General features: G+C 40.0%; 2 protein-coding genes across 2 annotated transcripts; one reads left to right on the top strand and one right to left on the bottom strand.

The window, feature by feature from the left end:
* The first annotated feature begins 29,814 nt into the window (after positions 1 to 29,814).
* cckb (cholecystokinin b) lies at positions 29,815 to 33,128 on the top strand. Its single transcript, XM_053334399.1, has 3 exons — positions 29,815 to 29,935; positions 30,052 to 30,207; positions 32,725 to 33,128. Exons 1-3 carry the CDS (start codon positions 29,815 to 29,817, stop codon positions 32,859 to 32,861), a joined length of 414 nt encoding a protein of 137 aa, XP_053190374.1. The 3' UTR covers positions 32,862 to 33,128.
* A 6,889-nt stretch (positions 33,129 to 40,017) lies between these two features.
* LOC128374026 (trafficking kinesin-binding protein 1-like) lies at positions 40,018 to 47,984 on the bottom strand. Its single transcript, XM_053334249.1, has 16 exons — positions 47,919 to 47,984; positions 47,437 to 47,553; positions 47,129 to 47,229; positions 46,805 to 46,910; positions 46,638 to 46,716; positions 46,420 to 46,550; positions 46,256 to 46,330; positions 46,009 to 46,146; positions 45,850 to 45,926; positions 45,131 to 45,379; positions 44,755 to 45,035; positions 42,814 to 42,932; positions 42,043 to 42,250; positions 41,788 to 41,893; positions 40,919 to 41,044; positions 40,018 to 40,612 (listed from the first exon to the last, which is right to left on the bottom strand). The coding sequence occupies exons 1-16, from the start codon at positions 47,967 to 47,969 to the stop codon at positions 40,018 to 40,020; spliced, it is 2,559 nt and encodes an 852-aa protein (XP_053190224.1). The 5' UTR covers positions 47,970 to 47,984.
* Between the last annotated feature and the right edge of the window lie 7,156 nt (positions 47,985 to 55,140).

Raw genomic sequence — 55,140 nt, 5'->3', positions numbered from 1 at the left:
AATAATTTAAGTAGAAATTTAAAGATGCACTTATAAATATTGTTATGCTAACAATAGTTTAAATGACTGTGTGTAATATGAAAGTGAATTATCACTAACTCTACACATCCCCCGAGCTCCAAAGAACATTTTATCCTTTTTCCTTTTATAACTCATTGTAACTCATTGCCTGCAACTTTACTGCTCTGGTTTTGTTCTCATTGGTAAGCAGCTCTTCTCAGTGGGAAAAAAAAACCTTAAAAACTTACTGTACACTTCCTGCTCAGCACCAAACAGTCGACAGACAAGGTTAGTGACAACCTGGTTGACATAGAGGAGCCAGATATATCCCTCAGGACTTGGCAGAGACAAAAAAAAACAGTTTAAAAGAGAGTCAATATTGGACTTACATCTGTCAGCTGGACACAAACATGACTTCAAATGAATGATAATGCTCTCTGTCTGCTCTCTGTGTAAATAAAGACAATGTTTGCCTCATCAACTTTATAAGGTGATGATATGTCAACATCATGTTTCCAGCTTGATCTGTTGCCCTTTAGGTGGCTAACCAATCACTCTGTTAGAAAATTAGCATGGCACGACAAGAAAACTGAAACCTAAAAAAACTGACAACAACAAAAAAATGAAAAGTCCTCAACCCTTCAGGAAGAAACAAGACCTTGAAGTGTGAGACATACACTTTAAAACTCTGAGATTTTCCCCCACACTTGTAAAGCCCACATCTGTCAACTGACACCACAATATCTATGAAGCCTCTCAGCCCATCAAATATTGAAGCGATGCACATTAAAAATGCACGAGGTTAACAATGCTGTGTTGTTTCTCTGATCCTTCTTCTACTGATCATCTTTAAAGGGCCAAGACAAGAAGCTGCACATGGAACTAGACAGACATCCATCAACAACCAAATGGTTTCTAGTACAGTTTTACTGATGCTATTACATTAGATGTCTCCACGAAAATGTGAGAGTTTAAGACCATTTTTATTATGGAGGAGACAATATTGGAAGCACATTTCTACACTTAGTCATGTGTTTGAAACTTCGTTCTCTTTTTCCTCTACATCTGTGAAACATTTGACACTATGGCCATCTCTCTGTGATTATCAGCTCGAGCCTCAGCTTTAATTATACACTGCTGCTTTTATGCTTATTTAGACATCACACTTCATTACTTCTACCTATGGAATGCTGCAGTATTCTGTTCTAATTGTGCCTCCAGTTTAAACACGATCAGTTCTACCTTTGCCACCCCTTTTTTCTGTCTTTACTCTCAAACTGTATTTCATGGTTGAGGAGAATGCCAGAAGTGTATTTGAAATGCAAATCTACTTTAATTTCTAATGTCTCTCTCTCTACTTAACCATCTTCACGTCCCCACCTCTGTCTTTTTCTCTCGAGTCCATTTCCTTATTTCCTTATTCCCTTTTCTCTTCCTCGCCCTTCATAACGAAAGTTGTGAATAAAATCTCTAATGAAGACCAGAGAGACTTCATAATCGTACTTCGTCATAAAAGTCTGCAGGCATACATGAAGATAGAGTGACGTGGAAGGACTTTCAGCTAAGAATAAACTTCATTATAATGATGATTTTTTTTACTCAAGACACCTTTTCTGAGCAGGAGATTCTTTTGATGTTGGAAAGTAACATTTCAGCTGAATGTAACTATGGCAGAGTGATACCTTCTACTGTTCATGGACCCCTCTATCCAAGAAGCACTCTCCCATATGCTCTTGTGATTTGTCTCAAGGCTGCAGTATTTTGACATGTGATGATGGCGTGATGTGTCCGTCAAGCTGAACACGACAGGGATGGAGAGATTAGAGGCTTTGCTGCAGTCCTGGATGTCAGCGATGACGACAAGACAAGTAATGTAGTACATTTTTAAAGAATCTGATATGGATGGGGGTGTGTTATTTACATACACGAACACACACGCTTTTACTTCCTGTAGCTCTCTCTCCAAGCAGGCTCTCTTCAGCAGCAAAAACGATAACATCAATTCTTAGGTTGTTTCGCCAGCTCCATCCCTTGATATTTTTAGCTTAGATTTTAGCACAGGCAGCTGATAGCCTAGTGTACACCATCTCAAGGGCCTACAAGCAGTCTTCATTTGAGTTGGCATTGGCCTCCATATTTGGGATTTGTTCACCAAAATCAGTCACTATGTTCTGCACTGCATCAAGTTTGGATTCAAGCGAAGCAGATGCCGATTTGAGGTTGGAGGTGAGGGCAGAAGAGATGGACTTCAACTAGCTCTAACAAGCTAGTCAGAGCAGGCATGCTAATCTGTGTGGCTTTGGTGGGCTCGTCTTTTTGGCTGGTGGGTTCGTCTTTTTGACCGGCTGCCTCTTTCTTCATTTGTCTAAAGCTGTATGACATGCAGAAATTGAGTTAAATTTTGAGGTTGTCATGGCAGTGTGCGATGCGTGCGTCTACTTCATTCCCCTCATCACCAGAAGTCCAAAAAACGATAACATCATCAGCATAAAAACACACTCAAATGTCCAAAATTAATTGGGCTGAAAGCTAAAGCATTTGTTTGTTAAGTGAAGTACCTCTGACTCATAGTGTCTTTGTTACGGATCACATTAACTTTGGCTCACTATAGAAGCATGCAAGCATGATATATTGTCACTAAAAATAGAGTTATTATAGCTTTAACTACAAAAAACAAAAATATATAAAAATTATGGTTATATCTCTCTCTGTCTAACAAAATGTCTGAGTCTAACCCTCAGACTTTTACTTGTAGGACTGGACTGTGTGGGAGAAGCTGGTTGGACTTTTTTGGAAAATCTGAACTGTTACTTTGGTTTTTGTTGGTTAATCTGTTCTCTGTCTTCCTGCTGTTTTTTTCTCTGCCCGTCAGTCTGTCTGTGTGTGTGATGTGGGTGTGTCTGCCTATATTCTGCTTTTCCCTCCACATTTTGCCTTCACACCTGCCCTGAATCTCCTCGTTAGCACTTCCCTGCTCCCAGTGTCTTTCCCAATCTGCACTTGTGTCTAGTCACCTGCTCCACATTCCCTCATTAGTTCGGTCACTATTTAAGTCTGGGTTTTCTGTTCAGTATGTGTTGGATCCTTCGCCAAGTTTTTTGAAGTTTGTTCAGGTCTGTGCTTTCTCCCAGGAATAAAGACTTTTTCTGCAGCCCTAATTTCAGTCTTTTGCATTTTGGTCCCTTTGCTCTGCTCTTCCATGAGGTAGTTTAAACAACCCTACACTTTTATTGGAAAGGACATTGTAGAGAAGGGGCGAAAAAGTTTGACTAAAAAGTTCCTTAGAAAATCTCGTTTGTTTTGTGAAATGCTCCACCATGTTCAGCAGCTAGTCACTAACTTTGTCTGTCTGCCATTTAGTGCTGGGCAGGTGGTGTACAGTGGGATTATCACAGCTACTGAGCTGAAAACAGCCGCCCGCTGTGGCATGAAACAAGGATGATGAGAGTGATGATGGTGAATCTTTAAAGGTGCGGACTGTAAAACTGCTGATAGACAATTCTGATAGACAATAAAATGCACTTAAGAGCAGAGGGGAACTGCAGAGATAAGTGATAATTCTTTGAAGGTTCATAACACCGTCGTTTTTTCAGTTTTATGACAACAGGTTGAACAATTGGTACCAGACACTTGCCGATGGGATACTTTGTTAAATCTCCTGTCATATGGTCACAAATTGGGCAAAACAGTTTGAGGATCTGTGTGCTGTAGTGTCTCTTTTCTCTGATGAATAGTACAGAAGAGGAAAAGAACGAAAAAACAAGCCAGGATTAAGTGATGGACGCTGTGCCAGACAGAGAGATGTTATCATCCCCTCTTTCTAATTAACACCCCTTCAGACAGACATCGCTGCAGATTGAGTTTGGTCTTAAGTGCTCTTGTGTCAATTTGCACCACCTTGTCCTACATGGACTGATAATCAGCAGTGCAGAACGTCACACTACCAGATGTCAACTCAAATGTGAAGTAATCTGTCAAGAGAGGCATTTCTCCCCAAATAACACAAAACATTTGAGAGACTTTCTTATTATTAGTATTTCAGAATTCTCCCAAAGGTGATGCATGGATGAACTGAGTTCATTACAATATTGTGAGGAAGTCTGGTTTATACTGACATCTGAAGGGTTTTCACTGACACAGCTTTAGATAAAATAGGTGTCAATCAGTGTTAACTTTGTTATGAATTTAAGAGATTTACCAGCTCTCCTCTATGAATTCAGCAATTGATGTTCATAAGTGGGGAGTTAGCATCAATGTTTTGTGTTTAGTGTGTTTTAAATATCTCAATAATAATTACTCGTTCCCAAGCTATAACGGCACATCTGGGGGAAATGTACTGGTTTTTATTTTTACAATTTCAGCAGAAAAAACCTTGATGACTAAAACATCCAGCTGTTCACAAAACCCATTTGGATCTGGACAAAATGAATTTCATAAAATATTTAGGACAAAATTATATCTAATAACTATGTAGTTGAGTGTGTGGTTCAACCCGCCGTCTCTGGCAGTCATTTCACCCATGCTGTTTTCTGGACCATTACTGAAATTTGAGTCAGCTGAATGGGTCAAAGTAGAGAGCATGCTGTGAAAAGTGTTGTTTGGGATTTTGCTACTCTGAGATGCAACACGTGGAGGAACTCTGTGACCTTCATCATTAGCAAAGCCTTTAACATTGAATACTTTAAGCTGAACCAATAATATCATGTCATTTTAATGAAAGTAAGTAGGATAATACCAAGTTATTTATTTATATAAAATGGTTGAGGACAAACTGTGTCAATATCAGATGATTATTTTTCATATAAGTTACGAAACACTAGTGTTTCAACAAATGATGTTCATTATTTTTAGCCATGCTGGGGATGACAGTGTTGGTCTGTTGGTCCACCACTCTGATCCAAAATTAAATATTCCAGCACTGAATGGATAGCTATGAATTTGGTTCATAGATACATTCATGGTCCACAGAGGATGTATCGTATAGCTCACTGACTTTGGTGAACGCCTTTCCCTTAAGCGACACCAAGTAAAAATTATATTTCTCCAAAATGCCCACATTAAGCTGGCTCAAGTCTAATACTTAATTTTAATGGACCATTCTCCTCCTACTGACCATGTACAGAGAATGGATGAGCAAGTCAGCCACAGAAAACCATGGAAGAAAATAACTGTGTGCTCTTTGCATGTTTGGCGTTTTCTGACATTTTGTTTATTGCAAGCAGATTAAAACTATTTGGGCAAGATAAACTATTGTAAGGCGGGTAGAGATAAAACAAGTAGACAATCAAGAGAACAAAACATGAAGCCATTCTCCAATGTTGCGCCACTCACACCATCTGTTTATCGACCGATATGACAGCATTTCTACACAGCTTTGTTTGTCCATACACATGAGTTGGTGATTTCACATCTTACACACTCTGGAGGCCATTTTGGAAAACCATGTCTTTAAGGGGAGAAGAATGCTGGTTTTAGTTTGGACAGACAGCCAAACAAGAGAGAAAAAGATCTATCTATCTATCTATCTATCTATCTATCTATCTATCTATCTATCTATCTATCTGAGCTGGAATCATTTAAAAATCATAAAAAGGGAGGTCAAAAACAATGATAAATCATCATATAAAAGTAAAGCGATATAGTCTGGACATAATAAAACAGGATTTAACTGTCTAACACTCTTCCACACAGGTTTTCTTGCAGCGACAGAAGCTTCATTAGTTCTTGAAGGAATTTGAAGCGTACATCCTCCAAACTGCTTGTAGATGGAGCCATCTGGGAGATGGGCGGCTTGGCTCCTCTGAAATCATCTGTCCACCTTTTGCGCAGCCTCTTGCATTTGGCTTCATATCTGTGGGATACTTTGTAGATTCAGGTTGCTTTTTTCTTGTTTTTCACCCACTTTGGAATTCTGTGGACGCCATAGCTGTTTGGATGCCAGTGGAAAAGATAACAGTGACTCTGCACAAGAATTTATCTCCATTAACAGTCTTCACTATGCATAAGAAGACAAATGGAGGTTTTACAATGACTTTCTTGTGTTTAACTTTGTAAAGTAGTTTTGCTATAATGACGAGGGAGATGGTGGGTAGGCAGTCTCAGTAGACACTTGATTTTGCAGAATTTATGTGTAACTAAAAAAACCCACAAGGAAAATAAATTCATAATAAACCAAGAAAAAAGAGCCAAACCCTCAACTAATTATAAGGGTTTTCAGTTCACACTTAGATTGCAAAAATAAGCCCCCCCTCCTTATTTGTAACCCTTATACAAGGAAAACAAATAATTTGCTTGGACTCATTTACAAGTTCATTTACATTACTGAATGGCTCTATAAATGTTGTTATCCTAATACATTACTAAAGAATGCATCAAACAGACAAGAATAATCTATTATAATACAATATATACGAAGGTGAATAAGAGCCCTGTTAGTAGTAGTAGTAGTAGCTATGTCATTATATTGAGGGTCAAACAACAATAACATTTAGATAGCACTCCCTGAGGCATAAAAACATTTAAGACAATAAAAACAATGTAATACACAAATTAAACATTAGTAATCTATGAGGGCAATAAAGTGCAATATGCAATATGAATAGGTGCAAACACAGCAAACAGCAGCAATGCTTGTTGTAACAGTAGGCTAGGAAATGGGTTATATTATTACACAAAAAGAGTTTTGATTTGTAGTCCTCCAGTAAGTATTGAGCTTATTTTTCTAATGCTTAGTCACTTTTTTGGCTAGGCCTGAGTGTAATAATGCCTTAAACATGGCTTAAAAGAACACTATATTTCATAATGTCAGTCGCTAAAAATGACATACTTATGTTTCAGTGACAGATGCCATCTTAGTGGCCATGGTAATTATGACCTGAAGAAGTGGTATAGTTCAAATTACAATTATAACAAGAAACATATTTGGAGATGGAAGGTTGGGTGGTTGGTTAGACTCTTTGTGCCTTAACCTAACCAAACCTTAACCACAGCAATGTCAAATCATAAAACATCATTATGTTTCACAGTGTGATATTTACCGGTTTTTAATAGCACAGACAAATGATGTTGTCCTGCCAATTACTACATGGTACATAGAGGTGGCGTATTAGAAAACGCTCCTCTGGGTCATTTGGAATGCATGGTGAAACAACCTATTTGCTCATTTAATTTGGAGGACTTGTTGTTTAAAGTTTATATTTATAGGACAGATCTCATTTGAGACTGACAAATAAAATCTGGTGGATATTGGGAAGCAATTGCGCAGCCGATCTCATGTTGTCAAACCAAACTAATCAGATTTCTCCTGGAAAGTGAGTATATACCAGGGCTTTAGACGGAAACTGATACAGAGAAAGAGAGCTATATCGAGAGACACAAAGACAGAAAAGCGAGAGAGGGACCAGACATTCTTAAAAGCTAATATGTAAACTGGGTCCAGGTGCACAGGAGACAGGCAGGAGAGGTACCATCTGCTTATCCAGACAAGGCATGCCAAATATGAAATATTCATTATGATTCATAGAAGCACACAAGCATACCATGCATACTGTATTTCAGCAGGGCTTGAGGCTGTGTGCATCCATATGCAATAAGCTGGATGTACCTACGTGTGTGGTGTGTGCATGTGTGAGACTGGTAGCACGTTTGCCCACATAAATGACCGCCTGGATTTCAGTCTAGCTGTTGTCATGGATGTGTGACTAATTCCTTCATGTCAGCTCTGATTATGATTGTTTAGTGTCATTGCCAAACATGTAGTATCTGAACAGTATGATTAGGTTGAAGGAGAAATGTAGCTGAACTTAAGGTCACCCTCATCTGATTTTATATCATGGATCGGATGGTTACATGGTAACCTATGTTCTCTGAGTGAAGAGACTATCTCTCCACCCTACATATTCATATGTACGGGGACTGACCCCACAGGGGCAGCTGTTGTGGATTACTAATCTAAAGAACTGAGCAATAAAGTCACAACAACCTTGTGCCAATTTACGAGGTCCAACACGGGCTGCCTTTATGGCTGCCACCATCCCCCTCAACGTTGAGGGAGACTTGCCAGCTCCTGAAGGAACTGAAGGATATCATATCAGGGGCCAGACAGGAGAGGGGATCCACCTGTCATGAGGTACACCATGATTGAAACATCCCCCAATGATAGGAATAAGCAGCCCTGGTTGAAGGAGCTCGGGCACCCTGCAACATGCCTACCACAGACTGGGGTAATCCCATGGCTAGAAATTCGGCCCTCTCAGGGGCCAGGCCCAAAGCCTGAGGCCCTGGGGAAAAGGGTGAAAAAGAGTTCCCTTGGCCTGGGACAGGAGGTCCCGGCGAATGGGAAGCTCCCACGGTTGGCCCTGAAGAAGGGGTGGAATCTCCGCAAACCAAATCATCTGGGGCCAATTCGGAGCCACCAGGATGATGCTCACCTCCTCTACCTGGACTCACTGTAGCAGTTGGTGCAGGAGGATGAAGGGAGGGAAGGCATACAGGAGGCCCAGTGGCCACTGATGTGCCATCGCATCCATCCCTAAGGGAGGATCATCCCTCCCCATGGAGAAAAAGAAGGGACAATGAGTGTTCTCCCTCTATGCAAAAAGATCTGCCATGGCTGTGCCCATATTCCGAGCCGATCTGCAGCAAGGTTCTCCCGACCCGGCACGTATGTGGCCCTCAGGGACTTGAACTGGGGATGAGCCCACTCCTATATATACAGTATATACCTCTCATAGGTAAAACAATAGGTACATTTCCACTTAATCTATTCTAATTCATTGGTAGCATAACATGGAGAGTATTTGGTCACTGTTGAGCTGGTCAGCTGATCATGAAGAAATGCGAACAATTTATATATATGTAGAATAACGTTTTAAAATTGAATGAATATATACTTACTATACTTGGCTCAAAACAACTTTTTCAAGCATTGGCATGATGTATCTACAGTTAGTACCAATTTAAACCATACTCACCAGGAAACCCTCCCAGAGGTAATTATGTGGAAATGTGGAAAAAAATTACTGACCTGTAAAAAAAGCAGTTCCCTTCACTGCACTCAGCTCATGATGCTCTTGCCGAGTGGTGCTGGGGGAGAAAAACTTATTAAGGGACATTTTGCACGTGGCTAATTTTATGCTCATTATGATAGGTCGGCAGATATGAGGAAGAAAGAATGTTCCTTTTCAAGATTTCGTCAATGGGACAAAGCCTTTAAAAACAGCAACAAGCAGATGGAAGCAGAACAGAATAACATTTGGTCAATGAGAAACACAGATCTATGTGATCTGAGGGGACCATCATTAATTAAAACAGGGAAATTCAAGAAGATACAAATCTGGACAAATGGATATTCATTAAACATTCAACACTTAAAACCCTTTCTTTGGTCCGACCTTTGTTTCTGCATCTGTCAGACAGTGCTGAGCAGTATTGGATCATTTTTTGTGTTTTCAAAGTTTCTCTGGGTTGAGCTCTTATTTTACTTATTCCAATCAAAGTAGATAGAAAAACAGAATTCTTCTCAGAAACACCTAGAGGCAGGAAACAGCAAGTATGAATATGAATCTAAAGTTTTTGTCAATCCAGGTTGGCTCACTATTATATATATATATTATAGCCTATTAGTACCTATTATTCATTGATGAGAAAATGTCAGGGATTGATAGCCTGAAATGTTACAGCTGTACTGTGGCACTGACAGCAGGTATGTTCATTTAAAGGGCACTACACAGATTTTACACAAAGGTCACTTTATTAGTGATGGAGCTTTACTCAGGAGCCAACATGGATGAGAAAATGGATTAATACCTTTTCCATAAAAAACTGGGGTACTCTATGTGCAGAGGATGATCATGTGACACGATCGAAAGGTCCAGAAAAGCTACCAAGTTGTTATCCAGGTAATCTTGGTTTGGGATGGATTTGCAGATTTTTTTTCAGAAAACGTGATTTACTGGAACATGGAGTATTAAAGATATGGGCCTTTATCAAGCACCAAACATCTATCAAGAATGTTATTGGAAATGCATTGTAGGAAATGAAGGCTCAAGCATATCTGGAGTTCAAGTAAATGTCAGTATGTCTCGGTCACTGCTGCTTTTTTCCTTGTAATTATCTCTTGCACAACTATTTGCTTAGTAAAGATATCATAATGCTGTCCTGAGCAGAGAATGAAGTCACACTCCTGCTGTGTGTGTTGTAATCTGAGCTTCTCTGTTCTTTGTTTCAGAAGCTGGTCTGGCCACTTTATTTCCCACATCCATCGTCAACATGGCAGCCAAATCACAAAATTTCTCATATTACAGCTGCACTGCTACAGTACACTAACATATATTTCTGAAAACATTTGAGGCGATAAACAGGCAACGCAGTAACAGAATCTTGATCCATATTTGATCAGCGCTGCCTAATTTGACAGTTTGATCCGAGTTTCGTGAGCTGTATATTTAGATGCTGCTTTCTTTTTTTCAACTTTATTGAGTAAACAACATGCACGTTTATTTATTTTTATTTATTTATGAGATTCTGTTGCTCTCATACAGTATCTGGCAGGGCTGAATGTCATATAGCACCTTTAAAATGAAACACCTTTACATACACAGTTTGACATTATACAAGCCTAGATGTGAACCATACATCTCTGCATCCTCTTTATTAATTGCTTCACATCACATATTTTTTCTACAAAGGCAGCAAGATGCTGAAGTTGCTACAAACATCCTCATTCAGTGCAGGACTGAATATCTACAAGCTTCTGGTGTCATGCTGTGAAACTTGCCCTGAGGCAGGAGACATTCCCTGGAGGGGGTCATAAAAGTATCACATATTCAAAAGTAAACACATTTAGTTTCCTTTCCTCCAACAGAGCCACAGTAACATTATACATAATCTCTGACTCTGAATGTCATCTAGGATCAAAAAGTGTTTATTCCTTCTACCACCCAGCAAATCTTTCGGATGTGATAGTTGAATTGATGTTAGTTAGATATGCTAATAGTTCCCATCACTCTGAGTTCCTCTGCAGCAGTCAAGAGTATCACTGACACCAGTAATCTACCTCATCCCCAAACACCAACACTCTCTCAGTCTCACCCTTGGAGTCTGCTTGGACACGTTTTCCTCTAGTAATTGCCAAATTCGTGTCACATTACAGCTCTCAACTCTCACGGAGCCAATGGTTGCCAAACTCCACTAACGCCTAATGAATTATACATCCTGTGGGAGGGAGAGAGGGAGACAGTGATAGAGGAGAGGATTGTGAGACTGTGTGTGTGTGTATGTGTTTTCAAAAATCATTAAATCCCCTGCTGTCTTCAGCATTCAACAAGTGTCTAGAAAATGGATGACAAGCCAAGAGAGCAATATAATAGATAAGGAGAGAGAAAAGTAATAGTGTATGAGAAGTGTAGAGATACAAGAGAGAAGAGCGCAGACAAGAGAGACTAATACACAGATGACTGACACTAATTTCTACAATAATGTGGGTGTGAGACACGCAAAAGACAACAGATCAGGATCTTTCACCCATTGACTGTCTGCCGCTCATTCAAATTCATTAAAGCTGGCAGGAAAGCACGGTGATAGAAGCCAACACTGACATAACAGAGCAGTCACAGGCTAGGATCTGCTGCAATAACACCTTCACTTTGTTTTCTTTGGTCCAAACCTGAGACAGAGTTTAGACTCCCTTTGTTCTTTTTTATGTCCATTCAAATTTTAGAACAAAAAGGACAGAATGGTAACCTATTGCTGTGCTAAGCTGGATCTTGGCCACACCAGTTACAATAACACTATAATCACGAAAGTAACTGCTGGGATCTGGCAACATTGCAGACAGGGACATCATTAAGACCCCAAGACAGGGAAATAAAATGATATAAAAATGACATAGACAATATGTAAACACATAACCTCTCAGGAGCAATCAGCATTTACATCAAGAGCTTTGTCAATCATGACCTCACTTTTTAAAGCTGACATATAGTGCACATTTCTAGATGTATATCTTTAATGTGGGCTCCAGTGAAATGTCTTTGCATGATATACAGTTCAGAAAACTCCTTATTTAACTCATAACACAGCCCCTGAGTTCAGCCTCTGTTCGAAACAGACAGTTTTAGCTCCCATCTCTTCAAATCTCCTCTGCCCTCCCAGCAAAGCTCCTCAGGCTATGAAGGCTACGTTAACAAACCACTATAGTAGTAGGATTTTACCACTCTTTCCTCATTCTTTATTTGAAATGTCCACTTCTTAAATACATCTGTACATGTTCATGTCCAACCAACACTATGGAACAGAGGGCTGTTTATGATTATGTGTGACACCTCCTGACGTAAAAAAAAAAAAAAGAAAAGAAAAGAAAACATCCCAAATGAAGCAGTCAGGGTAGATTGAAGCCCTTGCTTTTGACTTTAAGAGAACAAGTCAAGTTTTGTAACTTTGACCATGTTTAGCATAGATATCTGACATCATAACAATATATAAATCAATGAAAATCATAAAAATGTGCTCTTTAATGTGTATGTCAAGATCACACTGATGTTTTTTGGGGGAAGTTTGCCGTTGTTGGTTTGGATTTCATTTTGAGGCATCCTGATGCTATTACTGGGTACCACCTGAGTTTGAATAATGTTGCTATCACCTGGACAAGCAAACCACAGTAAACACTCCAGTTTCAATGAAGGGCTCCAAACACATATGGTGTGAACATGCTGTGATACATAACAATGAGACAAAGTACATCACCTCTCCAGAAAAACTCTCTGTATTATGCATTTCCTTCATGAAAAACAAAATACCATGTAACTTGCACTGAATTAAATTATCACATATCCCAAGGTGGTCAATATTTAGTTATTTTGTTAAGACCGTTCAATATTTACGGCTGCAGAGATCAATAGAGAGTCTGTGAGGCAGTGTTATATCTGGATAATGGTTTCCCATAATGAAAGATAATGATAGTTTATCTGCTTTTATTGGCCACTTCCCTCCTGTATCACAGACGTGCATGTACATACAGCACACAAACATCTTCTGTGCGTGCACCGTCACACACACCTATACACTATGTCTTCATCAATCCGAATGACGATTATGGCTTGTGTTTAATATTTAATGATGTGTTTTGTCTAATGGATTTGCACTTAACTGTCATGACGTGAGTTATGGAGTTACATTAACGTGCTAATCTCTTCTCAGAGGATCAGAGGAATGTCACAAAGTGGAAAAACATGAAAAAGCATCAAGCAACTGAAAATAGGGTGAATTACATAACAAACTAAACTGTTCAGAGTCAGAACTACATATACATTACATGCAGGTATATAGTGGTGAATGAAGATGGGTGAGCCCTTCAACATATGGCAAAATATCACTGTTATACAAAACTTTTATAACTAAGTTATAAAAAACATTTAAAGTGTGTAAATTAGAAATGTTCAGAATATGTACAACAGAAACATAAAGTCATGTGATAAGTCTGTAATAACTAACAAAACTTACAATATGTAGTGCTTGTATCTAGTTTCTTTGTATTGAACTGAATGTGACAGCCTGGACTAGTAACAGACTGACCTGAAGATGTACTACTGAACTGAAGACAGTCAGAATTAGTGCTGTATGTTGGGCCATATGAACACCAATGAACACGCCCGGGGAAAATGTGAATTGTGATTTCTACCTCTTGTGTGTATGGGCTGTCGGAGAGATACTCTGGATAAATCTGGATGATCAAGTTCATTTGATTAGTTAAAAATGCTGTTTTTGCATAATGTATAAAATATCTAAATGTGACAATGTAGAAAAAAAAGTACCAAAGATCCTAGCTGCCAATTTTTGAGTCGCATCAGTCCAATAAACCTTAATCTGGCTATTTACATTATGTGTTCACCTGCTGCGGTTTATGAGCCTGTTGTGACTCCAGGCTGCTAGCTGTCTCTGTCTATCTCGCAGTCAATTTAATCATCACATGTAAGTATAAAAGAGAAAATGACAACATGCTGGTCTGCACTCTCAGTTTGTGTTTGTTGACTGAGTATCATCTCTGGTCACGAGAGTTTAAGTACTGGGAGCTGACTGAACAGCACTCTGCAGATATCAGGCTGATGTCTTGAAACACAAACAGCAGCAGATCAATTAATGAGTGGATCTTTCTGCTCTATCTGTGCCGACACTAGAGATAATCTTAGCTATAGTTCAGGAGCAGGACTACACCTCAAACACTCCTTTTCCTATCATATGTCTATAAAGGCTTCCCTGCCCAGCACACCTGTTTGTTCTCAGTTTCTGTATCCCACCCTCCCTTCTCTTCTGGCTGCTTTTCTCTCCTAGTCTACAGGGGGTCCACAGAGCCTGGGAGCCGCATTGCAGCCATTCTTTCAGTTTTATCATTCTCATTCACCAATCACCATCACCAAGTTCATAATCATTAAAGGATCATTTGCATTATTAAGTCAATGAATTATTAAAGTTGATGTACATGCTCTGTGTAGTTGAAACTGGTACTTACAGTCAATAGCTGTATGGAATAACCTGTCTTTAATACAGTGATGACAGTCTTGCAGGTGGTGCAGGTACTATTCTTGCACAATTGTCTAAAAATCAATTAAAATAGTGAATCAACCCAAAGCTTGAAATGTTTTTTTGTCAATGTTATCCAGCTTTAGTTTAGAGGGTTGTGTTTTTTCTTTCCATATTTTCCAAAAACAAAAGCAAAATTCTAAGAAATGGATGAAGCAGGTGCTTATCTGCTGTAATGTAAGCTGTAATTGTTAAAGTAAAAACGCCTGCTTCACTACTAGCACCCACTGAGTAGTACTTCTTCATTGTGTAAAAGCCAGTTCAGAAGTTTTGGGTAATATCAGCAGCTCCATTCTGCTCTTCATTGATTTGGGGGAGGTAGCCACTAATCAATATTGCCTGAGAAAGCATTACATTCGGCCAGTCATTCAGTTCTCGTCCTAAAAACCATGTCCATTCAGTGGAATGACCTACCTGATGACATGAGGAGCCACAATTCCAAATGAATAAATCTGCTAAAAGCTTCTCAGCTCTGTAACCAGTGACTTTACATTGTATGTAATGTGCTATTATGTGTAGCATTGTATTTTCTATGTGTCTATCTATTTGTGTGTGTGTGTGTGTGTGTGTGTGTGTGTGTGTGTGTGTGTGTGTGTGTGTGTGTGTGTGTGTGTGTGTGTGTGTGTTTGTAGATTGTTATTGTGCTATTCTCTGTTTTAACCTACTGAAGGGGCTATATTGAATTGAAAATTAGCTATAAGCTAACTCTGCTACAGTGCATCAAAAGGTAACTTTTACATTAACACTGTACATCGTCCCAGTAAACTAATTACTACTAACTCATAGAGGTAACATTAGCTTAATTACTTAGCTAGCAACTTAGCTAGTTATTAAGCTACAGTTGATAAAATTTGCTAGCCAGTGTCATTTCAGATATCAAAACATTATTGATTTTGGCCAGAAATGAGAAGCTTTTTGTCTCCATGTGTCTGAAGTCAGGGACTTGCTGTTTCAGTGTTAAAACTGGCACTATTAAAAACTGCATATGTGCCTTGCAGGAACAGGAAGCTTGACAGGCGTTTAGGGGTGTGGAACAAGATGTAACAGAACAAGATGTAATCCTCATTCTGCACATAATAAGCTACGGTTGCCTACATGATTTCAGTGAACTGTGGGCATTCTCGCTGTATTCATATTTGTTATTCTTGACAACGAAATAAAAGACAAAAACTGTTTCTTCTTGGTGAGCAAAAAACCCAAACAAGAGTCTCTCCATCTTTATCACAGCAGGTTATTCATCTTGACGCGAGGACATGGCCCTCAGCACACAGCCTAGCCTCCAGTTTGCCACCTGGCAGATGCCACCTGCAAATTATGCAACATTTTTGTGTCCTGTGATGTAAAACAAACAACATATAGCCATGGTGTCTGAGTGTGTATCTGTTGTGAGCAGCCACTGGATATGGAAAATAAAGACACTCTGTTATATGGACTAAAACATTTAAAATTTTCCAACAAAAAAAACCTTTTGAGTAATTTAAGCTATGAAGCGACTCCATTGCCTCTTCTCCACTCTTCTAATATTCTTTTACTGTGATCCGATTACAGCTGAAGGGATTCAGAATGGCGTTTGAAGAGGAGAATCATCTGTTTATGTCTTTGTTGAATAAAAAGGAAAATACTGTTTCACAGCTCTTGCAATAGAGCTGGTTTCTAAGTAAAAGTGAGGCTATAAAGTAGTCACGAATAGCTTTTCCCTGTGTGATGCCTGTGTTTGCTCAGTGGGAGTAACCTATATCCACTTTCCTCTGTCGGCAGTGACACACCATAGGATCATTTATAATTCAGCACAGAGACCAAGAAGAGCCAGAGGAGGCACACAGATGGCTTTCCTACAGACAGCACCGGAGTGGAGCAACAATTAACAGCCTCTTAAACCTTTCTCCACCCATGTATGCCTGTGCATAGACATGTGGGCACACGTACAGGTGATATTTCCCAGCTTTTATATCAGAGCCAATGCGCAAGGTGAGAAGGTTAATATCAGTGGACCTTTCTGTCTCTCAGCCACTGACTACTGTGTGACGCAAACACATCAACACACACATTGTTGTTACATGTTGGAAATATTTTGCTCACATTTGCAGAAGGCTGTGGCTCTTCACTGATAAGAAGATTAACCTTCTTGAATGATAAACCTGAGACTTTTTTTCTTCTCCTTCTTCTACAAGCCTTTCACATCTTTGTGTCTAATGCTGCCCCTCCATCAAAAGCTTTTTAATTGCACCGAGTTTAGAAATGTGCCAGGATTTAATGAAGCTTCATCAAGCTAATTGGATGCAAAATATTCACACACCTTTGATATAGCTGCTGACTGCAGAAAAGTGCACACACGTACACACAGATACACAAGCATACAACATATACCAGGCAAATACAACTGGCACGTAAACATACTTCCACAATGAATCTGTCTTTCCCAGAGGGGCTAAGGAGATCATTTATTATAGTGACACTGTGGTTGTGGAGGGAATAACGTCCTGATAGAAGTCGCTACTCTCTCTGAGTCCATAATTGGGGGAAAATATGTGTTTGAAACAGCAGCCGTAACTTCAGCTCTCCTTGTTGGACGTCATGTTTAACTGCCTGTCAAAGAAGTATCGATTGGCTTGCTATCATTCACAGAGCTATTTTTCATGTAAAAAGGTGGTTACTGGTATTAAACTGCAGAGGAGAATGCATATTTTTTGGTGAGTTACAGGCCAAAAGGTTTAGATACTTATTTATAAAAAGCACACACACATATCTGGGATGCAGAGATTTATTTGGACAAAAACCAACAGACAGTGCTTCTTTTACCGGGGTTGTGTCCCCTGATGCAAACACTTTTCTAAATAAGAAAATGCTGGTGTTATACAACAAGTCAAGTAAAGAATATGCTTGAGATCACGGCATGCAGAAGCTGTTGGCAAGAATGTAGCCAGGGGCAAAAAAACTGGCTGCTCACTGAAAATATAAATATAAAATCTGTGTTGCTGCACCAAAAATTACACAGAAGAAAAACCAATACTTTTAGTTTATTTGCTTTATAGCCAAAAGACTCCAAAACACATTAAGTTTCTACCGTTAATATCCATTTGAGAGGAATTTTTATATTAAAGAAGGTGAGGATGAAGTTTGTTTGAACTTTGTTTTCCTCCTGTTCATACTATTAAAAGATTCCCTTCAAAATATGCTTTCAATGGATGTGATGGAGGTCAAAATCCACAGTGTGTCCCAGCTTATATGAGGCTTCAGCGCTCTGAGTCACATCAGATGGATATCTGCCAGATTTAGCATCAAATTCCTTCTTTGTGTTTCCTCAGACAAAGAGTTAACCTGTTGAGCTGTGGTGGAAGTATAGTAACAAAAATAGGAACTTTGGCACTAAAAAGACTGTAATGTTATAATCTACTTGATTTGGGTCATTTGGATATCTAAAGCTTCATATTAGCTTGAGATGAACTTTTAAATACATTTTTTCAAAGATGAAGGCTTGCAGATTTGAGCTCCTATCCCTTACATTTTAAGTGCATTATGAAGGAATCTTCTAATAGTCAGTATGAATACTACAACTACAACCACTACTTCTACTACTACTAATGATAATAATTACAATAATAATTATGATGCATTTTATGTATAGAAAAACAAACAACTGTATCAAACATCAAGAATTAGCAGAGACCTAGAATATTAAGTTAGTGCAAAAGTACAATAAATAAACATCAGGGTAGAACTTGACATGAATGTGATTTCATAGCCAGTATGAGACAGTATAAGCCATGTATGTATATGACAGTATATGACATGTCGGAATATGTGTGTTTGCAGGCGGGATTTAAAGGTGGAGACAGAGTCCACCTAAAGAGTTAGAATCGTGAAACTCTGGTGGGAGGGAGTGCCAAAGGTGGGGGGCACATCGACTGAAGACTCTTGACCCCGTGGTAGTTAAGTGGGCAGATGGTTCGATAAAAACACGTTTCAGAGTCCATTTTGGCACCTGACTGTTGCTTTACAGATTTGAAATATTGTGAACCCGACCTTCAATGACTTTAATCTTTAAACTTTAAGTTAACCTTCAAGTACCTGCTTCATATTATTGGCTGGGTTTGTGTGGGTTTACAGTATGTATAGTATATTTGAGTTTAATACAAATATAATTCCTTATTGCTGAATTGTAGTTAAATGATATGGTTTATTAATGTTTGCCCTTATATTATGAGTTTATGTAAGAATGACCAGTATGTGCACTATCTGAAATGGTTTTACAATCTAGAAAACACATAAACATAAAATCAGTGAAAAGACAATAAAATAACAAATACTGTCAAATTAATATTACCTGCTGTCATGTTATGTGCTTTAGTGTAAAAGCTGCCTCAGGCTGCAATCCTCCCACCACCCCCACCATCTCAGAACCACTTTCCCTTTTTCTCACCATTATCCTTTGACTGTATGGGAACCTTAGCTCGAGCATCAACACTGACACCCGCCTCAGATCTGAGATAACAGGTTATATGGTCAAGTGCTCAACTAAGCTGATATACTTTGACATACAGATGGGTGGCAAATCACAGGAAAACCTATCTAAATGAGTGTGAATACTCTGTGACATGACACATTATTAAAACAGAGTGTGGCCCCAGTCTTCTTTTATTTTACATGAAGATGCTAAGAGGAAGGCATATATGGGACTTGTAAAAGGAGGTACATTGTTGGGGCACACATGAGCTTCAGTCACAAAGACTGTTCAACTGGCTGCTAGTGTTTCAGTTAATAACGGTGACTTAGTGCAGGCCAATCTCTGCAAAATTACCTTGATGTAATATTTGTTTTTCCAAATGTAATTGCTACCTGATGTTCTCAGACAGTATTTTAGCTAGTGAAGGGAGTGTTAGACTGCTTGTCACTGGGGAGGAGGTCAGGGTGGATTGTGGGCGTACAAGGCGCAGTAGTGTATCCAGAAATCATATTGCTGGTGGGCACAGATCACAGCAAAACAGTTGGGCCTGCATCCAAGACGGTGAGGTACAGTATGTCTAGCAGAAACAAGAAACTGGTACTATACTTGTTAGTTTAATTAAGTATAACCTGTATGGCAAGAGCAGATGTTGTAGGATAAAAAATATGTGTGTTATCATACATTGCATACAGTCAATATCAACATGTTGTAAATTGACATATATAATTTACATAAAATTGACTAATTATGTAAAAAACAAAACCCAAAAAACAAAACATAAACTAGTCAGCATTATTTTTTCTTTAAAATGTATTTACAAGTTGTATTTTCCAAGTAAGTGTACAGTATATGAATGTAATTTATATGCATTTAGGTCTGGTGGGAAGCCATAAATAGTAGTAAATGGTTTGACAATCGTGGTGGAAACTGCACATCTTGACCTGGATACCCAGATGTTCTAAATGAGGGGATATATCGTTTAAAAACTTGAGTAATGAAGCTGCTTTGGCAGCTCTGGGTGACCCAGTGCCTTACTAACAAGTTTCATGTACTGTAGGTTTTTCTTTTAATTAGTCCTCCAGCTATACTGTATATTAAGTACTGATTACAAAGTACATGCCATGTAATGTGAACATGCTTGAAAAGTGTGGGTGGAATATTTTACTGTTATTTATATAATTTGACTTTATTGATGGTTGACTGACATTTTGACAGGATTTAGATTTTAGGATTGTTTTTGAACCCAGTAGGGGAGAACAGGGTTGGTTGTCACATTCATCAGATCCCTAGAGGGTGCTGTTAAAAAGTGTTGGTACTGAAAGTTTCAGAATTTAGGTAAGATGTTACTTCAGAGACCATTTCTGGAGTAAACCACTTTACATTGAGGTGAGAGGACCTTTAGTGTTTTTCATGTGAAAATGTAAATATCCAACTCGTCAGTGTTCCTCTTCTAAGCTTTTACACAATGAGTTTCTAATAAAATAATCATTAGCATTAAAAAGTGTGAAGAGAGAGCGATAGCTAGGTAGGTAGCTAGGTTTTCTTAGCTACGCCAAAACATGTGGTTGTTAGGTTTGCTGGTAGCAAAAAATCCCAGTTGGAGATGCTTGTCACATTCTCTCTAAGGTTGGTTGTCACATGTACCGTTCAAAAGTTTGGGGTCACCCAAACAATTTTGTGTTTTCCATGAAAAGTCACACTTATTCACCACCATACGTTGTGAAATGAATAGAAAATAGAGTCAAGACATTGACAAGGTTAGAAATAATGATTTGTATTTGAAATAAGATTTTTTTTACATCAAACGTTGCTTTCGTCAAAGAATCCTCCATTTTCAGCAATTACAGCATTGCAGACCTTTGGCATTCTAGCTGTTAATTTGTTGAAGTAATCTGGAGAAATTGCACCCCACGCTTCCAGAAGCAGCTCCCACAAGTTGGATTGGTTGGATGGGCACTTCTTGCGTACCATACGGTCAAGCTGCTCCCACAACAGCTCAATGGGGTTCAGATCTGGTGACTGCGCTGGCCACTCCATTACCGATAGAATACCAGCTGCCTGCTTCTGCTCGAAATAGTTCTTGCACAATTTGGAGGTGTGTTTAGGGTCATTGTCCTGTTGTAGGATGAAATTGGCTCCAATCAAGCGCTGTCCACTGGGTATGGCATGGCGTTGCAAAATGGAGTGATAGCCTTCCTTATTCAGAATCCCTTTTACCCTGTACAAATCTCCCACCTTACCAGCACCAAAGCAACCCCAGACCATCACATTACCTCCACCATGCTTAACAGATGGCGTCAGGCATTCTTCCAGCATCTTTTCATTTGTTCTGCGTCTCACAAACGTTCTTCTTTGTGATCCAAACACCTCAAACTTGGATTCATCCATCCACAACACTTTTTTCCAGTCTTCCTCTGTCCAATGTTTGTGTTCTTTTGCCCATCTTAATCTTTTTCTTTTATTGGCCAGTCTCAGATATGGCTTTTTCTTTGCCACTCTGCCCTGAAGCCCAGAATCCCGCAGCCACCTCTTCACTGTAGATGTTGACACTGGTGTTTTGCGGGTACTATTTAATGAAGATGCCAGTTGGGGACCTGTGAGGCGTCTGTTTCTCAAACTGGAGACTCTAATGTACTTATCTTCTTGCTCAGTTGTGCAACTTGGCCTCCCACTTCTTTTTCTACTCTAGTTAGAGCCTGTTTGTGCTGTCCTCTGAAGGGAGTAGTACACACCGTTGTAGGAAATCTTCAATTTCTTAGCAATTTCTCGCATAGAATAGCCTTCATTTCTAAGAACAAGAATAGACTGTCGAGTTTCAGATGAAAGTTCTCTTTTTCTGGCCATTTTGAGCGTTTAATTGACCCCACAAATGTGATGCTCCAGAAACTCAATCTGCTCAAAGGAAGGTCAGTTTTGTAGCTTCTGTAACGAGCTAAACTGTTTTTAGATGTGTGAACATGATTGCACAAGGGTTTTCTAATCATCAATTAGCCTTCTGAGCCAATGAGCAAACACATTGTACCATTAGAACACTGGAGTGATAGTTGCTGGAAATGGGCCTCTATACACCTATGTAGACCAGACATTTGCAGCTAGAATAGTCATTTACCACATTAGCAATGTATAGAGTGTATTTCTTTAAAGTTAAGACTAGTTTAAAGTTATCTTCATTGAAAAGTACAGTGCTTTTCCTTCAAAAATAAGAACATTTCAATGTGACCCCAAACTTTTGAACGGTAGTGTATATGGTGTGATATATCTAGTTCTTTCTTTCTTTTTAGACAGCAAAATGAGCATGAAATTTATCAGGAAGACAAACAAGAGCCAGCATCCTCCAGATGTAAAACTCAGGACAGTCAGAGAGATGAACATGCACAATATTGTTACATAAAGACAAAAAATGCACTTATAGAAATGATGTTTCCTGTTTATGTTCTCTTGGTGCAGGAGATGTGTTAAGTTGTTGTATTTCAATATTAATATTATTTTATTAAATATTTTTTTAAGATTGCATTTTTTATTTTTTCCCCATTTCAATAACACAGAGACAACCAACCCCATAGTGTGTGACTACAGGGCTCTAGACTAACTTTTGTCACGGGTTGCACTGGTGCACCACCACAAAAGTTAGGTGCACCCTTTTTCAGAGTTTCAATCCGAAATGTATTAGAACCAGTCACAAATGCACTATTGCCGGCCATGGTCTTCCCACACTCTTTACAGTAAATGCAGTGTATCTTATTATCGGTTTTACTGTAGTATCTTAGCCAGGGAAACTGGTCAAGCCACTCTCTTCGAAAAGTATACAATTTCCTCCTTTTAATTTCGGCGGGCTGTGGCTCGGAGTCGATCGTATGTGGCTCATTATCCGTCTCCTGACTAGGGCTCGACATAACCTGGGAGGTTGATGGCGCCGTGTCAGAGCATTCATTATGATTTTCGGACGGATCAGGCCTTAACTTAACATTCTTCACGAAAAAGTTGTCATTCTTTTCATCTTGGCATCCACTCTACATCCACTCTCTCTGTCTGACTGACATATTTGATGGCCCATATCTTTTGAACAGAATCAGTGGAAGGAGAGTAAGACCACTCTATTTCTACCTGAAACTTTAGGCTTCAATTACAAATTAAAAAGAAATCTATTCAGTGTACGGTTTATGTGGAATTCAAAGGAAAGTAAAAAGTGTGACTACCAACCCTGTTCTCCCCTATTGGATTTCTAAAGCTGTCCATCTGATGAAAAGGAATTTGTGTGAGCTTCTTGGATAGCATGACACCATCTAATCTGACCAGAACTTCTGTGACTGCTTTACTAAAACTATCTCTAGTCTGATACCTGACAAGGTATGATCAAATGAGAATAAGGTTTCTGAATCCCAGCAGCCTTCTGGAGCTCAGGCTGCAGAGAAAACCCCTAGAAATCAGGTGAGACAATGTTTTAATTACTGCTAGTCACTACCTGGAAAGTGTAGTATTGACCATCCTGAGACCCTTCCACTGTAGCAGAGCTAAAGTTTCTGGCTTGCTGTTAATTACTAAGTGATTACAAAGACCAGTGACTCTCTCCTCTTCCCTCCAGCCATCGCCTCTTCTCTTTTCTGAGCCATCCTTAATTTCTCTCTGCCTTTTCTGGTATTCACATCACTCGTCCCCCAACTCCCCCGCCCCCCACGTCTCATTTCTCCCCACACTCAACTCGGGTGCGTCTTATTCTTGAATGCTCACAGGCACACAAAGAGGATCTTGATGTTGTTTCGGAGGTCAATTTCATTTCTCTCGGCAAATTTGCACACGACGGAGGAAGGAATCACAGATGAATTAAATAGTCGCTCTATTACGACATTTAATCCTCTAGTTTGCGCATTTGTATGTCTGTCACAAGTGATGAGACGAGTAACACGGTGAAAACCTCGAGCACAAAAAGTTTTTAAGCAATTTGCACATGATAATATGTGTGAGCATTTCCATCATAATGGGCCCATTGCAGCGGTCTCATCAACCCGTGTGTCAGAACAATTGATGGGAAGCACACAGTGTAATAGGTCTTCCTGTCCTGTCCATACTGGTGTCTGATCTCCTGGGAGATTCATTCACACAGCACAGTGAAGTCGCCTGAAGCCCGGGAAGGAAAATGGAAAAGCTTCATGTGTGGAAATGACTCCTCCACATCCAGCAAAGACAAAAAACATATAGATTTTTAATAACTTTTCACTCTTTATTTCAAATTTTATTCATGAGGCTTGTACAAAATCAAGTTAATTTTGCTATGCGGAATTGAAAAGCAAGCTTGTTTACAGGTATGGTAATTTAAAGATGAGGGGAAAGGAAAGATGAGAAAAGACATCCGCATAAAGATACTGTGTAATCACTTTTTATTATTCCTGAACATGCAGCAAGTCACAGATGTATGGTTAGAAATTTCTGGATCCATTGTTTCCTTCCAGGTATGTGTGTTTCCATGCATACGTGTGTGTGTGTGTGTGCGTATGTAAGCAGCTGAGGGTCCAGGTGTCTTATTCACATTGCACTTGAAACTGAATACATTGGGACTTGAGTGCTGCTGGACCACCTCTGCATCCTCACAACACCAGCACCGCGCACATGTTGGCATGAATCAATAACAAGCGTGTGTGTGCTTCAATCGTATAAGAGCGAATGTATTTGCACGTGCGTGTCCGAGTGCGTGACTGTGCAGCAGTGGTGGTGTTGCATTGAAGCCGCTCAGCACTTGAGGGTCCTGCTTTAAGGCTTTGCAGGAAGAGGGTCACGTACAGCGGCTGGTCCTGATCTGAAGATCTGTGTGACATCATGTGAACTCTGTGCTGCATGGCAACTGCTCTACATACAAGAATGCAATTATGAATCATAGACTGTAAAAAAAATTATGGATGTAGTCACCATGATGTCACCCATTGGTTTGCTAATACTAATCATGCTAATCATGAAAAACAGGCTTAAAACTATTAAAACAAAACGTACCTAACAGAAAAAAACTGAATATCCAAGCTTCTATTAGTACAACTTTTAGGACCGCTCGCAGGATTCGAACCGGGGTCGCCTGCAGCGAGGACTGTAGCCTCAACATACTGACCCAAAAATCAGCTAAGTCTGAAATTTGCCCCAAAAGTAGTCTATAACAGAACACACACACACACACGCACACACACACAGATATTTGTTATAGATATTAAGAAATGAGTGTACAGTATGTAATGTTCCTGATGACATGACGCTCCTGCTGAGGTTGAAATTGAAGCAGAGCCCACTGGAACATGTCATGAACAGTTCAATTGATTTAAAAAGTAAAACCATTGGGTTACTGAAATATGTGAAGGAGCATAGCCTTTTGGTCAAAACAGTCCTCAGAGGTTGTTCTGAGTGCACATTTGTGTGTGAGTATGCCACTGAGACAGATGCATTAATTGACCTATGCATTATTTAGCATGTTTACTAACTGTATACCAAAGCTGAAGCGTATGCCCTCGGCAAGGGGTCTCTCGCTGTCTGTTCCTATAATTGTGGTTTTCAGTTTGGATTTTTATGCTTCCGCTGTGTTGACACTTAAGACACTTTAACAAACATTTAAACTCAACCAATCAGTCCAGATGTGTGTTGCATGCGCTCACAGGAGGGTAAAGTTCTGCTCGCCTACACAGAGAGGTGAGAGAATAATCATATTCAACAGGTTGCCTGGAGGCTGCGCGCACACACACACACACACACACACACATGCACGTATGCACGCACGCACGCACGCACACACACACACACACACACACACACACACACACACACACACACACACACATACAAGAGGAGCAAACCAAAAGTATATAACTCAAGTAAAACTCACACACACACACATGTTTCACACACATGCACGCCTCCCACACCACATGGTTAATTAATTCTAATTTGAACGGCCGTGGCCTCACCTCCTACACTCATGCCTTCTGATGGTGCCTGGAGAAAACGTTACAGCATCCTCAATGTGCAAGAAAGACAGGCAGGCTCAAGAAAAAATGATGAATGTGAAAGTTTTTTAAAAAAAGAAGAAAAAGCCATTGTGAGCTGATGTGATCGAGAGAGACTCATCACTCCTGGGTGACAGCTGGGAGTCCTGGTCCAAAGTTAGCCAGGCAGCTTTGAATATGGTAGCTAGAGGGGGGGTCAAATTAAATTTTGAGGATTTTCAATACTGGAAAATCTTATTATGTGACTGTGAGTAAACAGAACACAACAGGCACACATTTTACTCTACTCTATTACAAAGATAGAACAATGAATCCAAACTCCAAAAATGTGGATTTCAGTTTCAGTATGTCATGTCCCATTAGCAGAGAAGAGTTCATATTTTAAATCAGAACGGCATCTGTGCAGCTCTGTCTGTTAAGATTCATGCAACTGTGCTTCATAGAGATTTATACTGAAATGGGAATATTCAATGGCAGTGCAGAAAGTAGTGTGATGTTCATGTGGTGTGGTGGAAAGAAAAGGTGCATTATAGGACTCATCCAACCTACATTAATGGCAATCTGGTGTTCATTTGAAATCAATTTAAAATTATTCGGGGTTGAGCATAGCTCAGCGGGTAGAGCACCCGTCCCATGTGTTGAGGCTATAGTCCTCGTTGCAGGCGACCCCGGTTCGAATCCCGATCCGAGCGGTCTTATCCTGCGTGTCATTCCCCCTCTCTCTGCCACCTGTTTCCTGTCTCTCTACACTGTCCTGAACATTAAAAAAGGCAAAAAAGCCCAAAAAAAAATTTAAAATCATTCAGTGAACATTTTGCAGCTAAAATTCAATATGGACTTTACATTTACAAATATGTAGAAAGATGTCAGATTGGGGGGTTTTAACCTTTTCCCAATAATGCAAAATAAATGCATGTGAACATGACTTGCAGGAGAAACTGTTGAGATACTTTTGTCTTAACTCACTTTTAATTATTATGAATAATACATGTGTATTTTATTTTTCACATGTATTAACATAATGTGTATTTTTACATCACAAACATACTGATTAAAGGTCTAATCTGTGTTTTTGATGAAGTGAATTAGATATGCTCATCTGTTTAAACCTGAAATAACACATTTAATCTAGCTGACACAAAGCAACATTAGCGTTCATTTAGGTCATTCAGGTGTGTAGGTCCAGTTTTCTGTCACATCCTATCTGTAGTTTCTGTTGTGTTTTACTTCTTTTTCTCCTTATGTGTGTGGTTATTTTTACTACCTTTGTTGATTTGCCCCTGTGTTGGTTTTCATGGGTTAATTCTCATCCTGTTTTGGTTCAGTTTACCCTGGTTTGTTCGAGTCTTGTCCTGCTACCTTTTGTGCTTCTCAGCCCAGACAAAAAGTACTTTTTTCAGCCTCTATCAGCCTGCAGTCTCTGCATTTGGGTCCACCTGCTGTGCAATTTGTGACAATGTTTGCCTTCCTTTTGCTCCTGACTCTGTTCCATTATACTCACCAGTTTTTATCTCTTTACATAGGGTTTCTAGGTTTTTTTTTTAAAGAAGCTAGCTGTTGCTGCCTGAAACCAGGTTGATGATGATGAGGGTGGTTAGAGTGAGCCAAAACATTAAAGTTGTGGGCCAAAAAAACAAAACAGTGAGCTGAAAGATACTAAAATGCTCAGCAGAAGACTGCTGTGTAGGTGGTGAAGGGAACAAAAGTTAATGCAGTGCAGCTTTACAGTTTGGGCTACAAATATAACAGGGCATTTTGCATGATTCTTTTTTTTTTAAACAAATATTCATTTCTATATAAATTGTGTAGTTTGAGTTCCTATGCTGAACTTTTGTATTATAGATTGTGCCATCAATCTATAATACACTGCACTGGCACCATTTGAACTCAATTGTCTGGGGAACAGTTACTGATTTTAATGCAAGCACTTCACGTACACTCGTACTTATTACTTATATTTATCTAGCACTTGATCCATATTTCATTGGATGTAAGCTCTCCAGGAGCACTGGGATGTGTGTGTGTATGTGTATATATATATATATATATATATATATATATATATATATATATATATATACATAATCGGAGGCTCACTGAAGAGAGAACAGCTTCACACTCCTCCATTCTGTCACTCATTTATCTCTCCTCATTAGACTACAGCAATAAAAAGATGTCTGTATTCATCCTCTGTTATTCCCTAGTGGATGTTAACCTTAATTAACTGCCTCGCTGATGCCCTGTTCTCTCGTCCACATTATCTCAGCAGGTAAAAGCAGCTGCGGGGCTGAGACAGAGGGCTAATCCTGTCATGCATCAGCAGGCTGTCTGCTTCATTAATAAAAAACATTAACTTACAACAGCTGATCAATAACTATTGACTCAGGCTGATTTGCTACACCTGCAATGATTGATGGGCCAGGTTAATCCTGTGGCTGAGAGCGAGCGAGCAAGAGAGAGAGAGAGGGAGAGAGAGAGAGAGAGAGAGAGAGAGAGAGAGAGAGAGAGAGAGAGAGAGATGTCTCAGTTCAAGCTCAGTCACTTGTTAAATGAACAAAACTGAAGATTCTGAAAGTGTGAACATCCACTGACATTTAATACATGTGTGGGTATGTACAAATACAGCCAATGCTTGCCTGACTGCACAGCCACCCCCTCCCAATCAACCACCCACCCACACACCCACACAAGCCCATCCTCCACATGACATCAGCTAAAAAGTGGATTATTTTTATCAGTATACTAAATAAAAATATGCCAATTTCCAGTAAAAGTAAAGAACTTTTCAATAATTTAATCTATGATAATAATCTACTTTTGATCCAGATGATTCACTATTATGTGCACATACATACAATGCAGTGATGATGCAAAGAGATGATGCAAACAAGGCAAAGCTCATGATGTTGAATTTTATGATAAGCAAACAGACAGTAAAACTCAATCAGACTATTGAATTGATGAGGTTGTAACAAATACTCACATTAGACTTGCAAACACACAGAGGAATAAATACACAGGATGTACACTCACACACACACACACACACACACACAGACACACACACACACATTGACAGGGTGCTGAGCGGGGAGTATAAAAGGGGCATCCTTCCCACTCAACAGAGAAGTGCTCTCCTCACTCTCACACACTCTTGTAACACGCTGAATCTCTTCTCTAAAGGTAAGGAAACCACTTTTTTCATGTTTTATCATATTACAGAGTGTTTTATGAGTTGTTTTTTATTTTAAACCTATGATAATATTGAAGCTATTCTTATGAGAGAAATGTTGGTAAAATGGGTGGAGGACAGAATTAACGCAATTTGTGGCAATCTTATATTGAATATTATTATTTTTGATGCAGTATATTTTGTTTTAATATTATTGATAATTTAGAAGTGAGATTAGAATTGATTCATTTGCTTCCATTGTATTGAATGAATGAATTTCCAGAGATGTTTCTTGAAAGCAAACTGGAAATGAAAAAATTCTTTCATCTTTGACAAACGGGTCAATTTGATCTGCTGATATTGCGCTCGGGATATCAAGATCAAACAGTCCACAGTGACCAAAACTGTTAAGCTGCGTGCTGTGACCCGCAATGACAGTGTGAATATGCTGCTCTGATTCATTTGGCAGATGGCAAACGGTCTCGGTTGTAGTTTTTCAGTGTGGAAGAAGACTGTTCAGTCAGGAGAGGAGGGCGCCTGTTGTAAGCTCACACTGGACTGGATCTCAGATTTCTCCTCATTAAACTTTCCTTGTATGCTCCCCCCTTTCTCTCTCTCTCCGTCTCTCCTTCTCTATGTTTCAGATGACTGCAGGGCTGTGTGTGTGTGTCGTGCTGGCAGTCCTGTGCACGAGCTGTTTGGGGCTCCCCTTCTCTTCTCAGCCCCTAGATGAGGGCCAGCGCTCCGTCTCGGCTGCCTCTGAAGGTATGAGTTTGTCACCGCAGGCGAGCACAAGCCCCAAACATTCATTAATAGAACAGTGAGTTTTTTACATATCTGACATCTGCCTGCCTGTGTCTCTGTTTGTCTGTGTTGAGCAGTTCGCCTTGAGGCTGACACCCACACCCTGGGGGAGCCCCACCTTCGACACAGCCGCTCTGCACCCCAGATGAAAGCTCTTCCTCCGGCTGAGGAGGATGCAGACTCCCGGGCCAACCTCAGTGAGCTGCTGGCAAGACTTATCTCATCCAGGAAAGGTGTGTGTAGGTGTATATGTGTGTGTGTGTGTGTGTGTGTGTGTCTCTACTATTAGTTTGTATGTGTTTTGGGCTTGTATGATATGTTATGGTACAGGTGTCACCCTTGATCCATCTGTGTTCTTGAGGAATATTGTGTGTGTGTTGTGTGTTTGTGTGTGTGTGAGTATATAAGTACAACGTATGACATTATTGTTATTGAATTAATATTATCAGTGCAACATTGGTTCATTTACAGAGACAAGTGCTTTTCCCTGCCTTTCTCCTCCCCTCAATCCTGCTAATTACTGGATTCAGCGCACAGCCAGCTTTGTAAAATGAATTAGTGGCTCTGAAAAGCTTTTGTGGTTTGAAAGAGCGCATATTAGCGTGCCTTCCGGCCATTCCCGCCATACTGTCTTCACTTTTTTTCTCTTTGTTTGACTGCCATTTGCTTAATATTTTTCCCCCTGCTACGCCAAGAAAACAAGCCTCAATCCTGTCATAGCTCCTCGTGATCTCTCTGGTGGTGTGACAGGACTGGAGAATATCCTGGCTTTTATATAGTATACTATACAACACACATACACACTGTTTAGATTTGAATTATCTGGCTTCCTCGACTCCCCATGTGTCCACATATATTAAATCTCAATTGCTGGAAACTTTATGCACGCGTTCAGAGAGCAAAATGTTTCAATGTCCGTTCAATAATACATAAAATGCTCTGAAGAGATGTTTTCTGCATCTTCAGTGGGTGATTTACAAATCACAACTAATTATTTTCATTATTTGTTCACTGCCAACAGACTGGAAGTGGACCACTGAGAAAATAATTGAAATTGTGTGTTTAATTTTTCACAGCAATCATTTTAGTCTATGTTTCATCAGACATTTAGACATTCACACGCACACACACACACACACACACACACACACACACACACACACACACAGATATGCAGGCATCAGAATTATACTTCTGTGATAATTTGCGAAGAGAAAAACAGACTCTGGAACTCTTCATTCAGACAGTGAAGTCTATACAATGTCAAAGGGCAAACTGAAATTAATATGTAATATCCTAGGGTACGAGCGCGTGTGTTTGTGGGCGTCTGCTCGCTGTTCACTTGCATGTTTCAGTGTAGGAGGTGTCATTGTCGAGCCTTCTGCAGCCAATCTTCTCGGCACACCAGGGAACTGAAACATGTGTGTGTGTATGTGTATGTGTGTGTGTATTCGTGTGTGTGTGTGTGTCTGTGTGTGTCTTGCGTAGGAGGATGTGGGCAGAGTGAAAACAGCATCTCCATATCTAACCAAATGGATAAAAATCTTGCTTCACTGGACTTCAGAAACCAGAGATTCAGAGAGGTTTTTTTTGTGTGTGACAAGATTGGAGTTCACAATGTGTGTGTGTGTGTGTGTGTGTGTGTGTGTGTGTGTGTGTGTGTGTGTGTGTGTGTGTGTGTGTGTGTGTGTGTGTGTGTGGTGATAGGGAAAATAAATTAGGGTCCAATGATCCTTTCAAAGGAATGGACTCACAAACTTACACATTGGGAAATATATATATGCATGAGTGCACAAAGGAAGAGAGGCTAATAGTACGTTGTCACCCTGAGGTCCAGCTGTTAGAGAGAGAGAGGGAGAGGGAGAGAGAGAGAGAGAGGGAGAGGGAGAGAGAGAGAGAGAGAGAGAGAGAGAGAGAGAGAGAGAGAGAGAGAGAGAGAGAGAGGAGAGGGAGAGAGAGAGAGAGAGAGAGAGAGAGAGAGAGAGAGAGATAACACAAAGAGAGGATGGAACCACTACTGGGCAATTAAAATGATCACAAGCAAACAAGCCTTCCAGCATACAAGTCACTGTGTCAAACCTTAATAAGAGGAATTTTGAAGCCCAAACATTGTTATCATTGGCTGTAAAGAGTCAAGATGTTGATTCGGTTAGCTCTGGAAAGCAAAAACACCATTTGCATTTAAAAAAAAAGAAGTATAAAATGGTAAAATGAATTCAACTAATTGCTCACATGCCATTCGAGGGCATAAAATTCAACCCAGAAAAAGTTATAAAAGTGAATAACTTTTTTATATTAAAAGTGTACATCACTGCAAATATATTTAACCGCAGGGAGACTATTAAGTGCTTGGTTTGTGAGTGCATCATTTGTGTCCTGCCTCATCCAAAAGCTGCTAGATTTCATTGGAAAATAACATTTCCAATAAGTCTGTGATGTTTTAGTTATTAAAAAACACTAAATGAATCATCTCAGCTCCGTTATAGTACTTCACAGGATCACAAAATCGAATTCAAGTCTAATTCTCTGTTATTGCAGCATATTTACTCGCAAAATCAAAGCAGTGGCATTTTAAACTTTTTTTTTTTCGCCATGCAAAAAAAAATGGGACCATGTTTCTATGAAGAATACTAATCCTCCTCCCACTTTGTCTCTCTTCCACCCACTCTTTCTATCACCTCCATCGCTCCTCCTCACTCCCCTCCGTGCACACCATCGATCTCCTCTCTCCATGTCTCCTCTCCTCCCAGGTTCTGTGCGTAGAAACTCTGCGGTGAACAACAGAGGCAGTGCGCTGAGTGCCAACCACCGGATAGCAGACAGGGACTACTTGGGCTGGATGGATTTCGGCCGCCGCAGCGCAGAGGAGTATGAGTACTCCTCGTAAGGGCTCCTACCCCTCCCTATGGGCACATGAGAAAAAGAGAAAAAAAAAAAAAACCCATGCAAGCTGGCCCCTCACTGTCTCACAATAAGAGTCTATTTAGGATGTTTTTGTTGTACATTTGTTTGTAAAACTGTAACAATGCAATATACATATGCCAAATTTTGCAGAAAAGCTCTCACTGTCCACAATTTGTTTGTTTCTGGTTTTCTCTGGTTTCTTTATCATTTCTGGGTGGAAAGGATCGGTATGGTGACAGGGTCTGTTGAGACTAACTGGACTGAATAAAGATTGAAAATATCACTCTTTGCATTCGAGTTATTCAAATGCAGTGCATGACACTTAAATGATATCCTATTCATTGGATTCACTCATACAGTACAACACATGCATCAAAGAACAGGATTATCCCCTGCAACCGTGCTACAATCTCATGCATTTTTATTGTTGTATTATAGTAATTACAATACATCGCAAAACAGAATTAGGATGACAACAACAAGTGCTGAAAACTCATCACACATGGATAAGCAAACACAGTTGCGCTAAGACTAATTCTGGTAATAGAAGACAAAGATCTCCTGAAAAAAAGAATAATAATAATCCTTTAACACTTGACTAAACATTTGATTATGTTCTTACCTTTGTTCCATATTTCATTGGGGATAATGTAACACATCCCAAAATTAGTGTAATCTTCTTTTTCTATTTGGATATATATTTTCCTTTTACTTAATTTACTCCACAAAATCCACCAGAATTCTAAATGCAAATGAGGGAGAAGGATTTGACAGGCTGGCTGCTGACATTGTGAGCACAGTCTTTACATGCAAGCAACCAAGTGATACTCAGTAAAAGATTCTTCGTAGATTACATCTATCCCCCTAGATATGGAATGAGACAGATCACCTCCTCTTTATGCAAAAGGTCTCACAGAACAAAGGACGTATTTTATATTTCAAAATTTTGGAAATGTGCAGCCAAAACTCAAATTAACAAAGCTCCTCAGGTCTCTTTGATTAGTCTTCCCTCTAAAAGATTGTCACTTCCATCTCTGAAATTTAAATTGCTGGATAGATTTTTGTTTGAAACAAATAAGGAAATGTATTCCACTGTTGCCTTGTGGTACATATAAATCTTTAAGATGTTATATGAAAGGATTGGGCTACACATAAAGGCACATTATGGAATATTTCCCACCAGATAACTTAAACATATAATTAAAGGTAGTATCTGCATTAAAAGAGAAACCTAAATACTGATCTCATTCATTTTGTCAATTGCAGCATAGCTGAAGGAGGATGAGCTTAAAGACTTGTTCAAGTGAAAGATGTGGTTTATTTCTGTTGTCATGGCTGAAAAAATAAGGAAATATGTGTATGTGTGCTTTTTTATTATTCACCATGAAAGATGAGACCACAGTCTGCAGAGTGTCCCAGTGGACCTGTCACTCGTCTGTTATTACTATCAAATTTATTTTCTGCATTTCTCTATTAAATGTTTAATGTTAAGAATTAAGTACGGAAATAACTGTCACCTCACTGCTATTCAAATGACAGAGGTGTGCCACATACAGTTGCATTGCATAATCCAGACAAACTCACAGTCACACAAAGACATTGAATCAACATTTTTTCTGCAGTGTCAAAGGTCAGCGTCTGATGCAAAATGATGAAAGCAAAAATCTTACAGCTAAGAAAAAAGTCCCCGACCATGCATTATGGGTAATAATGCTGGTTTTACAGTATGATGAATGTAAAGGGGGAATGTTGTGAGAAAGGGACAGCGAGCAGACGCACAAGGGAGATGAAAGCCAGTGAATGCATCATTTAGGGTGCGGGCCAGAGAATGTTCAAGAATATCTTCAAAAGAACAGCAGGATGATTATGAGCTATAACTTCTGTGCTAAATATCGAAAGAGCTTGAAGCGTTTGGAGTAAAGGGATATCGATTAAATTATTAAAGCGGGCTGAAAATAAATCCTAATAATTGCTTTTGACTCTAGAGAGACAATAACAGCTTTTAGAGAGCACATGGTGGAGTTATGAAGACGTTTTTATGAGAAATTTTTGATTAAACTTCAATTGGCAAATTTGGAGCTCTGTGGACTCCTTTTATAATGATTATCTGAGAGAGTGAGCAGCAACTCTGACCACAACCGACAGTAACAAAAGGCTGGTATCTCCAACCTGCTGAAGATAGAAGCTAGGGAAAAAGGCTAAATCCACCACGGTGGTGAATTGTGATGAAGCAGCCAATTATGCTGCTCCTGGCCCTATGCGTTAAGTGAAAGATGTGTCTGTGTGAGTGAGGGCTGGAGCGAGAGAGATCGATGAACAAAGCAGGCTCTGTGAATTATTCAGAGAAGTGGTTTTGGATGCCTTGGGGGAAAAGAGAGGCTTTGCCGTTTGTTTATATGTGTGTGTGTGTGTGTGTGTGTGTGTGTGTGTGTGTGTGTGTGTGTGTGTGTGTGTGTGCGTGTGTGTGTGTGTGTGTGTGTGTGTGTGTGTGTGTGTGCCACTGGCTTGGACTGAGGTCGCACTTGAATCAGGAATATATTGATACTTGAGATGTGAGAGGGTTGTAGGAATTGGCTCAAACTTTCTGCTTAAAGAGTTGAGGCCAAAAGACTTCAGAGTTAAAGGCTTTGGAAAGGTTTAAAGGTTTCAGTGGGATTTCAAGTAAATGTTTATACTGTGTGTATGCACCATCAGGTGTGTGTGTATGTGTGTTTGGACCTCTGCTTGAAGTGGAGGCCAAGAGGACAAAGAAGGCCAAAAGGCAAAGACCTGTATACAGCTACTTGCGTGGTGAGATTCCAGCTCTCATACATGCATAAGTGCTCTGGTTTTGTGTGCTAATGGGTGAAGCCACACACTTATGACAGGAACATGAGTGTGCTCCAAGTGTGTGTCTGTAAGGAAGATCCAACAACCATTTCAAGCAGATGGTCCTGATCCATCTATGAAACTGGCCGCACATACTGCCTTTCATTCTCTGTCCTGTCCGTCTCCAAAATTGCCTTTCTTTCGCTTCAAAAGAGCTTTAGAGAACTCATCATATCTTTAATGCTACGGACTGTACTCCATCCAAATAGAAACCTTGGTCAAAAGCTCATCAACCTGGCTCAGTTGTAACGTGCTTTGATTGAGACATTTTGAAAACTAATTTGAAAGTTAGTCGAAAATGTGAAATACATAACTACACGTAACAGATAAATGGTTGAAATGTCAGTCTAAGTGGTAGACAAATTTACCTAAACCTACAGAAAGAAGACTATGAGTCTACAGCCATGTTAATGGTTCACTGAAGCTGCTAGCTTCACGTTATTATGCTCACAATGACAAGGCTAAGGGAACATTTACATTTACTAACATTTTCTCAAGTACAGCTGAGGTTGATGGGTATAATTTTGTGATTGGTCATTAATGAAAGTATTGGACATATCAAAGTTTTGAACTGATGGTTGGAGCTAGATGAAAAAAGTAGGGATTGGTAAAGGTAGTACAATTCACCTAGAGGAGGGCATTAACAGTAGATGAAGAAGAAGAAGAGTAGTCTTTATTGTCATTATACAATGTATAACGCACATTTCATAGGCATCTCTGCAGTATATTTGGTTAAATAAGAATGAATAAAAGAATAAATAGCATATAAAAGAATGAAGAATAAATAAATAGTAGTCACAGGTCAGGAAAAGAAGCTATTCCTCAGTCTAATTGTGAGGGATTTTATTGCTCTGAACCTTCTACCAGATGGCAGCGGCTCCAACAGTTTGTGTCCAGGGTGAGTGGAGTCTGTGGCGGATTGACCTCCCGCACTTTGACCTCAGCTATACATTAACAGTATAGCTATACCAAACTTCATTGAGGGTTCATCCAATTGCTGTAGAGACATTTTACTCAAGACTACAAATGTAAACCTCAAGGGATCAAGAAAGTAATTGAGATTCATCATCTGTGAACCATGAATGCCTGTACAAAATGTTGTGTATACACGGCTCTGTAGCCAGTCCTTAGCTCTGCCTTGCTCCAACTTGGATACGCTGATGTCCATAAGCAGCCAAGACTACCCATCCAGGAACTTATTGGCCATGTCTTATTGAGCACGGCTGGATAACTCTAGTTCCTCTTAATTTCATCTTAGCAGATGTCAAACTATTTCACCGAATCAGTGAAAACGTTGACATGATGGTGGTGCTAAAGTTAAAGGTAGTGGATTACCAAAGTCATGAGGAATCGTCCCAAATTACAAAGCAATTAGTTTGATAACTTTCACGATATTTCATCCATTCCAGGATCACTATATCTTATAAAAATAAACAATATCTCATTTTATTTAATATATTTGTAGATTTTTAAAACTATTAAATAACATCCAGTTCAATATCAAATTTAATGAACACATTTAGAACATTATGGGTGGTGTTGATGAAGGGAAATAATTGTGTGTACCTTGTGATAAACAATATTATCCAAATGTAATTCTAATGCAACCAATATCCAGAATGAAAGTTGTCAGTGACATTTGAAACACAGTTAGATTTCATTTCTTCTAATTAGACTCATTGGTTGCCATTGTGACATTTTTTGGTTATTGCTCACCTTTCGTTCACCCCATGGCTAAGATAAGTTTAATAAGCTGCTCTCATTACATCCCTCATAGCACAAGAGATAATGGATAATGGATAGTAATGGATTATGACTGTGCCAATGTGGACAGACAAATAAATGCAATGCACCTCACATACTGACTATTGTCTGATTCGTGAGCACCATCTGCTGGAGGAGGGTAAATTATGATTTGTTTGGAGCTCTTTTCATCATTGCCCCAGTCTTGAGTGAGTCATGTTTTCCTGTAAAGGGAGAAAAATACAATTTTTATGATACCACACAGATGGGACAATTACAAATTTTATGATGCCACACAGAGGGGAAAATTACAAATTGATTGTTTGATGGCTGATTTTTTATTTGGAAAAAACCCTGATTACATGCTCACTCCAATACTTACAGTGATCTGTGGTTCTTGGTTATGAACTACACATGGTTATTCCTTTATAAGCATGTCATTACTGGCATTTCTGTGACAATGAACAGTATATATATACAGTGAGCACATGAGACGACATACTTTTTCATGAAAAATACTTTAAATCCAGATAAGATCTTCAAAATAAATAAGTGCAACAATCAACAGCTCCTTCACATCCCAAATCCAACGCATGAAAGACATAAATCAATGGTTGAGGCACTATATTGCTTCATTTCACAGAGGAAACCAGAAGGAAAGTGTCCAAAAGCTTCCGAGCACAACGGCTGATTAGCCACAATCACTCCCCTCATACTTCTCTCCATCCTCTTTGTGAGCTGTGGCTTCAGCGTATTGATCTGTCCCTCTCAGTGGGATCATCATCAACATCCCTGTGTAATGGCCAATTAGGAAATGAAACCAAAACATCTTTAATACTGACATGAAATCTATTCAATGATTTGTTGAAAGGGACTTGTCAGATCTAATCACTTTAGGAAGGATTTAGGATGGGGTAAGAGGGGAGAGAGTGAAAGTAGGGAGGACATATAGGTATATCACATATTTGGTGTACAATAAATGTTTAATCGTTTATAAAAAGTGGATCTTAATCCAATTACAGAGAAGAAAAGAAGGCATGGTTTAGCGCTACAGTGATACAAATAGCCAACTTGTGTGATGGCAGATTTGAGAGTGCACCTGTCTGGATGTGTGTGGGATTCAAGTGGATGTGTTTCAAAAAGGCAAGAGTGGGAGTACTACATCTAGCCAGCAGAGTCAGTCTCCAAAGCAGGGATCTGAGCGGACAGCAATGTGAGATATTTGCAGCTTTCATTACATAGTTTTTGGATTTTTACCAGACAGAGATCTCAATAGTTCCCTTTTAGGATACTGTAGCCTACTTTTCAAAATGTCAGTTCACCCAAATTACATAAAATAATTTCTTTGTGCCCAGATTTTGAGATTTCTGTCTGTGATCCCAATACATTGAAGATAATTTAGTTCTAATGCTGCAATTGAACTATATTTTAAAAGTCAACCGCAATGTGTTTTCTTAGAACCAATATTCATCCACAGAACAAAGTTTTTATTTCATTTAAAGAAATAGTCTGAAAATACGGAAAATACACTTTTCTTTTTGTTATTTTTGAGCGCTAGATGAGAAGATTGATACCACTCTCATATCAATGCATTACACATGGAGCTAGAGCCAAAAGGGGATTAGCCTAGCTTAGCATAAGGCTAAATTCAGAGTTAAGCAGCAAGCCTGCCTCTTTAAGTTAAAAATCTACCTACCAGCACATCTAAAGCTCACCCATTATCAGGCTGTATCACATTGATTTCTGTACACAAACAACTACTGTATTTCTGGTTTTGAGGGAGTTATGGGCTGTAGCTATTTCTTGGAGAACAAGGACCTGCCCACTGACTCCCTGGAGTCTAGTTGTCACCGTGAGGTTACCACATGCCAAATAGCACTTTTTACATTTCTGTTTAAATATAGATTAAACTAAAGGGATACAATATGTTCATTTGTGAGTGTAAGAGTTGATTGTGTAGAACTTTAGACAGAGCCAGCTTGCTGATTCCAGTGAAGCTAACTGCCCCCAAGCAAAAGCTCTGTACTACAGACATGAGATTAATATCCATCTTCTCAATTTGGAAATAAAGTGCATTAGCATATTTCCCAAAATATCAAACTTTAATTAGTAGAAAGAATTGAAAACGGTGCATGGCATGGTCTAGAGAGTATCCAAAGTAAATGGGACTTTATATATTTAAAGGCAAGCTAACCCTAACCCTATCCCTTCAAAGACAACTATCTCTCAGCATGGCTACATACCAATAATGGTCGTTTGGAAAATGAGTTCATGTGTATTTTGGGTGAACTGATCCCTTTAAGTTATTTTGCTTATAATTCAAGCATGAGTCGCCACCTAAAAGCACTGGAGAGTGGATTGTGTCAGTGTGGACCCACAGTAGTAATTAGAAACTGTAGTGCCATGTTGGTGTCATACAGTATGAACAGTGTCAGTAAGTGTTTGGACTCCAGGTGACTGTTCAACAGCCAGTCCTTGGCCCTGCCTGGCTCCTATGTGGATACCCTGATGGAGAGAAGCAGTCCAGACTACTCTGGGGGCCCTGGGGCTTTCATGGCCATGCTGGCTCCAACCATGGCTGGATAACTGCGGTTCCTTCTTATTCCATCAGGCGCAAAAGGAGAGCCGGATCTGCGCAGACCCCCAAGAGGCCCTAGGATGGGGCCTGGACTCATTGCTCTTCCACCCTGTGCTCCAGCCACACCCAGCCGCTTCACCTTGTCCAGCAGGTTGAGGTTGTGAACGGTGACGCTAACGTCCGTCTGGCTTTCGCAGTCCCTCCCTCTCTGCCTGCCCCTCATCCCCCCCGTCACCTCTTTCAGAATGGAACGGGCCGGTTTGGAAGCCAAGAAGTTGTCATAGGAGGGGCTCTTGAAGTCGAAGCCGAGGGAGGTTGGCACTGCTGAAGCTCCCCGTCCCGTGGGGGAGTTCGGAGGAGTAGAGGGGCGCAGGGGGTCAGGGTTGGGAACCCTGTGAGGAGCGATGGACGTGCTGAATAAAACTCCTTCGCTGCTCTTTCCATGCTCCAGGCCCTGACTCTGGTGATACATTGCTGCTGAGATGCCTCTCTCCTGGAGAAGGCGCACTAAGCCCAGGGATGTGCTGGTGGTGCGTGTTGCATCTCTGTAGAAACATGGGGAACAAATGAGAGTCAACAACATACAGACTGATCTCTGTAAAATAATATTCCTCTAAAAAATCTTGAGTCTAAAAACTTTGATCCTAGTTGTGCAATCTGCTTTCTTTTGACATGTTTTAATTTATCAGCAGCTTTTTGTAAACCACCTCTGAAAATTGTCAGTCTTGTAGAAGACAGTCAAGGTATTGGTCTCAACTACTGCAAAGGTTTTTTCCACAGCAGCAAGAAGAAGACATATATTTAGATATTAGCAGAAGATTTTTCGTTTTCTGGTGTGTTTGTGGTATTGCCTGAGGTTAGTTGAGGATTCGGAGGGCCTGAGACCGAGCCTGCGGGGCGTGCAGGGTGTAGCAGCAGGAGTACCCAGCAGAGTGCTGGTCATCACACAGGAAGACGAAGCCGGTACTGGGTTTAGACTTGAAAGAAAGCAAACAAAAAGCAAAAACAAAAAGTCTTTGAAACATTGAAAAAATGATACTTCTTGCTTATTTCAACAGCTTAAATAAATATTTCATTGTAATAGTGCAAAACTGGAACGTGTTGTGCACAGGGGACACCCCTCTTCTTCGAACCATAAACACATGCATGTATTATTTAGCACCCTCTCTGTGTCTGGCACACAATATTGACTAAATGTTGTTTCTTGGACACCATCCCACCTCAACAACTGCTGTTTTGGTCTTAATCGTCCTCTGAGATTTAGTCAAATTCAGACTGAATGAGCATTCAGCACACTGCAGGCTTCTCAAAGTGAAACAAATCTGAACAACATAAACATTTCAAGCTGCAGCATATGTTTAGATTGTATTTGTGCTTATATGTTAACTTTAAGTCATTATAATATATTGAAATGTAATAAAAGATGCCTTTTTTAAAGCACGGACCATTCAAAAGTGAAGAAAATGTTAATTCTCAGGGAAAACAGAAGACAGGTATCATTAAAAAAACATCATTGTGTCATCAGTAGTTTCATAATAGGTCACATTTTTTAAATGGCTGTTCTTTGCAGAGGAGGAATAACTTTGGAATAGTTTATCATGATATAATTGAGGAAGATCAAAGAGAAAATTACAAGGAACTCAAGGGAGCCGCACAAGTTGACTGTGATCATACATTTTTTAAGCAGCACCAGAAGCAGTCTGTTAGTTATGTTGCTTACCTTGGTGTGACCCGCGTCAGCTCATCAGTTGGGTGGAGGATCCGACAAGTAGTGAAGGTGTAAGTAGAGCTGGTGTGAGCCATGCATTTACCTGGGTAGTATGCAGCTGTACACACACACACACACACACACACACACACACACAAAAAACAAGTCATTAAAGAAGCCATGATACACTGTAGGTGTTTCAGACATGTTCAACAGTGTGGAGGTTTAAATATACTATGTGTGTACGCATATACAGTACGTCCTCACCCAAAGCATCAGTGTTACTAAGATGTGGTGATGGAGATGGAGAGGGAGGAGAAGGTGGAGCGAGGATGGGCACCGGCTGCCCGGGGTTGGCGCTGCCCGTGCTGGAAGTGGAGGGCACAGCTGGGGAGGCAGAGGCCGAGGAGGTGGGCAGGTTTTGGAAGTACTGCTCCCCTGGTTCATCTTCTTCAAAGCCACCCCATGGATACACCTGTAGACAACGCAGCAGAGACATGACTCCACAGAATTATACATGCACACTATACATGTGCAGCAAGTGTTACTAGTGTCACACTAAAATTACTGTAAGTAATATAAACATTTCTAAACAGTAGGATAAGGGTTATTTTGCAAGAAATAAGTCAAATCCTACAATATAAACACACACAAGGTGTAATCTTACTTCTAAATATTGATATAAAGTTGATTTATTCAGAATCTATTCATACAGATTTCCTGAATCTTCTATTCATTATGTAATTTATTCATCTTTGTTCTACAACTGAACTAGATGAAATGTGAAATAGGAGACAAGTTTAAGGAAGATGGACTGTTAATTTGATATTGGTGAAAAAGAGCATCCTGGAGCACTGTACTGTACAACACTGCAGTCTGGTTACATTAACTCTGCTCATACGTGGGATTTTATTCCCCCTACTATAAAAAAGGACAGTGAATTCCAAGTTTAGGGGTGCTATAAAAAGTTATATAATTACTAGATATGTATGAGGATGACCATATTGTGGTTATTGATATGAAATCAGACACACAGACCTGCTCCAGCTCCAGTTCCAGGGGTCTGTAGCCCTTTGACACAACTCCGGGCCTGGGGTCGAGGATCACACCGAGGTGAGGCTGTGCTAACTGCTGCCAGTGGTGCAGGGTGGCAGAGCCTGGTGGGAAAAAATGAATGAAACTGCTGTATACTGTGACTACTGTTTCATTATGTTCAAACACACAAAGTAGTACATTTATCACAAGACACTCCAGAAATAGCTTATTAGTAGTTGTTATTGACTTTTTTAACCTTTTCTTTTTGTTAATGGGAGTGAATTGTGTCATTCACCAACCATGATAATGTGTATAAACCGGTCTGTGACATCAGTATAGAGACAACTCTCAACTGTAACCAATTGTAATAACATAACCAGCATATGAGAATATATAAGATAATAAATAAGATGGCATATAGGTATCATTAACAATGGCTTCCTTTTATATTAAGGGGCCCCAGTAAGCCATGACAGTTTGATAGTGAGCCAATATGAACAATTCAATAACCCTGAAGGTGAAGCAGCTAATTGAAAATCATCCATCAATACAGACATTTTATTATTGACAGCTGTGCTTTCCAAGATAGCTTTGGTGAAAAAAGACTTAGTATGTGACAAATATATAAAGTAACAAATCATAATATGACTTTAATGCTATTAAGAGTGTGTAGCTAGTGTGTAGTGTCTATTTAAAGAGCTGACAATAAGTGACAGGTTGTAGTGATCAGTGATCAGGATGAGAGGAAATAAAAAGAGCAGAGATACTGGACAGCAACATGAAAAAACAGTAAAAGAAGATGTAAATGAAATGAGATGGAGAAGAAATTAGAATGACAGAAGTTTTTTTTATTGGTCAGCCACATTGAATTTAAATATATGGAAAGCAAGAAGTGATAGAATGAACACAGAAAAGAGGACAGCCAAATATAAACAAAGAAATACATGAAGACAGAATAATACAGATGAGAAGGCGGAAATACAAATAAGCAAAAAGGAAATGTGTGTATGAAAACAGAAGCAATAAGAGGGTGTATATACATGTATGATGGAGCTGTTTGGTAAAATAACAGTACAAATTACAGTTACAAATTACTACCAGCAGAGAGCAGCACAGGCAAACAACATCAACCCTTCAGGTGAATTCAAAGCTGAATCATAAGAGAGATAATACTCTGCTGGCACTCTCTCTGGGTTCAAACTTGAAGCATGTTACACTTGTTACTCCAATGTGACATCATTAAAGGTGAAGATCTGTGACATCACTTAACCCCTATGTATAGCTGTCATATGTAAATCCTTATTTTAAGTGTGTTTTCCCTGATCCCAGAGGGAGGTCAGAATTATTTTAATGACACTGATGAAGTCCACCAGCTGAAACGTGTTTGCATAGAAATAAAGTTAGACGAGTGTTGCTGGAGTTTTGACCCCTTCCTCTGTGCACCTCGAAAGTAAGTGAAGTTGTGCCAGAAACCTCAGCTCTGCTTCTACAGGATTATTTAAATATCAAGAAAATGATTTGCAAATGATTTGGATGCATGGCACAAATAGACCGCCCGTTCACTCACTGTGTTTGTCTACAGCCAGCCTCTGGGCTGTGTGTCTCTGTAATAGGAGTGTGGAGATGCAAAACTGCCCGACTTGTGATGGTGCATGAGAGACCAGAAAGAGTTGAAGAGCATGAGCGATAGAGGTCTGTCATCTCTCTCTTCTGCTCCCTTCATCTTCTTGCTCCCGGCACGATCTCTGGCCCACCTCCTTCCTCTCTCCCTCTCTATCCCTGCTCTAGTCTTCCTCGCCCAGCCCCATCCCTTATCTCTTTCCATCTCGAGTGTCCGCCCATTCCTGCTCTCCCTCCCTTTCTTTGTCCCGACCCCTCGGTGTTGATCGCCTTCCCGCTTCCTCCCCCCCTTGCAGCTTATCCCACGCTCCCGTTCACCCTCACCTTCGAGCGGTTTGACGATCTGGAGTTTGTCAGGGAGGTAAGGCCCTCGTGTGGCCCACAAGTGGAGGTTCCCTAGGGACATGATGCTTTCTGAGGGGGTCAGCGCACTCTCCTGGCTCAGGGCATCGTGTATACCTCCATGTCCTCCTCGCCTCCGCTCCCTCTCCTCCTCAAAGAAGCGTCTCTCACTCAGGTTGTTTTGTCGACGCAGAGACAGGCGGCGCAGGGCCAGCCGTAGGTCCTCAGCCCCACTCGCCTTCTTCTCTCGGCCCTCTGTGCTGCTAACAGAACAGAAATGGAAATATATATATATGTTTTGAGTATTTTTTGTCAAGCTCAACTTGAGAAATGCACTGTTATTGACTCTCTTTCTCACCTATCTTGATTGGATGTTGTCTCCATTAGGATGCTCTGCGCCCGGTTGTCAAGGGCAATATTGTCTGCGCTGATGTCACCTCCATATATGCTGGAGCGAGGTGTGGAGAAGCCGCTGGACTGTGGCGATGTGCGAGCTGACAGAGATTGGTTGGAGCCCGGGATGTTGGCGCTGGTTGGAGTCAGTGAACGCTGGCGGACTGTCTGATTGACATTCTTCACTGTCTCGAAAACACGCTTACGATGGATTCTGCACGGAATCAAACACAAGGGTTTTAATTCAGTTTCATGTCATTAAAATATCATTATACAGAAGGTCTACTGTGTGTGGTGTGTGACTTATTGTTAGGATTAGGGTTAAAAAAATCCATGCAATTTTCGGAGTTTAAAATTATACATATTTCTTCAGGAAAGAATTGCACTTTTAAATGTTAATGAGTGAAGCTTAAGCAAGTAATACATTTTAGCTGATTTCCACATATAAACTAACCACAAATGCTTTATTTAGCTAATGAAATGAGCAAACTTGCACTACTTCGAGTTCATTTCTTGATTCTTAACTGGCAAATGTTGACTAGGTTACTGCTTTTGTCTCATTCTTTCTTGCCCAATGATGTAATCTATTGTTGCCAATAAACCTTTACTTTCTGAACATTAAATAAGACTATTCACTACACAGTCCTTGTGTTTTAAGTGTAATATGAAGCACTTGATCCATACTTCTGTTCCTCGCACTCTGGATCGTCCAGACTCAACTCCTTCCTCATTGTTCCCTCGATCTCAGCCGCCAGAGAATCCTGCAACACACAAACTCGTGAAGCAATGGAATATTATCATGTATACACACATGCTCTGCCACAAACACACACGCTCCCTCACCATTGGGTAAAGTCCCAGAGGATGGTAGCGTCGAGGGGTTCCTGCTGGGTAGTTTCTGTTCCTCAGGTTCTTCAGCTCCTCCTGGGCTTCATGCAGCATCTCGATGCACTCCAAGTACTTCTCCTCCAACTCCTGGAGCTGTTGCATTACAAACATTAAACTTAACTTTTAAAATCAAAGTCTAACAGTCTGGTGTCATGACAACAGAAAAACAGTGCTCACAGTGAATAAATTAGTCTATATTTACCTCTGCTGTAAGCTGCTTCTGGGCATCTTTAGCTGCTATTAGGTGCTGAGAGAGCTCCTCATTTTCCACTGCAAACTGAACACACATGGTTTGAGTGAGCAAAATAACATTGCAACACTTATATATGAGGCTAAACAATAATAATGTGAGTAACGTGAACTCACAGATTTGGCTTTCTTTTGCAGATCGACTATCTGAGAGAGGAGGTGTGTGATTTCCTCTTGCTGCCGGGACGCATCCTCAGTCTTACGAGCCAGTTCCTCTGCTATGGTAGAGATCTGGAGACTGGACAGCCCTGAAAGCAAAAGAGGAGGATGAGTTTAGTTTAGTCAGCACTTTAGTCGAAAATAGAAGGAGAAACTGAGAGTGAAACAAAACTTACTGAGTTCCTTCACACAGTCATTAACAAGCTGCTGCTCCTTTTCTTCATACGTTTCTGTCTCGGACTTTAGATGGTTGGCCTGCACGTAGACATCCATGATTAAACACTACACTCTCAGCATTTTGAGTCTCCTAAATTCTGTGTGTCTGTAGTGTGTGTGGGAATACCTCTGATCGAAGCGACAGGTTCTCTTCCTCCAGCTCTTTGAGTTTCTTCTGGAGTGTGTCGCTCACAAAGCCTCCTGAAGCTGTTTCCATTTTACTCTTCTTGCCCCTTTAAACAGATAAATAGAAAGAACCACAGCCAGACAGCTTAAAGTCACTCTATTATTCTTTGCAGGGTTCTAGTCAAGATGTTAAACTGTGTTATTGCTCACTTTTGCTCATGCTATAGTATTTTGCATCCCCAAAAGTATACATGGTTAACAATTACATCAACTACTTATTGATTGGAGGAATTATATAAATAAATAAATAAAGATAGATGCTAACGTTGGGGAGCTGCTGGAATCCTCCTCGCTCTCCTCAGCTGCATTGGTGTAAAACTGCAGAAGCTCATCCTTCAGGTTCAGCTCATGGTGCAATTGGGCCACCTGTAAGAGGAGAGCTAATGTTCACTACTCAGAATAAACATGTGTACTCTACAAACATTGATCTTAAATCATATCTCAGTCACCACACTTACCCCAAAAGTGCCAAATATGGAAAAATAACTAATTAATAATATAAATCCTAAAAAGATCATCATCAACAACAGTTTTATGAGTCAGTGGTTGGTTAATCTATGTGTATGTGCACACCTCCTCTGTAATTTGTGCCACTTGTTCCTCCAGATAGTCATTCTGCTCAGTCAGGGTTTGGTTCTTCTTAAGGAGTGATTGCCCAATCCTTGCAGCCAGCTCCAGATCTCTCTCTTTCTATAGGAAGAGAAGAGAAGAGAAGAGTGGTTGACCGGTGAAGTACAGCTGCAATTGAACATCGATGAACTAAATCTATTATTGTTGGTGTTTATTGGGGGTGGAGGTTCAATAATTGTTGGCTAGTTTAGAGACTGAACTCACTCAATATTTTTAGTGTTTTACTGTAATGCTTTATTTAATTCACAGTATCAGGATACCCAAAAAGCAAATCTTCCAATAATAGTCATGCCATAACCTAAAATCTTATTTTGGTAATAACATCAAACCTACAGCTTCACTTTGTGATTTAGCCTGATTAAAAATCCTCTCTAGTGCAGCCGTGAATTAAATTGATAGAACAGACAAAAATAGATCCTCCTCACCTCCTCCAACAGACGTGTGACAGCATCGATGTCATTGTAGGTCTTCGTCATCTGGCCCACTCTGTCTGCACATAGCACTGAGGGAAATATCAAACGCACAAACACAGTGAAGAGAAGGAGGTGCAGAGAGAGCGACTGAGAAAGTTTTCCTGGAAATGTTCCAACTAGCTTGTCATTACCACGTATAATTGCACACACGCACGCACACAATTGAACATGTACAATTGCACACACACACTATCATATTATGTAACAGAAGGTTCAGAAAGTCATCCAATCAAAGGTTGTGCAAGGTTCATGTTTAGGATGCAACACTTCCATCACCAATGATACGATGTTACTGCATGACAGAGCAGAGCTAAGTTAAAGGGGGAGGGGTTGTTTTCCACAGCGCACACAGCAGTTGCCTGTGTTACCCTGGAGCGATTGCTCTCATTGACTTCAGTGCTCAAATCAATGATGTACTGTACAACCTTATTGAATACATTACGTTAAACCTTTGTAATCCAGTTAGTATTACAAACAGTGTTTCAAGTTTGATGATTCAATTGTTTCATTCAGGCACCTTCCTGAAAACAAAGATTAGCAACTATTCTAAAAGTATTATTCAGTCTGTCTCAAGCAACAATGAACCATGGGAGAGTTTATATGTGACAGGGATGAAATGTCATAACAGAACTAATTCAAAGTCAGAAAGCTTCAGAGGACATTCCTCTTAATGAGGATTTAGCTTGTTACCATTAAGCTCTACTGTAAAACCTTTAATAAGAATAATATATATAATATCCTGAGCCACAAGGTCACAATACATTCACATCTGAATGTATTGTTTTGTCAGACTAACACTCCAAAAACCAAATATATGCCATTTACTAAAATGGAAGACCAAGAAAAACTAAAATTTCCCACATTTGAGACTCTGAAACCATAAAATGTGGCTTAAAGGTTTAACCAATCATCAAAACTGTTTCTTTTTGATTGACTGACTAATTAATTGTTTCATCGCTAAATCTGAAAACACAGAAAAATGTATTGAAATGCTATTTTGGTGTTGCTTGAAATCCTGCAAAACAAATTAGTAATCTAATGCACTTATTAAACAAAGTGTAAAATAAATATATCAAGCTACAGAAGTCAGCTTGCAGTTCAGTCTGCTGTGCACAAAAACTCTAACCAAAGCACTGGATATAAACCAATACGACAATAAAACGAATCAAATATTTAATCACATTACACATCTCCGATTTCTATATTCTAGGCAAGGGCTTTACCTTTCTTAGCATCCTTATAGTACCAGTCATCCAACTCACATTCATCTCCCATCAATCTCTCCATCCTGCTCTTGCTGTCCATCTCCTCTCTGAGCTCCACATTGACGGACAAGCAGAAAAGATAACTGGTCCAAACGCCGACCCATTCACATCCTCTCTCTCTCACTCTGCTCAGCTAATGTATAACAGGCCCGGAGACTGAATTACCCTCCGCCCACATGCCCATGTGAACAAGTGTGAGGGAGGCGGAGAGATGAGAGCTCTCAGCCGAGTTGAAACGGAAGTAGAAGCTGGAGAGAGAGGATGAAGCGAGAGCCAGTCCGAGATAGCGGGCCGCAGTGTGAATCGCCACATCTCTCTCCTATTCACCTGTCTTTCATTCCCTCATTTCCTCTCCTCTGCTCCACACCAACATGCATCTGCCTCCAGAAACAGTTGCCATGGTGATCCTCATCCACAAACATCGCGCACACACACACACACACACACACACAAACACACACACAGGTAGAGGCTTATCTTTGTGGCTCAATAACAGAGCACAACACACTGGGAAACAATAGTCTGACATGTTTGTAACATTCTTCTGCTTGACTCCATAGATTACACACAACATAACACAATACTCAAACTACAACTGTAAAATATTCAATACACTCAATAACAAAAATGACTCATACTAAAGCAGGTGATATTTAAAATAAAAACAACAAATGGGAAGTGTTGAAGACTAACTATCAAACGTTTGGAATCTTAATTTTCCAGTGACTGCAATGTGCTAACAAGAAAAAAATATGTGCTGTAGATTTTTTTTTTTTTAACACAAGCAACAAGGTGAATGTAGTGCAATAGGCAAATCTATGACATTGTAAGCATATAGACACCGCATCCTAGTAATACTGTCTGTAAAATCATAAACCCTAAAACTACACTAGTACAGTACAATTTATAGGATATACAGTGAAACCTCAACATGTAGGCCTACTAGGCGACAGTATCAGTCTAACAACACACACAACTCTGAATCTACCTCCTATCACAGAGAAAATAAGTCGGTTGCAGAAATAACTGAAGAAAAGGTAATTTCATCATATGTTTATAGAATAAACTCACCCAAATGACACTTACATCTGAAAGAAATGCAGAAACTCCTCGACTATGAGCAGTATGTAGGTGGGCACCACCTTGTGGAGGGAGACTATGATCTCAGGCTCCAATCTCAGTTATATCAAATGTGCTACATTTACATAGCACTTTTCTAGTCCTTCTACCACTCAAAGCACCTTACACTGTATGTCACATCCACCCATTCACACACACACACACACACACACACACAGTAAAGCCTTTGAGGAATTCCAGTACATTTCGACCTGCGGACTAGAATAAAACCGCCTTGAACTAGTTTGTAGTGATAAATATAGATAGATTACAAACAGGCACACCTATACTTGCTTAAGTGAATTGATTTATCGCTTATTCGTTTGGCCTGTCAAATCTTTGAAAATGGTGAAAAATGTTGAGTTTGATAGATGACTATTACAGAAGACTAAATAAACCACACAATAAATACATTTGAGAGTGTTTTCTTATCAAAAACAATTGATTAACTGATTATTATATAGTTGGCTACTCATTTTCTGTTGACTAACTAATCGATAAATTGACAAATCATTGCAGCTCTAATTGTATCAAATGTACTCTAGAAAAAACACTACTTATGTTAATGGATTTGGAGTCAGAGAAGACTTTCACTTCACTTCACTTCAGTTAGGACATAGATACATTTAATTCAATTTTCTACATAAAACTGTCACAGAAGAATTCTCAGCACTATATAATAAGCCAACAGCAAACATCAATATCAATGGCTGCGTTTCACAGTTGTTTACACTGGATATTGCTGCTGACAGGGCTGTCCTCTCACCCAAACCTCTTCTCTCTACTCATTGAGTCTCTCAGACAGTGTATCAGGCAGAGTGCTGATACAGTAAGAAGAGACAAAAAATGATCTTATTTATTCATGAACTATTTATTGATCTAGCTGCTCCAACCAGCAGAATTATGACTTGTTTTAAAGATGCAGTGTGTAGAATGTAATGGCATATTCATAATATAATATTTGTATGTTTTAATTAATGTATAATCACTTGAAAATAAGAATTGTTGTGTTTTCGTTTGCTTAAAATGAGCCTTTATATCTACATAGGGAGTGGGTCCACTTCCATGGAATCTACCATGTTGTGCCACAATGTTTCTACAATAGCTCAGAATGGACAAATTAAATACTGGCTCTAGAGAGGGCGTTTCACATTTTTGTACCTTCACCACTAGATACCACTAATTCCTACACACTGGTCCTTAAATGTTGACTTGGGAGAAATATGTTTTTCTCTCATCAAGCATTTCACAAGATCATTTTTTATTATGATCAACTGAAAGACTTCAAAGATGTCAATTAAGGAGAGTGGAATCAATTAAATACTTATCTATTTACCTAAAGATATTTCCAAACTATTACATTTGAAGGATTAAATATCAAATGTTTCAAGAAAGTCTATCAACTTAATTTGCTAAGACTGTCACTATGTAAAGACAGCATTACATGAAACTAGTAATCTGTAAAAAAAAAAAAAAAAAAAAAAACAGGCTCATTTAGCCCCGCCTACTGCTCCTACTGCAAATTGCCAGAATCCACCACGGCCGGACAAAAGACCCAATCAGAGCCAGGATTGTGTCTGATGGAGTGTCTGACAGTTGTCAATCACTGCTCACGCACACAGGCCCCTCCCTCTTCCTCCTCAGCTCGGTCAAGCTCATATCTTCGAGTTTCTAGGTAAGGTATAGCCATGTGAAAGTCACTGTAAAGCGCTTTATATCTCGCTGTGTGGAGTGTAGTTCATGTATTACTGATCGCGTGCATGTGATTCTTCCTCCTGGTGTTTAGGGCGTTAGAGCATATGTTCCATGTCATCTCCTTGTTTCATATACCATAAACTTTTGTATGACACATCAAGAATATCAGCAGCACAGGAAACATACTATTCTCTCTATAATCATATCATAGCTGTCAACTTACAGAAGTACTTGAGTGTCTCTTCAATCTGTTCAGTGGTCAGGTCGAGCCGGGCGTCCGGCGCGATGAGGGGAGTGTGCAGCCAGTCATCTTGGTCGTAGCCGTAGACGGTGTCAGCCCGCAACCGATACACCGGCAACTGCTCCTCCAGAAGACTGATGATCTCAAACTCTGGCAGGTCAGTACTGTTACACACATCTGAACATCAGAGAGAAGAGGGGAAGAAGAGAGGAAGGTGAATATACTACAGTACAGATTAACAACAACCATTTAAACTGTACAGTATCTTGTTAGAGTATATAAAATAATGCCAGTTAGGACATTATGTCTTTGAAGCAGCTTCACTTTGAAATATAGAAAACTAATGGAAAGAAAAAATTATAATTCCAATTTAACATTTTCTTCATAATACATTCATCACACTTTTTTAAATGCTGTACCTGGACATTTTAGTGTTTTCTTCAGTTGTGGACACATTTCTACTATTCTTGAATTTATGAACACACAGCGATGACACTCAAGCTTACTATAAACTAAAATCTTAACAGTTTCTTCTTGATTTCCACACAGCTGACTCTCACATATACCTGTGATGGTCTCGGCGTCCCTGCAGTCGGGCGCCGCCGGTCGTGTATCAGGCTGGCTGGAATCGCCCTCGCTCACATACTGCTCCTCGTGAATGTGCTGCTTGTCGGGGTCAGGGTCCGGGTCTGGGTCCGGGTCCAGGTCTGGGGCCGGGGGCAGGGAGGGGGCCGGGGAGGCCAGTTTGGCTCACCTCTCACTGGTGGAGAGAAACAGGGGCCATGGGCCTCTGGAGCTGGAGCTCCGCTTGGTTAGCAGGTCCACCTGATGGACTGAAGACAGCAGGTACAGTAACCTGGAGAGGAGAGGAACACACAGAGAGAGAAGTAAGGAAGGATGGAGAGAGAGAGAAGCAGACTTTCACATAGCACAAGCTCATTCTAATCAATGCACGTCTTTCCCTACAGAGTCTTTAACTTCAAGTGCTGCTGCTGACTCTGCAATGTGCTGCCTGCCAGCAAGTTGCATAAATCACAGTCTATCCACTGCAGACAACATTCTTCATCTGTCGGGAAATGAACAAGAAGGCAGATGGAGGTTAAGAGCAACTCCTGATAATAACATGATATCATGACAGTGTACTACTTAGCTGATACAGGTACGGGAAATACTTTTTTTTTCATCATGGGAGATCAGATGGCCGCTTAAACTAGAACAGAGAATCTAGAGCTGCAAGGACTTTAGTGTTTAAAGGCCAATTGAGCAATTAAAGGACAAACTTTTTAACCTCTAGCCAAGACTGTAAACCACATCTCCTGAGTCCTCAGTCACAGAAGGAGGCCTCACTCAAAGTCAGAAATGACTGGAGGGGTCTGGGACTCAAGTTTGATCCTGGTCCCCTGTGTGAAGTAAATACAGCAGTGCTCATTCATAACAACATTGCAGCACTCTGTGTTTCTCCTGCAGGGCTTCAGTGTGTCACTGCAGATACACAGTGTGCTACAATCACAACACAGATGTGAATCATGCACATCAGTGGTGTGTAAGATCAAACAGACAACAGATTATAAATAGAAGCAGGGAAGAGGTGTGTGCTTATGCATGAGTGTTTTTGTGTGTCCTCTGCAGCCGGTAGCATGAATACACGGTCGTCCCTATTTGCACGATACACCTGGTGATGAATGAGCACATCTATCAAACCTGACGTGAAATGTTTTGATAACTAAGAAGCACATACATGACCACACTGATGGAGAAAGGTGCACAGGTGCTTTTGGTAAATGCTCCATTCTCTATAGCAGCACTACAACCTTGAGACGTCTTTCCCATTGCGGCAGTGATAGTTTCCTACATGAGCGTGAGAACAGACCACACCATCACAACTCACATGTAAACTCTCATTAGTGTGTTGGACCGCTGATCTGTAGGAAATCATTAGCTCCTGTGTAAAGATTTGCCAAAATGATATATAATTACATAATCTGTGGGATGAGACTTCATTTCAGATTCAAGCTGCAAATTTGGGATTCTAAATCATACATCCTCACGTCCCCAAAAACACTGTTCTCCACACTAGTCATTACATAACCATACTCTTCAATTTACAAAGTTTCCTCCTTCTCAAAAAGGTACCACATTGATAAACTGTTAGCTGTGATTCCATGTTTAATATCTCTACAGGGACATGCATTACATTAGGCCCCAGTACTGTCAAACATATCTGGTGTTTGAGGATTTGGAGAGGAATTATTGTTGGGAGAGAGAAACCTTATATCAGAGTGTTGTTCCTGCACCTTATTTAATAGAAATAAGAAACAATATGTGACTAACAACTGACTGGATGTTCTACAATGAAAAAATAGTACAACTGTCATGTATTGAGTGCTACTACAATAGATGCTGCAGCTATATAGGCCAAATATTCATTCATGCATGTGTCATAAACAATGTTACTTGAATGCTGTTGAGGGTGTGGCTTCATCTTCATCATCATATGGCGGTTACTGTAGCGGATGCTGAACATGGTTTTCATAAATCGCGTCCTCTCACTGACACAATAAACGGCCCGAGCCTGATCAGCTGATCTTATGATGCATGCCAGCGCCATTGAAATGATGTTTTAGTGACAGCAGTGAAAGCGGATACAGAGCAGTACTCACACTCAGTGATCCAAACGGTGCTTTTGGTGTCTGTCAAATATCCAAATAGAGGGATTCTGGTGCAGGTCAGTGATCCTGCTGGGAGGTGATCGGCGGATAGAGCAGGATGTCCCTCGGATGATCTGTGTTAGACAGACAGTGTGTGTGTGTGTGTGAGAGAGAGAGAGGGAGTGTGTGTGTATGTGTGTGTGTGT

Source organism: Scomber japonicus, chromosome 15 (genome assembly GCF_027409825.1).
Source record: "Scomber japonicus isolate fScoJap1 chromosome 15, fScoJap1.pri, whole genome shotgun sequence".
NCBI classification, from domain to species: Eukaryota; Metazoa; Chordata; class Actinopteri; order Scombriformes; family Scombridae; genus Scomber; species Scomber japonicus.
The sequence above is the reverse complement of the archived record's forward strand: the minus strand, read 5'-3'. Positions and strand labels throughout refer to the sequence as shown.

Bases quoted from the DNA above. Each gene is read 5' to 3' on its own strand.
- LOC128374026 (XM_053334249.1), bottom strand. From the start codon at position 47,969: ATGACGAAGACCTACAATGACATCGATGCTGTCACACGTCTGTTGGAG. The intron at 46,331-46,419 runs GTGAGTTCACGT...ATGTGTGTTCAG, and splicing joins TGCAAAAGAAAGCCAAATCT to TTTGCAGTGGAAAATGAGGA. The intron at 41,045-41,787 runs GTAAGCAACATA...CTTTCTTTCAAG, and splicing joins CTGACGCGGGTCACACCAAG to TCTAAACCCAGTACCGGCTT.
- cckb (XM_053334399.1), top strand. From the start codon at position 29,815: ATGACTGCAGGGCTGTGTGTGTGTGTCGTGCTGGCAGTCCTGTGCACG. The intron at 29,936-30,051 runs GTATGAGTTTGT...TGTGTTGAGCAG, and splicing joins CGTCTCGGCTGCCTCTGAAG to TTCGCCTTGAGGCTGACACC. The intron at 30,208-32,724 runs GTGTGTGTAGGT...CTCTCCTCCCAG, and splicing joins ACTTATCTCATCCAGGAAAG to GTTCTGTGCGTAGAAACTCT.